The sequence below is a fragment of the Lolium rigidum genome, chromosome 1, assembly GCF_022539505.1.
Source record: "Lolium rigidum isolate FL_2022 chromosome 1, APGP_CSIRO_Lrig_0.1, whole genome shotgun sequence".
In the NCBI taxonomy this organism is placed as follows: Eukaryota; Viridiplantae; Streptophyta; class Magnoliopsida; order Poales; family Poaceae; genus Lolium; species Lolium rigidum.
The window spans coordinates 92,525,700-92,596,458 of NC_061508.1; the positions used below are offsets into that span (position 1 = coordinate 92,525,700).

Genomic DNA, 70,759 nt, shown 5'->3' on the forward strand with positions numbered 1-70,759 from the left:
TATTTTGATTTAGTGCAGCAAACAAAGTAGTAAATAAAACTAAGCAAGACAAAAACAAAGTAAAGAGATTGAGAAGTGGAGACTCCCTTGCAGCCGTGTCTTGATATCCCCGGCAACGGCGCCGAGAAAATATGCTTGATGGCGTGTATTTCACACGTTCGTTGGGCAACCCCAAGAGGAAGGTATGATGAGCACAGCAGCAAGTTTTCCCTCAGAAAGAACCCAAGGTTTATCGAACCAGGAGGAGCCAAGAAGCACGTTGAAGGTTGATGGCGGCGGGATGTAGTGCGGCGCAACACCAGGGATTCCGGCGCCAACGTGGAACCTGCACAACACAACCAAAGTACTTTGCCCCAACGAAACAGGTGAGGTTGTCAATCTCACCGGCTTGCTGTAACAAAGGATTAACCGTATTGTGTGGAAGATGATTGTTTGCAGAGAAAACAAGTAAAAAAAAGTATTGCAAGTAGATTGTATTTCAAGAAAGAGAATTGGACCGGGGTCCACAGCTCACTAGAGGTGTCTCTCCCATAAGACGAACAGCATGTTGGGTGAACAAATTACAGCTTGGGCAATTGACAAATAAAGAGAGCATGACAATGCACATACATATCATGATGAGTATAGTGAGATTTAATTGGGCATTACGACAAAGTACATAGACCGCCATCCAACCGCATCTATGCCTAAAAAGTCCACCTTCAGTGTTATCATCCGAACCCCTCCAGTATTAAGTTGCAAACAACGGACAATTGCATTAAGTATGGTGCGTAATGTAATCAACAACTACATCCTTAGACATAGCGCCAATGTTTTATCCCTAGTGGCAACAAGCACAACACAACCTTAGGGGTTTCCGTCACTCCCCCGGTGTCAATGCAGCATGAACCCACTATCGAGCATAAGTACTCCCTCTTGGAGTTAAAAGCATCTACTTGGCCGAGCATCTACTACTAACGGAGAGCATGCAAGATCATAAACAACACATAAGCATAACTTTGATAATCAACATAACAAGTATTCTCTATTCATCGGATCCCAACAAACGCAACATATAGAATTACATATAGATGATCTTGATCATGATAGGCAGCTCACAAGATCCGACAATGATAGCACAATGGGGAGAAGACAACCATCTAGCTACTGCTATGGACCCATAGTCCAGGGGTAGACTACTCACTCATCACTCCGGAGGCGACCATGGCGGTGTAGAGTCCTCCGGGAGATGATTCCCCTCTCCGGCAGGGTGCCGGAGGCGATCTCCGGGATCCCCCGAGATGGGATCGGCGGCGACGGCGTCTCGCAAGGTTTTCCGTATCGTGGCTCTCGGTACCGGGGGTTTCGTCACGGAGGCTTTAAGTAGGCGGAAGGGCAAGTCGAGAGGGGGCACAGGGGCCCCGGATGACAGGGCGGCGCGGCCAAGGGGGGCCGCGCCGCCCTAGGGTTTGGCTCCCCGTGGCCCCACTTCGTTTCGTCTTCGGACTTCCGGAAGCTTCGTGAGAAAATAGGCCCCCGGGCTTTTATTTCGTCCAATTCCGAGAATATTTCTTTACTAGGATTTCTGAAACCAAAAACAGCAGAAAACAAAGAATCGGCACTTCGGCATCTTGTTAATAGGTTAGTTCCAGAAAATGCACGAATATGACATAAAGTGTATATAAAACATGTAGATAACATCAATAATGTGGCATGGAACACAAGAAATTATCGATACGTTGGAGACGTATCACCGGGCTTGTCTTCGACAAAACTGGTCAAGCCGGCTCGTCCTCGCCCTCCTCCATGGATGAACCCGTCCTCACGATCCTCCTCAGCCGGTTCCGTAAGGTTTGCGATCTTATTTTCAGCATATTCACCTTATATTTATAACATGCTTCTACTATATGAATGGATCTATCTATAGATTCTAAGTCCTGGTTGTATCACGGATCTACTCTAAGCACAATTAGATGTTCATATCAGAGATCTACCACTCTAGGCACTTGCCTGTTTATAGCACATATCTACTCTAGAATGGATCTTAGCTTTTGTTCGATCTATATGTTCTATTATGTAAGCTAGGTAGATCTTGTTGGATAATTAGGCACAATTTCCATGATTAATTCCAGAATATAAAATATGATGACAACAACTACTAACATGTGAAACTCGAACATACTAGATGCATTAATCAACATGAGTAGCAGCAGCACAAACAGTAAAGCATCCATCGCTAAACAGATTGAGATATGTCGCACGTACCGATCTGGTGGTGGTGGCGGTGGAGGTGTAGCAGATGATGTCGCAGCAGTAACGTTGTTGATGACAACGTTGTTGACGACGGGTCGAAGTAGACGGCGTTGAAGACGACGGTAGGCAGCACCGCCCGACTTGGACGGAAGGCGACCCGTGATGAAGAATCTGGAGCGACCGCGCGAGCGCTTCCCAAAAACCTAATTCGCCCTCTCCCGTACAGGATCGCAAGGACGAGTGGTTCCGAAGACCTGCTCTCCCGTTCGCCGATGCACGTCGGCGCGCGGGATCGAGTACGGTACGATGGCGGCGCAAGCAGAGAGAGGTGGAAACCCTAACTCGTGTATTCAGTCTGTTTCTGCGGTAGCCGGGCAAGAGATTATATAGGCTCGGGAAACCCTAGGCAACGTGGGCCACGCCCACGTCGCACGTTTCGAGTTGGTTACAGATAGCCCACGATCCGGGAGCGACCCGAACCGACTAACTGCGACGCGTCCGTCTAGGACTCTGTTCGTTTTCCTGAGCTGCAAAAAGTAAGGAAAGTCTCGGCTCGAGGCTCAATCCACTCACCACGAGCGCGGCGCGCGCGTCGTGTCGAGACGAGCGAGCGAGGAGGAGGAGGAGCGCGCGCGTGTAGCACTCCTATTCTCACTCACTTACTAGTGGTGGAACAACCCACCTTATAAGGTGGTCTAACTTCCTCCCAACTTTCCATGTGGGACTAAACTTCCCACCTCTTGCCACTCCCTAGTGAGCTGCCACCAACTTGGGCTCAAACTCACAAGGCTGCCACTAAGTGGGCTTTGAGATTTATAGGAAAAATCTGAAATCTAGTATGGGCCACCAAATGTGGGCCCAATATTTCAACAATCCCCCACCAGATCTCAAATCCACATTTAGAGATTTACCAATACTCGCTGCTTGTTTATATACCAGTGTTTCAGCGGAGACTGTTAAGTTGAACTTCCGCCTAGAACCTTAAGCTACATCCATTCACACTTGAACAATGGACTAAGCCTTGAATTGCAAGTTTTGCGTGAACAGGGTTTCACTCAAAGTCATAACCAGTACATGGCTGCCAGTAGCCTACCCCGCGGGTGAAGCATATGCGTCATACTTCGTGGTCTCTTCATGAGTTTACTAGAGATCACCCAAATCTCATAGATTGCGACTTTTAACAATCAAACTCATATAGGTGTGTTATTTCAAGAATGCTCTGTAGGACATCATCTTTGCTAATATAGCCAACATAAACACATTAAGGCTTGTTGCCAACCTGCCTTACAGCAATTGAGAGTTGTGCATCTTCACATAGAGAGGGTTACATAATACTCTCCTCAATTAAACCACTAGTTTGTTCTTCCCGGGTCCTAATTCACGGGATCTCCGATCACAAAGGTTGGGTTACCACTATGGTGTAACATCAACGGGTCTCAAACCCATCTCCCTCGATGCACTTTCTATCACATTACGTGATAGTCCCTTTGTAAAGGGATCTGCCGAGTTTTTGTCTCGTTTGAATATATGTAACAGCTTATTACTCCGGAATTTCGCAATTTCCTGACAGACTTCAAACGTCTCTTCACGTGTCTTGATGACTTCGCGTTATCATTAGAATTGTTCACTTTGACAGTTACAGTTTGATTGTCACAATTCAAAAGGATTGCCGATACAGGTTTTTCAACCACGAGCAAGTCCATCAAGAGCTCACGCAACCATTCCGATTCAACAGTGGTTGTATCCAAAGCAAGTAAGTTCCGCTTCCATAGTTGACCTCGTCAATATGGTTTGCTTGCAAGATCTCCATGACACTCGCGCCACCTCCAAAGGTAATACATACCCGCTAGTGGCGTAGAGATCAGCTACATCGAGATCCAATTCGAATCACTATATCCTTCAAGCACAACTGGATGCCCTGAATAGTGAATCCCATAACTCATTGTACCACATAGGTAGCGCATGACCCTATCAAGTGCATGCCAATGATCAGTACCCGGGTTTGCCATGAACCTACTCAACTTGCTAACAGCAAAAGAGATGTCCGGTCTAGTCGCGCTCGCTAAGTACATGAGTGAGCCAACAATCTGAGAGTATCTCAGTTGATCTACGGCAATCCTCCGGTTCTTGCGTAATGTCACACTGGGATCATAAGGTGTTGGAGAAGACTTGCTATCAATATAGCCGAACCGGCTCAAGATCTTCTCAACATAATGGGATTGCGTTAGAGTAATCCCACGAACGCGGACGAATTACGCCCGGGCTGGTTTGCTCATGGAATCACAGTGTGGCATGGGCGGCTGTGGTTAGCTTTGGTGCAATTAATGCTCTTTTCAGTCAATTGTTAGAAAATCAGTATAGTGTGCAATACCGGCGTATGTTTGCCTATTGATTTCCTACGAATTTAATGAATCTTGTTGGCAGCTGGTATTGGCAATAAGTATATGGATGTGGTTGGGGCAGACAGAACCTGTACGAGGTAGTAAAAAAATCTCTTCGTTGGCACAAGAATGATAGGCGGCGGTTTTGGTGTGACTGCATGTGATTAGATTTTGCTAATCACTTCATCATGTTATGGAATTATTTCCAAGGAAGTAGTGCGACAAATTCAAGCAGGATTTTCATCTCCTATAATGGGTCAGGGTAGGAAAACACTTTGACCAGTGTTGTGAACTTGTGATGGATTATTTTGTTTTTGTTTTAAACGCAAACTTGCACCACACCCATCTAGAAGAAATAGAGGAGTATTCCGGGGCAGCCTTTGCTGAGTCTTTTGTGAACTTGGTTTTGGGTAGTGATTGTTCAATGTATGTAGGCAGTACGCACAAGTAAATTATTTAATAATTTTTTACCAAAAAATCACAATATAAATATAAATTAGCACATCTGTTTTCTATGACATGTGGGTCCCATGAGGTGCAAAATATGTATGAACGAATATATATTTTATATTGAACTATTTTAACAGATTTTGTCGTCCACATTACAATGGTGCAAACAAGTTACGAATTTGATCCCATGTTTAAGAACTGTGGTCTTCAGAGAGGGATTGGTGTATATACTATATGCAAATGAGCTCTATGCATGCAATCTTTAACATTCGATGGGAGCAGAGCAAATTTACTATCAAACTACCTCGTCTGGCGATGGTGGGCCTGCTTCGGGTGGTTGGCTGGGCAGCTGCCGTATTTGGATATGAGATTACACCGGACAATACTCGCGGAGATATGACGCGGCCGAAAGAAACGAATGGCTCGATGGGGTATCGATAAACGGAGCAACCAAGCTCGGGCAGACTTCACAGTTTTCGTAATCCCACTCTCATTCTTAATAAGCTTGATGTTCAGAATTACATCAGCTTCTCCCAGATCTTTCATATCAAAGCACTTTGACAAGAAAGACTTGACCTCGTGTATTACTTTCATGCTTGTACCAAATATCAGAATATCATCCACATACAAACACAGTATAACACCTTCGCCCCCACCATGGCGATAGTAAACACACTTGTCAGCCTCATTGACAACAAAGGCTACAGAAGTCAAAGTTCTGTCAAACTTCTCATGTCATTGCTTAGGTGCTTGTTTCAGGCCATATAAAGATTTCAGCAACTTGCACACCTTTCTTTCTTCACCTTTTACTACGAACCCATCAGGCTGATCCATATAGATTTCCTCTTCCAACTCTCCATTAAGAAAAGCTGTCTTTACATCCATTTGATGAACGATAAGACCATAGGAATCAGCCATGAACAGTAGTACTCGAATGGTGGTAAGTCTAGCGACAGGTGAATAGGTGTCGAAGTAATCTTCGCCTTCTCTCTGTGTGTAGCCTTTAGCTACAAGCCGCGCCTTGTACTTCTCAATAGTACCATCAGGTCTTAGCTTCTTCTAGAACACCCATTTGCAGCCCACATGTTTGCATCCATGGGGTCGTTCTGATAGCTCCCAAGTTCCATTAGAAAGAATCGAGTCCATCTCGTTATGGACAGCTTCTTTCCAGTCATCTGCATCTGGAGATGCATATGCCTCTGCAATGGACGTGGGAGTATCATCCACAAGGTACACAATGAAATCATCACCAAAGGATTTTTCAATCCTTCGTCTCTTGCTCCGTTTAGGAGCTTCATTGTCATCCTTCTCAGTAACATTCTCATGTGATTGTTCAAAATATTCATTAGATGTACTAGACTCAGGGATTATCTCAGTAGAAATTCTAGCAATGCTATGCATATCTTTCATAGGAAACATATTCTCAAAAAATGTTGCATCACGAGATTCCATAATAGTATCAACATGCATATCAGGTACCTCGGATTGAACTACTAAAAATCTATATCCTACACTCCGCGGAGCATAACCTAGAAAGATACAATCCACTGTCTTTGGTCCGAGTTTGCGCTTCTTAGTGATTGGAATATTGACTTTCGCCAAACATCCCCATGTGCGCAAATACGAAAGTGATGGTTTTCTTCCAGCCCACTCCTCGTAAGGGGTTTTATCTTTATTCTTGTTAGGAACTCTATTCGGGACATGACATGAAGTCAATAAAGCCTCCCCCCACCATGCCTTAGATAAACCAGCAGTGGCTAACATGGAATTCACCAAGTCAGTCAGCATGCGGTTTTTCCTCTCGGCAACCCCGTTTGATTGGGGTGAATAGGGAGGCGTCCTCTCATGAATAATGCCATGTTCCTCACAGAATTCATCAAAGATTTTAGGAAAATATTCGCCACCACGATCCGACCTAAGACGCTTGATCTTTCTCTCTAGTTGATTTTCAACTTCGGCCTTATAAATTTTAAAGTAGTCTAAAGCTTCATCTTTAGTTCGCAACAAATAAACATAGCAAAATCTAGTCGCATCATCAATCAATGTCATGAAATATCTCTTTCCACTTTTTGTCAACACACCATTCATCTCGCATAGATAAGAATGTATGAGTTCTAGAGGTGCCAAGTTTCTCTCCTCGGCCGCCTTGTGAGGCTTCCGAGGTTGCTTTGATTGCACACAACTATGGCACTTAGAACCTTTGGCAATGGTGAAATTCGGAATTAAACTTAAACTCGGATAGCCGAGACATTAAACCAAAATTAATGTGACATAAACGAGAATGCCAAACACCGGTATCATCACTAACATTGCCACAAATATGGTTCACGGACTTATTACTGAAATCGAGAAGCGAAAAGCGGAACAAGCCTCCGCACTCATAGCCTTTACCAATAAATTGTCCAAACTTGGAAACAACTACTTTATTCGACTCTAAAACAACCTTAAACCCATCTCTGCATAGAAGGGAGCCGCTAACGAGATTCTTATTCATAGTAGGGACATGCTGCACGTTCCTCATCTGCACGATCTTCCCCGAAGTGAACTTCAGATCTACCGTGCCAACACCACGAACAGAAGCATGTGACCCATTCCCCATCAAGACGGAAGAATCCCGGGCGACCTGGTAAGAAGTGAACATGGATATGTCAAGCACACACATGAACATTAGCACATGTATCAATCCACCAACATGGAGATTGAAATACCGAAAGAACAGTAAAGAGATTACCGTACCCATCAGTATTGCTAGCGGTCACCGTGTTGACTTGCCTCGCCTTTTTCTTGCGGTCTGCCCTCTCTGGACAGTCCTTAGAAAAATGGCCAGTCTCTCCACACGTAAAGCAGCTCAGATCTGCTTTGTTTATCATCTTCTTCTTCTTGAAGGTTGTAGTCTTCATAGGCTTATTAAAGGAGGGCTTGTTATTCCCTTTGTTCTTGCTGTAGGGTTTCTTCTGCACCATGTTGGTGCTAGACTGACCCTCTCCTTTCTCAGTATTATCCTTAGCCCGAGCTTTCTCCTCAACATCAAGAGATGCTATCAGATTTTCAACTGATATCTCCTGTCTCTTGTGTTTGAGAGTTGTGGCAAAGTTCCTCCATGAAGGGGGCAACTTAGCGATGATGCATCCAGCCACAAACTTGTCAGGTAAGGTACACTTAATTAGTTCAAGCTCTTTCGCAATGCACTGTATCTCATGAGCTTGTTCGACTACAGAACGGTTGTTAACCATCCTGATGTCATGGAAGCTCTCCATGATGTACGAGTTCATCGTTCTGCATCGGTTGCACCGAACTTAGCATTCGAGTGCATCCCGCAGCTCTTTACCATCCGTTAAGTGCATGTACACATCACACGGACGATCGGCAAGAATACTTAGAACGCATCCGATGAAGAGAGTATTGTTTTCCTTGAACTTGTTCCGATCTTGGTCAGATATAGTTCCTTCGGGTAAACCATCGGTAACTTCGAACACTTTCGGATGAGTAAGCCGGAGCATGGCCTTATACTGCCACCTCTTAAAGTGCACACCGGTAAACTTATCCGGCCTCGGTGCATCGGAAAAACCAGCCATTGTTAACTCAGGAAATTGCCTACAATTAGGTTTTTGGATTGTTGGATAATTATGCACAATTTCTATGATTAATTCCAGAATATAAAATATGATGACAACAACTACTAACATGTGAAACTCGAACATACTAGATGCATTAATCAACATGAGTAGCAGCAGCACAAACAGTAAAGCATCCATCGCTAAACGGATCGAGATATGTCGCACGTACCGATCCGGTGGTGGTGGCGGTGGAGGTGTAGCGAGATGATGTCGCAGCGAGTAACGTTGTTGATGACAACGTTGTTGACGACGGGTCGAAGTAGACGGCGTTGAAGACGACGGTAGGCAGCACCGCCCGACTTGGACGGAAGGCGACCCGTGATGAAGAATCTGGAGCGACCGCGCGGAGCGCTTCCCAAAAACCTAATTCGCCCTCTCCCGTACAGGATCGCAAGGACGAGTGCTTCCGGAGACCTGCTCTCCCGTTCGCCGATGCACGTCGGCGCGCGGGATGGAGTAGGGTACGATGGCGGCGCAAGCAGAGAGAGGTGGAAACCCTAACTCGTGTATTCAGTCTGTTTCTGCGGTAGCCGGGCAAGAGATTATATAGGCTCGGGAAACCCTAGGCAACGTGGGCCACGCCCACGTCGCACGTTTCGAGTCGATTACAGATAGCCCACGATCCGGGAGCGACCCGAACCGACTAACTGCTAAGGAAAGTCTCGGCTCGAGGCTCAATCCACTCACCACGAGCGCGGCGCGCGCGTCGTGACGTGACGTGTCGAGTCGAGACGAGCGAGCGAGGAGGAGGAGGAGCGCGCGCGTGTAGCACTCCTATTCTCACTCACTTACTAGTGGTGGAACAACCCACCTTATAAGGTGGTCTAACTTCCTCCCAACTTTCCATGTGAGACTAAACTTCCCACCTCTTGCCACTCCCTAGTGAGCTGCCACCAACTTGGGCTCAAACTCACAAGGCTGCCACTAAGTGGGCTTTGAGATTTATAGGGAAAATCTGAAATCTAGTATGGGCCACCAAATGTGAGCCCAATATTTCAACAGATCTGTAGATAACTACTTTTTTTTTTATCTGTTTCAAGTTATTAACTTGAGCTATGTTCTTATAATATGAATGATATTTTGGTGACACTTCATAATAATTGGATATCCTCGGCTTTGCAATCATCTATGAATAGGAAGACAAATCATTTAAAGTTGCATCTATTTAATTTTGACTTTTCTATTCTTATGTCTAACTCCAATGATTCTTTTGTGTTGTTTGCCGGTCTTGTGCCATGAATCTAGCAACAAGGAGTGTGAGAATGCATGCATATGAGGTGGCGATGTGGAGTGTGAATATTGCACTCAATCTCTTTCTCCAGCAGATGGCAGAGACACAACAAATATAAGGTGACAACAGAGACGGGGTGGAGGAGATGCATCGTTGCAAGAGGAACTATCTGTGCAAATATCTCATTCTTATAGCTAGGAACTGAATCTATGTGATACTGTATACAAATGTATAATTAAATAAAAATAAGTTTTGCATGCAATGTTGAGTTATGACCTACCGGATGAAGCTCGGTGATCACATGGGTACGTGAGCATGCATCCAATGTTCGACACGTGTCTAACGGTGTTGCTGGTCCGTGAATTGATAACGAGCAGGTGATCCTTAAAGAAAGTTGATTCGTACTGATAGGCTTGTGTTTTGACCGTGTCCCGCGGTGGTTACAGGAAAAGGTACAGCTAATCATGTGTCTCCTAATCGCTAGAGACAAAAACGACTCCGCTCGATCCTGCCTAAGCTCGCCGCCCGCTGCCCAAAATTGCAGTGCGCAGGGGACCTTCGCCGCCCAAAATTGAAGCTGCGAGCCGCCTGAGGTGCGCAGCAGCGGTGGCGGCGTTGGGGGCCACCCCTCCTGACCTCCTCCATGATTTCCCAACCCCGCCTACCACCACCAGCGGGCCGCTAAGAACCACCGCGCACCGTCCCAGCTCCTATGCCACCGAGCGCCGCCGCGCATCGTCTCTGCTCCTATACCGTCGTGTCCATCAACGCCGCCGCTCCATCTGACCATCCAAGGACCGGTCTAGAGCAGCGCTCGAGCGGGGCCAAAGAGAGGGCGGTTCCCATGGGAGTCTAGATCGAGAACGAGCGACTCCATATCCCTCACCAACAGCTGCGCTGAATCCCTCCGATTGGAAGCAAGATGCGCCATAATCGCCGCTCAAGAGCTCGTCAGATCCGCCGCTGTTCCCAGCGCGAGCTAGCTTTCCTAGAAGCGCCAGCAACCAAGCCGCACTTGCCGCCGGCTTCCGCACGTGCGTGCGCCGCACTGCCTCAGCGCCCTGGCTCAGATGCGACGCCTCTGTCCTCGGCTCACCACGTTCTTATTACAATCCCCTGATGCACGCGCGACCGCGAGCCAGGACCGTGATCCCGTCCATGGCATCCGGCGGCGGGCGCTCGCGCTGGAGGCAGACATGCGGAGCGACGGCCGTGGCGGTGCGCGCGGGCCTACGCGTGGCGGTTTGGCAGACGACGACGGGGAACAGACGGCGAGGCTCAACGGGATGCGCCGGCGGCCGAGGCTAACGACGACGGGGAACAGACGGCGAGGCTCAACGGGATGCGCCGGCGGCCGGTCGGCGTTCTTCCCGCGCCGCCGCACCTTCCTCTACCTCGAGCAACTCCTCATCAAGCACGGCCAGGCCGCACTCGCCTCCGCGCCCGGGGGCCTCGACTTCTTCGGCTCCCGCTCCCACGCCGCCCGCCTCGTCAACTTCCTCGGCACCGTCGCGCCCATCCAAACCAACACAGCGAAGCACCTCGTCTCCCATGACACAAAGCGAAGCAGCCCAGATGCTTCGTTTTTTTAATTCTCTCCATGAGGGCATCTCCAGCGGCGCGGCGCATTTTAGTGTCCGCGCGCGTCCGTTTGCGTCGCGCAGCGGACGCTGAAATGACCGTTTTCGTCCGCGTGTCCGTTTGCGTCCGGGGTTGGCTCCAGCGGCCCGACGCATTTTTTTTCTTCTCTTTTTCATTTCAACATACTTCCAAATATTACAAATTGGAAGATTATTTTACACAAACTAATACATAGTTTGGAACATGGTTTACACAAACTAATACATAGTTTGTACCATGGTGGACACAAATATAAATATTTTAAAAATAGAAACCAGTTGTGTTGATTTCCGTATGTTCGCTGCCAAGAAAGAACATTCGAGGGCACACCCAGTCACCCAAACTGGAAAATCCAGCGGGAGGATTGACGGTGCCCTTGTTGGTTCTATCGATGAGGCGAACAGACACAAACCTTCCACTACTGGCTTCGTATGGCCGTAGCCAGATTCGCTGCAAAGAAAGAACACTCTACGTTCTAACTATCGGAATCCGACACGGATTCGCCGGTGTGGTAGTGCCTGCGGCAGGCCGTGTCGTCGAAGACCTTGACGACCATCTCAGCGTCTCCCTCGTAGAGGAAGGTGAGCTGGCAGCCGGGCTCGAGCGCCAGGTCACGGGCGAACTTGCCCCACCCGGTGTGCAAGTACATCTTGCCCTCGCCCGTCGAACGGGACCTCCACGGCCCGGCGGCGGAAGTTGCAGCTGTCCTCCCGTAGCTGCAAATGCGCCGGCTCGACGCCGTCGACGAACTCGGCGAACTTGTCCGGGAGACGCTTGATGCCGAGCGGGTCGTCGTCGATGCTGAGGAGGAACTCGAAGCAGCGTCCCTCCACGTCGGAGGAAGACGAAGAGGACGCAGGCGACGGTGAGCGTGGGGCCGTAGCTGCTCCACCACGGTGGCCCCTGCCCCGTCCCCGGGCCCGTCCAGGGCCGCGGCCTCGACCGCCTCGCCGGCCACCAGGACCCGCCATGGTCTTCCTCGCGGGGCTGGCTGCGTCGCAGGAACACCTAGGCGGCGGAACGCTGGAGCTTTGTGGCGGCTAGGGTTTCTATGGAGGGAGTGGATGAGGAAGAAGAAGGCGCGGCCCCTTTATATAGGCCGGAGGCATGCGGTGGCCGCGGGACGCGTGCGACGCCATTAACGTGGTTGGCGGAGGTGGGCTGCGGCCGCTCGGCAGCCCGAGGCATTGCCATTAACGTGGCGCGGACCGCCGAAGCGACGCAGCGGCGCCGGTCGCGAGCGCGTTTGAGAAGACGCATCGACGCAGGGTCGCTGCCAGGCGGGCCCGACGAAACGTCCGCCGGATACGACCGGACACTTTTGGCGTCCGCGCAGTGTCCGCGGAGACGCATCCGAGGCGCATATTTGGGCCAGGTTTGCGTCTCCGCGGACGGTCCGGTGACTTTGCGTCGCCCCGCTGAAGAGGGTGCCAGACGCATTTCCGATCACGGCGAACTCAAAAACGACCATTTGCGTCGCGCCGCTGGAGATGCCCTGAGCAGATCCTACTCGCATGCAATCAGTATACCAGGATATAAAGTAGAATAGGGCGTGGTGGAGTGCGGCCGGCCAACAGTGGATTCACGTCGTTTGCCCGCCGTGAGCCAGAAACGAAATCTTGAAGTTGATCCCCGATTGCTAGACCGTGCGCACGTATCCATGTGAACACCGAATTCACTCTCTATGACCTACCGTGTACAAGTGTTATTGCAATGTATTTGTTCAATCTGATGTCCGGAAGGGGACGGCTACCAACCAGCTTCCCCTTCCTCATCTCCCCCGCAAATCAGGCGGCGACGGCAATGAGGATGCCTCCGGCGGCGTCGTTTCTTCTGCTTCTGACGCTGCTGGCGGCGGCGGCTGACGCGAGGAGGCAGAAGGACGGCGAGAATGCGTGCGACAAGGGGTGGGAGTGCAGCGGCAGCAGCTTCTGCTGCAACGAGACCATCACCGACTACTTCAAGGCCTACCAGTTCGAGGAGCTCTTCCCCAAGCGCAACGACTCCCTCGCCCACGCCGCCGGCTTCTGGAGCTACCGGGCCTTCATCACCGCCGCCGCCCTCTTCGAGCCTCGCGGGTTCGGCACCACCGGCGGCAAGGAGATGGGCATGAAGGAGGTCGCCGCCTTCCTCGGCCATGTCGGAGCCAAGACCTCGTGTACGCTTCTCCTCCCTGCTCCTCAATCTAATTCACCCTGATGTGCCGCGGGGTCTTAAAGAATTAAAGAAAGAATTGGAGATCTGTCGGTAACAGTTAGTCATACGCTTCATGAACACTAAGCTGGGCTGCCGGGTCTGAACCAGATGTGGGTTAGGTGTTTACTCTCCATTTCAGTTTTGTTTTGTCAGAACAGTTCTTCGTGTAGATTTCAAGCTTGGCATCTGCAATTTTGCACCTGAATATGGGGGAAAATTAAAGAAAGCAAGCATTTCGATCTGATTTTAAACCCATAAGGGATTCATAATAGAGCACCGTTACTACTCCCTCCAATTCAAATTACTTGTCTCGCAGATTTAAGTAAAATGTTGCCTAAAATCTGTCCAAGTTCGTTGAATCTGCAACAAGTAATTCGGATCGGAGGGAGTAGTACAGTTCTTGTCTATCAAGTTTTACTAGTGCAGTATAATTTTGTACAAGTGATTGAATATCGTCAGTAGATTCAGTCTAATCGTGCCACTTGGAATATAACACATACAATTATTTAACATAGTGTCAAATGTATGAGAAACCTAAAGACGATAGTCAAGAGTAGCATCTCACAAATACTGGAGTGGCTACTCCTGCAGGTGGACATAGTGGCGCCACCAATGGTTCATTGGCTTGGGGTCTTTGCTACAAACGTGAATTGAGCCCAAGCCAGAGCTATTGTGACGACAGCAACGAATTGTACCGTTGTGCTGAAGGAGTCGAGTACTATGGTCGTGGCGCCCTTCCTGTTTACTGGTCAGGCTGATATGTTATTTCTCCCAGTTGTTGTTTATTATGAACTAGCTGGGCCAAGCTATTGATTTTGTATCTGCTTGTAAACGATCTGCAGGAACTACAACTACGGTATCGTGGGTAAGGGCATAAAGCAGGATCTGTTGAACCACCCAGAGTTATTGGAACAAAATGCGACCCTAGCATTTGAAGCGGCAATCTGGAGGTGGATGACTCCAATGAAGAGAAGGCAGCCATCAGCGCATGATGTCTTTGTTGGCAACTGGAAACCAACCAAGAAAGACACCTTGTCCAAGAGGTATCCTGGCTTTGGTGCTACCATGAACATCTTGTATGGCGATCTCATATGTGGTAAAGGGACCATTGACCGTATGAATGTCATTGTATCCCACTACCAACATTATCTTAATTTGATGGGAATTGGGGATCAGCACTCCGGAGATAACTTGGATTGTGCCGACCAAGTGCCATTCAATCCCTCATCAAAAAATCCAGACTCATGAGCAAGTTGCATGTCAGATCTATGTATATTTCCTTGAAGGCACTTCCATCTTGCTTCCCAAACTATAGTAATCTTGTATGCGAATCTATAAGGTATATTATTTAGTAGCTCTGAGGACTACTATTGCGTCTCGGAAGTTTGTGATCTACCTATGTAATCTCGTAATCTTCTCCCACTATGTGATTTTCCCCTGCATATTACAGAGAAAAATTACGTTCTAACATGTGACGCCTTTGTTACTGTCGTGGATATGGTGTCAGCAACACATCTGTCACCGTTTTCTTGTTATGTGGACATGGTTGACATTTACAAATGATAACTTTCGAACTGTGTGGAGGGATCTTGTCTTACTTTGTTTTCTGAATTCCTTCAGCTACACAGTTTTTTCTTCGAATTTTCTCTATTTTGGAGTAATATTTTGATGTTAATTTTGTAAGGCACAAACAGTGAAACCAGACTTTTGTTGTAAAAGTGAAACATACATGGAGCATATGTGTGGAAAAAATCCAACATACAGACAATAACTCAAAATCTATTGTTAATTTACTGAGATAATATGTGTACGGAGTTCAGAGGCATAATCTTGCAAAACTACAGATGGATTGATATTTACCACTGAAACAGCTTATCCAAGTGCCGTCCTGGGGACCGTCCTCTGGACACCACACATGGGCCTGGATAGCCAGGTACAGATAGACTGACTAGAGAGTTGTGTCTTTTTGCTCTTCCATTTCAGGGCAGTAGAACTGGCATTCAAACAAGGCAAGCAGGAAGGGGATGGAGCTCGCCAACGTCCCCCATCTTGCCTCCTCCTCCAGCTTCTTCTTCTCCAGCTGCACCTGCAGGTAATGCTTGCTTCCCCTCTGATGCTCTCATGCCTACCATGCAATCATGTGTACATGGAAGACTAATAACATGTACAGAGTGTTATGCTACAGGGGTAGAAGAACTGGGCCGGGGGCGATAACTGTGTTTGCTGCTGGTAGTAGGTGCAGTGCTGATTCTGCGTGTTCGGAGCCCATTGAGCAGCAAAATGTAGATCCCCTTTCAGGTGCGTGGCAGTTGCTAATTTCTGAGTAAATGACGCTGTTTCATGTCAAGAGCAGTGACGCAATCTATCACAATTCCTTGTTTCTTTGGGGAATCTGCACCATGAACATCGTTGCTGATAGAGTAATATACTTTCCAGCAGGAGTTCTCAGGATTCAGGCTAGCTTTGATGGTTGTTTAGTTGCTACAGCTGGACATTGTTCCTCACTTCTATTTTCTCTCACAATGAACTTGTACTGCCATCCAACCATTTGACTAAACAATAGACAGCGAGAATTAAGAAAATTTATCTAGTTCATGTTAATACAATGCTGGCCAATTAATTTTTCCTTGTTTACAACAGTGGCCTCAAGTCCTGCAAATACCCACCGTTATAGAAGGAGAGACTTTGCTGCTGTTGCTCTGCTCCCTTTTCTACTTCCTAATGTTGATATGGCGAGTGCGTAAGTCTTCAGCCACTATTACACTCCTATGTTGCACTTAATTTCCATAGCTATGAATTCCTAACAAGCAAATGTTATTAACCGACGATTATGTGTGCTTTTATTCATGGTCAATATGTTCAAGCTTAGACTAGGATCAAAATATAAAATGGATTATAGACCACTCAAATGTACCAGTAATAGTGATTTGTAGAGAGAGTAACCTACTCAAAGTTGTTTATCACTCTTTGAACATAACTATGAACTTTGAGGTAGTTGTTTTTTGCTCTTTAAACATAACTACGAGCTTTGAGATAGTTTTTTCTTGCACTTTAAACATCACTATGACAACTTAGAGAAATTTCCTAATTACGGTTTTACTTTATTAGGGTTGAGCTATATGATGGATCAATTATTCAAAACGGCGTGAGGAATGTTTTAACCAAGGTCAAAGCTGCTGGTGTCCTTCGTTTGGTTTTCCATGATGCAGGGACTTTTGATGTTGGTGACAAATCAGGTTAAATCTTATTCGTCTGTTATCAAAGTTTAATAAAGTTTCTGAACAAGGAGTACATGTGCTTAAAGAGTATGGTTCAAGATATCTGAAATATGGATTTCTGCAAAGTAGAAGACAATAGATAAAAGTATTGGTGACAATATCTTGCAGGTGGCATGAATGGCTCCATAATCTATGAAGTTGACAGGCCTGAAAACACTGGACTAAGTAAACCTTTAAAGGTTTTTTTGTTCTTCAGAAAGTACCTTTACAGCACATCTGTCTTCTTTGCTTGTTGTCATAGATAGTGCCATTTCCTACTAGAACACCTACCTTGACATATCTGTTTCATTGCTTTAAATCTGAACAGATACTACGAAAAGCAAAAGAAGGAATCGACCAGGTTCAGCAAGGTATGTACTTCACACATTGTTTTCTGTATTTAACTTAACCTTTTCTCTATCCTGAAGTCAAACCTATTATTGTTCCGTATAGTGTCATGGGCGGACTTGATTGCAGTGGCTGGTGCCGAGGCAGTTGCACTTTGCGGAGGGCCTGAAATTCCAGTAAGGCTAGGCCGATTAGATTCCAGGTGCAATAGTGGCTTCCTCATTTTTATAATATTCTTCTTAAATAACACGTTCCTCATGTAGCACTGCTGATCCTGCTGGTAAACTCCCCGAGGAAACGTTGGATATAGTTGCCTTGAAAACATCATTCAGCAAAAAGGGCTTTTCGTGAGTCCCGCTTTTGTCTAACAACTTCTGCGAATTTCTGTTATTTTTTGCATAGTTCCTAATGAAACTTGGCTCTGGTGGCAAAAGTATAATTTTCCCCATGATTTTGCCAATTATTCCATAAAGCAGCTCGTGCACATCCGTGCCTAAGCAAATCGATACTTGGCAGGGTACAGGAGATGGTCGTTTTATCTGGAGCACACACAATTGGGGGTAAAGGATTCGGGAATCCAAATGGTTTTGATAACACCTATTTCAAAATACTCCTCGAGAAGCCACAGCCGACTTCATGTAAGTGATTGTGATATTACCACCATGCCTTTAACTCGCTTTGTAAACCATCCTGATGCATATGCAATGTACTTATGTGTGGTGTTCTTTTGTGAAGCCGGCATGCCTATAGGGCTACCCACGGATTGGGCACTCACTAAAGATGATGAATGCTTAAGGTATTCTCTTGAACCAGACAGCCGACTTCTTTCCGATAAAGAAAAAAAAAAAAGAGGCTGTTTTGCTTAACTTTACATATCATTTTTAAGGTTCATGACTATCTTAGAACCGAATTATTTGGTTTGTATGAAGAAATGTCAGAGAAGTTCGGGGTAGTCCTAGCTTGTAATATGGTGTAGATCATTCACAATCTTCGAAACACCATTCACTTGCCCTTCTGTTTATCTTGAATGACATTCGAAACTGCTTGCAGATGGATCAATATCTATGCGGAGGACCAGGATAAATTTTTCGCTGACTTCAGGGATGCATACACCAAGCTTGTAAATAGCGGAGCCTCGTGGAGAACGGCTTAGTTCGAATTAGCAAGTCCTCTTTTTGTCGAAATTTAGGTGTCATTCCGACCTCTGCATCGGTTGATGCACAAAACTGTGAAATTACCAAGTCTGTAAAACTTTGCTCGCAGCATCTGCTTGCGCATTCTTTACTCTGCGCTGTATATTGATGTGGCTCGTCTGGAGCTTTAGGAAATTTACAGCAAACTAAATTTTGTCTCTCTCACGCTGCGCGCACAATTGTGGTACTACATACAGTGCTGTTGTTAGTGTTTGTTTACACAGATAAATTTTATTTATTCTACTGTAGTACCAGACAATGTCCTTACTGAGTCGACGACAAGAGAAATGAAATGGTTAAGGTTATGTTTAGAATGTGTAAAATTGTACAGTACAAAAAATCTTGTAAAAAGTTCACAAGAGAACACTTCAAATTCACCTAGAAAATGTTCAGTGTCTGACCGAGTCTAGCCCACACAAATGACACGAGCCGATACAGAGATGACAGCGAAGCATGTCATGAACCACACACTGGCGTCCATGTGTACCGACGGCTTCGCATGATTAGCAGAGAGAGAAAAAAAAACCGAGATCGATGTAGGCAGAAACCAAACGATAAGCTCGATCAGTGGCTGGTCCTCTCCCTCTGTCCATGCACAGCTAGAGCTGCTGCAGCCAGGGCCAAGAAGAAGCAGACGATGGAATGAGGCCCACGGCGGCAACCAGACCTTCCGTCTTCCTCGCGGCGAGGCACCAACCACCAATCCCCACGTCGTCAAGGGCAGCAGCAGGAGCAGTAGCAGCAGTCGATCCATGCAAGCAATTCAAGAACAAGCAGAAGCGCACCTTCCGGTCATGGCGAGCCGCGTCGGCAGGCAGCAGCAACGGCGGCGGCGATGAGTACGGCACAGGGAAGTCCGTGTCGACGGTAGCAGCGACACCTGGAAGGAGGCGGGCGCGGCTGTCGGCGAGGCGGCGGGAGAGCATCAGGCTCCTGGACGTGCTGCCGGACCAGGGCGGCGCGGCGGACGGCATCGGCATCGGCGAGTTCCTGCGGCACCCCGCCGGCGTGGAGTCCCTGCTCAACACCAGGGCGCTGCAGAGCTTCGCTCCGGTGGAGCCGGAGTCTGGCCCGGCCGGCACGTTCAGGTGCACGCTGCAACCCATGGGGTTCTTGGGATTCCAGGTCGCCCCCGTCCTCGACCTCCGCGTCGCCCCGACCCGCGACGACTGCACCGTCGAGATGCTCTCCTGCAGGGTACGATGTATGGTGAATTATTTCCATGGATCGTTTCTCAATGCAAATGAACGGCCGCTAAACTGTTTTCAGTTTGTGTTTGGTGACAGTTTGAGGGTTCAGACTCGATTGAGCAGCAGAATGAACTCTTTTCAGGTTCTTCTTCCATACTTAATTCTCTCTTTTGTGTATTCTAGAAAACAGATTCTCTCTTTTGTGCTAGAGAGCTAATTGATATTCTCCAAAGCCAATTTATCTCTGTTAGTGGTACAATGGTTTCATCAGTTAGTTAGTACAGTATGAGCGTTCGCATTTTGGGCAATAGTTCATGCTAGATGTCTCTGCCCAATAGTGCCATCACCATGATCAGTTAGTTGTTCTGCCGAAAACAAAAATCTCTTAGCTTAGTCTATGAAGAACTGTATCGTAAGTACTCCAATTTATCTGAGTTGGAGCTTTGGATGTTGGCAGCGGTTATGAGAAACCACATAACATGGGGAGACAACGGTGAACAGGAGCCATGCTTGGACATCGATGTTAATTTGGAGGTCACTCTGGAGGTGTGCATTCAGATTCAGTTCAGTAATACAGTAAAGTACACAAATACGAATGAGATGACAATCTCACCAATTTTGTATGTGAAATTTCACCTTGATGCATGGCACCAACTACTAAGAGATTTTTCGATAATGAACTACTAAGAGATGCTTAGCTGCAAATTATGATCCGAGCAATGAGTTGAGGACACGAATTTCTACAAGCAGAACCTCAAGTTCTCCATATGTTGATTTTCAGGTGTACACGAAGCCATTCAGCTTGCTCCCGTTGTCAGCTGTGGAGAAGCCAGGCAACCTGTAAGGCCCTGTATTCCTTGCAACTTTCTGAAATTAAGAACACAAGGGCTCTCCTGAAGTCCTGATGCTTATAAAGTTGTAAGAACTCCTAGCTTTTGAAAACATCGGTACGCCCATCAGGATGCTTAAGCGCATAATGAACACCTCAGTTGAAGCCATTTGATTCCACATGTTATGAAACTGAATTTTATCATCGTCACTTCGATTTCACTAACATTGGTATGCACTGCACTTTTGGCAGGCTGATGCAAGGCCTGCTTGACAGGCTCGTCCCTTTGCTGGGTGAGCAGCTGCTCAAGGACTACCATTCCTGGGTTCAGCAGCAGCCTCGCTCTTCCTCATGAGTGATCACCGAAAGCCTGAAACTAACACTACTAGCAGATTCCTGGGTTCATAGCTGGATGGATTCAGAAATTCAGCCGGCGGCAGCATCAAGAATGATGAGGAAACATTCGTGCATTCATAGGCACCTTGTTAAATTTGTGGCCGTGGGTAATTAATTGATGTACCTGGATTGATGTTTACACGATACAATATAGTTGATCAGGTTTGGTTATGTTCATGCTGCAAATCTATGAGGGTTCCTATCTTCATGAAACCGAATAAGCAATGCTAACATTAATCACCACGTTTTCGTTAGCATCAATGTATCAGCTTCACGGACAACAATGAAAGCTCGATTTGCCTTCAAATCATCCTAGAGCACTAAACGGGAAAGCCAATTCATCAAAAAAAACTAAATGAAAAAATTCCGTCGCCGGGACTTGAACCCGGGTCTCTCGGGTGAGAGCCGAGTATCCTAACCACCTAGACTACGACGGATTTGTGGTTGTATCTATTCCGAAACTTATAAATACTGTAGATATTCATCACAAAGTTAATTAGCACGTACTATCTGAATGTCATGCGCATCCTTGCATACGAGAGATGTAACACTAATTACTGAATGCACTCACCCACAACGTTGCCACGTATTGACGTATGTGTACACACGTATGAGCATGACATGCGCATCCTTGCATAAGAGATATGTAGGTAGCCGAATGGTTTTTGCGTTGACACTTCGCATGCACCAAAATTGCTTGCAGCTTAATATATGTTAATGTACTTGTGCGATCGGCAAGGAGATGTCCGCACTCTCCATGGCCTCACCACATCTCCAATCGTACAGATCTTGGACGTATATCAACTACTTTCTCCGTTGGAAAGAAAAACGTATGTCATGTTGCACCGAAAATGGCTTCAAGATATTGCATTGACCTTCAAATTATTGCAAGCATGTTGCCTCACAAAATCTAGTACTCCTTTCTTTCTAAATAGTCAAGTTGAGAAAGTTTGTACGGATGCAAATTCGGGAAAGACTCAAATTTGGTTGTTAATTAGTGGTAACATGTTGGTTGTTGTTCGTGTCTACTTTTACCATCTGGCAACCCAAATACAAGGTTTCTTAATAAAATATATATGTAAACCCTGTTTGTATTCATCATACAAATGTCTTGTTATATTGATCTTACACAGTCTTTCATATAGAACAGCGCCAAGCATGAAAAATGATGATCAAGACATTCATATTCAGGGCCTCAACTGATCAGATCATGAATATGGAAAATGTAGTATCATGATGTCACTCTATGTTGCATATTGTGTGAATACAAAGAACGCTAGATTGCTTGTGAGAACATATGAATCTTTCCAAAATATCGGAGTCAATGAAGATTTTCCTTTAAAATGTAGTTCAACTTTTTTCCAAAATAAAAATATTATATGGAGATATATCATCCTGCAAATCGAACAACCTGCACAATAGTAAAAAAACCCGAAGGACTAAAAACATCCTGAAATCCCTTGAATCAAAGGGACACTTCCGCTCTGCCACAAACCCATGATTATCTTGCTAGCAATATCATGCGTGTAAGCCTCAAGATTTATGTTAAGGAAGTTGCCTATGATGTTTTAACATTTCTAGTCAAAAGACTGAAATATCAAAATTTTGAACAATTCGCGCCGTCCGGCGATTTCGCGCCTTTTATTGCTTCTCTCTTCCTTTGTTTCCTCTTATGCTTTCCGCAACGAAATCGGATTTGATCACCAAAGAATTTTGATGGAACTGAAAGTTCATCACAAGACTTCATCACATATATAGCACAGTTCCCTTTTCAAGAACTCCCTCCGATTCATATTAACTGACTGATTTATTGATGTACATATCATAATTTACAGTTACAGAACAAGAACACAGGCATGACCAGATCAGTCTGGTCTTTATTCGGACCCTAGACATCCATGGCTAATTAGTGCACTGCAATATAGGACGGCACGCCATGATCACACATATAGTAAACCGAACAGCTACACCTTTGGAGGTGTAGCCGCCATGGCCGCCAATGTCTTCATCCACTGTTCGTCGTCCTGCATGAGAATGGCCATCACCTCAGCGATCTGTTCGACGGTGAGCAGGTCGATTGGAGCAAGAAGGTCATACATGTCGCCGTAATCCTCGCTGCTGCCACCTTGTTGATGATAGTAATCAGCGGCGCCACCACCACCTGCGGCGCCGGCGTTCACCATAGCCTGATATGCGACAGGTCCAGCAGTTGCTGGCGCGGGCACGTGGTGCTGAGCGACGAGGGCGTAGAGCTGGAGGGCGTGCGTCTCGGCGATGGCCTTGATGTTGGCGCCGGTGAGCCTGGCGCGCCTCTCCTCGGAGATGTCGGGGCGCGGCGCGGCGGGGAAGTTGTAGTAGCGCGTCGGCGGCGGGGTGTGGCCGTAGAAGCAGAAGAGCGTGGCGTCGTAGGCGAGCGCCGCCTCCTCGGGGTGGTTGAACGTGCCCAGCCACAGCCTGGCGCGGGTGTACGGCACGCGGATCTCCGCCGCCCAACGGCCCCACGGCCGCTGCCGCACGCCCCGAAGCCCCAGGTTCTTGGGCGCCCCCACCGGCACCGGCACCGGCGCCGGCGGGTTCGAGCGCGCACCGCGGCTGCCGGCTTCCTCCCTCATCATCGCAGCCCAGTTCAACTCCATGCAGGAGCACCTGCAAGAAAGACACTCGTGCGCGGTGAGGAAGGAGAGAGCACAGTGTGGTGTGTGTCTGTGTGATGTGCAAGGGGAGGGGCAGTACGTACGGTTTTTAAAGCGGAGCGACGACGCCGACGAGCGGACACGTACGCCGCGCGCCGCTCGCATGCACTACTCACTCATGAGGGGAACGTGCCTTCTATCTGTGCGTCGACCTTGGTAGGTTTACATTGTAAGATTGCCCCTTACACCCACCTTTTTTTTATGAAGTCAATCCATATTTTTGTATATCAAAATTTAAAGAGAAAATTGAATATTTGAGCCCCCAACTATACGAGAAGTGAAAGTTTAGTCCTAGTTTTTTTTTACCCGAACAGAATGGAACCTGAACTTCAAAAACTATCAACGAAGTTAATCCATACTTGTATCTTTGAAAATTGATGGAGGAAGTACATATTTCTCTCTCCTATTGTACAAGAAGTGTGAATTTGATCCATGGATTTTAAAACTTGACAAATCAAACTAGAAACTTTTTAAACTAGATAAATTTGGTCATTTCACTCATCCCAAATCTGACCTATTAGGCAGGTTTGGGGTTTGGTTTGTCTGGTTTTGAAGTCAAGGGACCAAATATATGTATTTTTCTCATATTTATATGATGTCACTTCAATATATAAGTAAAGATCAATTTATATGATTTTTATGAAGCTAATAGATAGGCAGGCAATTCTGCACAAAAAATTATATACAGAGGATATTCACGTGCAAACAGAGTCATTGACCCTAAGTTTTGTAAAATTAACTTCAAGCCTTTATTTATGCCTATTTTGCCATACATGAGAAGACATAAATATATCTAGGAATGATTTTTTTTATCCCCAACACGACACTGGTGCTAAACATGAACATAATCATGTCCTTGTTACTTGTTGCTTGTGTTAGGGCCACATCATGGCATTTGCATGAGTCAAATGAGCAAGGGGCAGCCATTGAAGACTTGACAAATGTTTTCCAAGTACGCTATGATGAATTTGTCGTGGTTACAGAACTATGACGCAAATGTTTCTAAACGTGACATAGTTGTACGCCCTCTGATTAGTTGGTCGTGGTTCCTACTATAACGTAACAAAGATATTGGAACATGAAGTAGTTGTACACCCTCTTGATAAATTTGTCATGGTTGCAACTATGACCCAAAGATGCTTGGACATGATGTAGTTGTAGTGTTGTACACCCTCTCGATTTACCTATATCGTGCAACCCACCTCTTTCATGTATACTCGCGCCATTTGTCATGGATACCTATTCTTCCTTTTACACTAGGGCATGGTGCCGAGATCAAACTAGACCAATGGTGAGAGTAGCCACGATGGTATTTAATTACAAGAATGGTGAGGTCGAACTTGGGCTGCCTAGCACACCACTAGTAAGCCAAATGTGCAATTGCATGAGCCAAATGTGCAAGAGGTGGCCACTAAAGACTTGACAAATGTTTTCCAGATATGCTTTGATTAATTTGTCGTGGTTACAGAACTGTGACATAAATGGGCCTAAACGTGACGTAGTTGTACGTCCTCTGATTAGTTCGTCGTGGTTGCAATAATGACGCAAAGACGCATGAACATGACGTAGTTGTACACCTTCTCGATTAATTGGTCGTGGTTGCAACTATGATGCAAAGACGCGTGAACATGACGGGGTAGTTGTACACCCTCTCAATTCAAAACCTATATAGTGCAACCCACCTCTTTCATGTACACTCGCGCCATTTGTCATAGATATCTATTCTACCTTTTGCACTAAGGCATGATGCTAAAACAAAACTAGACCAACGGTGAGAGTAACCACGGTGGTATTTAATTACAAGAATGATGAGGTTCGAACTTGGGCTGCCTAGCACACCACTAGTAAGTCACCTAGTTTTTTTTAGAAAAGGGATCTAACTAAGGCATGATAACTTGGCTTATATATAATATCTCTATAAAAAGGGGCTCACTCCATTTTCATATATCACAACATGTCGTCGATTTCCCCTAGTTTATTTGCTAGAGCATTTTTTACGAAGTCTCCATTTCCTTGAATTTATTCTAAAGCAATTCGTCTCCAAATTATCAGTTGATTGTGAAAAATTCTCTATGATACCTTTGAATTTACATAACCGATATGAGGTACTAGCCTTCATATGTCTACATAACTCATAGAAGTGTATATCGGGGCTAACAACAATTGGTATACTGGCGTAGATATACCTACATACATTAGATATCAAGTTTATCGATGGTGTAATTGAGATGGTCTCTATTTCAAAAAAAAAAGAACAAAATGGAAGTATTTTGTATGGGTCTATTCTCAGCCATTACAGGGAAACACCAAACTTGGAAAGAGTATTGCAAAATCCTACTTTCTTCATCCATAAAAAAAGGTCTTGGATTTATTTAAATTTAGATGTATTCATACACGAAATTACAGGAGGCTATGTTCATCTGTAAACTAATTCTCACCATGTTCAATTCATTCGTAACCATGCGGTGCACGAGCATATATACCGGCCAGAGATGCTGAAGTATACGCCCATATACGGATCTACCTACCTATACACACGTATGCGTAGCTGCGTACGATGCACGCGCCGAGTACAAGGACAGTCAGACCTCGCATTTTCTTTTTCTTTTTTGATTGAGGGAAGCATATGGCGTCCACCTGGCGTGCCGACTTGGCCGCTTCCTCGCCGCTACGCCCGCGCGTCCCGCGCACCACGTCAGACCCGCGACGTTGCGAGCGAGCGCCGAGCCTACGCTGCACTGCACTGCACCGCGCGGCGCTATATCCCATCGATTTTTTTCTCCATTTATTTAGGCACAATATATCACATAAACTCTGGCCTCCTCCGTAGGCGGCCAACTACTCCCGATTCTCGAAGCATATGAAAAATGCTTCCTTTTTTTGGCGAAGATTAGCGGCGTATTATTATGCGTGTAGTTAAGATGGGGAAATTTGTTACGTGATACCGTTATTATCTAGCGTTTGTCAAAACACAATGTTCTCTTTACCAAATACCATTACAATTTGTGGCACATTTTTCAGAACACACTACCTGTTTAAAAATGGAAAGTTTTACACTTTTTCTTCAAAACCAATCTATCCCATCCAAAAATGCCAAATATTTCCATTTCCTAACAGGTGGTGTGTTCTGCCAAATGTGCCACAAAATTGTAGTGAGACATAGCAAAGACACAATCGAACAATATATTTTAGCAAACGGCGTAAAATAATAACGTCCTAGCCGAGGCCATCCTACTTGATCCACCTAGACTGGCAACCAGCCATTGGTGATGAGGACCTGGAGAGGGAGGGAGAGGGAGAGGGAGAGGGGAGAGAGAGAGTTAGTTTATAGCTCCATTATCTCCAATTTCAAAATAAAAATCTTCACTTCTTGACGCCATGGTGATTCCCTCGGGTGTTGAAAAGTTTGGTCGAAGGTTTTGCGACCATGCCGTGCGGGAGAAAGGAAAGTGACGCACGGCCAGTCTCGCGAGAAACTAACGCTAGTTTAACGATGAGATTGGGGATCGGGGGGAGTTAATGAGGAGGGATTTGTTGACATACCCAGCCATGTTTCCAATCGGGAGAGACACATGTCCCTAAATTTTCTTTCCATTCAAGTCGGTCATCTATGAGCAAATATGTCCAATACCAATGAAAATTGCCTCAATTGACCATGTGGTTAATCTTCGTGCTGAAGGGCGATCGACATGGTTGATACTAAATTAGTTAAGGAAGAAGATGCAGCGAAGATTATGTGTGGTTGCTGGTCGATATGGTCTGAGAGAAATGCTCAACGCCATGAAGAAGGCGGAAGATCAGTGACAAATTATGTTAGATGGGTGATGCAAACTACACTGGATCTTGCTCAAATTGGGAAAGAGAAGGGGAAGAAAGTACACAGGAAGAACAGTTGGAAGGCACCTGCTCAAGGTGTGATCAAGATCAATAGTGATGCTTCTTTCAATAAAGACGGGATGGCGGGTGGCACCAGCTTGGTTGTTCGAGACCATCAAGATAAACTTCTCATAGCGCAAGCAAGACAAACTTCTCATAGCGCAAGCAAGATGGCATGAAAATATTGCTGACGCACGAACCATAGAGGCACTTGCAATCAGAGATGGGGCTACTCTAGCGGCGGAGAGGGGTTTTACACGTGCCATTTCAGAGAGCGATGCAAAGGAAGTGATCAATATTTGGGATGACTAGTAGAATAGATCGGAGATCAGCTCATCTTTATGCTAAACAAGCTAGTTTTGGTAGGAGGAGATACATGTGGATTAATTATAACCTAGGTTTTCTCGCTAATACAATTCGGAGTGATTGTAATATTGTCGAGTAAAAACTTCTTGAACCAGCAAAAAAAAACTTCATGCCGAAAAGCTTATATAGAGGAATGGAGGGACCGAGAGAGTATAAAATTTAAGTTTCACGGAGGGCAGATGTAGTATGTAGTTTAAAAAAATTGACCATAAATTTAGTTTAGTTAATAAAATATGAATTGTATGCCATGAAACAATACTTTCATACAAATTTATTAGAGTATTACGTATTCCAAGATTTTTATTATTATTTTAATCAATAAAATATAAGATATATATCCACAAAAAATATTCTTTATTAGAAGATTACATGTAGGACCCAGCCACCTAGATTTAAATCCTCAAAGATGTAGATTTAGGTTTTTTTTACAAACACTGTTGGATAATTCATTCAAAAATAAATCTTTGAAATATGAATCTAATGTCATACTTTTTATGTCATATATCACATTTTTTAGATCTTTTTTTAGATCAAAGAAATGTTTAAAGTATTTTTTGAAGTGTGTAATACATTAATATACCGGTATAAAGGGTGTACTTTTTCTTGAAGTACATATAACCCAAAAGAAAAGGAATGTATTGGTACATTTCACCTGTCAACAGCTTTATACATTTCAACGTTGTTGTAGCCTTTGCGTTGCAAGATTTTAGTTTCTTCAGTAATGACAGAACTATTTACAATAGAAATTAGGTGTATTGCGAATACAAGCAAATCTATTCGTTCGATGTCTCCTAGTTGAATGCTGTATGTACGGCTTCATGCCGTGTTCCCTGTTATATAAGCTCTTAATTCCAACAAGTTGGCGAATGGACATTGCAGACCTGGTTAAGCAGAACACGGGCCAAACGAGGGAAAGAACCAATCAGCGTCGTAACATGTGCTGACGATAGTATAACCAAGATCGATTTTACATCAGATTTACACAAACGTGCCACTTAATTGATGAAGAAACAAAACAGCCCTACTACTAACAATGAATGAGAACAGAAGTAAATATACTCTGACAAATCACGCAGGGGCTAAACTACAATCTGATCTCTTCCAACTAGGACCCTACTCATTGCAAGCAATGCCCATCCGTTGCAAGCTATAGAGTATGTCCACATATTCCTCACTGTGCCCCTATATGTCCACATATTTCTCACTGTTTGAGCAAATTGAAATGGTTGCTCGTCAGTTCATGAAACTGCCGCGCAACTCACTCAGAGCTGCCATTCGCAGGGCATATGAACTTGTCGGTAGCGGTAGCCCATCGGCGCGGCGAGGAAGATCCTTCTTGGTTAGAGCACTGCTGCTGTCTTCAAAGTCATGTGAAAGTTGCAGCTTTGACAAAAGCATCGCAATATTACATGACAAAAACTAATTTCAATGGCACCCAGTCAGTCAAGCAGCAGCAACTAAACCAAGCATGCAAGATCATGAGTCTACCGCTCCACAATGCGATGATGCACATACTCACTGTTCCGTCATGGATCCTCTCTTTGAACCAAACACATCAGGACGGTAAAAAACTTGTATGAGCTACTCTTCAGAAAACATAGTAAAATATGCACATAACAGGATATTGGGGAACTCTAGGGAGTCTCTTAGAAAGCTACTTTACACTATATTCCAAAGGCCGGCTGCAATGGATAAAATTGAACTTTTATATCAGGCAATATGGCAGATCATGTGTATCAATCATTATGAACTGTCAACAAGTAGGCACGCAGTTCGGATAAAGTTTTAGCTAGAAATATGGCAGAATGTGTGTATCACTTAATGATGAACTGTCAACAAGTACTTGGACAAATCAGGTTATCAGTTGAGTCTACAGTGATAGCAGTTTTTCCTCATACGAAAGAATGTACCAACAGAATGATGGAAATCATGGTAACAGACCATGTTACCAATTAAACTGGTTCTGCCTACAAAATGTTTAGCTAAGTCTGCTTGTCAATACAACATAAGGGAAGGTTGACATTTCACACAGAAAACCGGAAGATGTAGAGGAAGTAGATATGTCCAGTCCGATAGGTCTTATTTGTGATTTGGAAAGATAAAAAAATTGATGCAAGACTGACAGACAAGGATCAATCTGTGGTCCTTTGCTATCCCCATAACTGAGCCTCTTCTCAAACCTAACTATTTATTAAAACTGTCTCCTGAGACTGCTAAGTATGCAGACTAACTTGGAAGAGAAGATCTCATGTTGAAAGAATCTACCAAGCAAACATCTCTTAGACTTCTCCTTGAAGAACAAGACTCATTATCAAGCCAACAGACACGAACAGCACCAATAAAATACCCAACTATCCATGACTTCAAATTGAAGACCGCAAACATGACTAGACAGAACCAACCAAGACAAAATCATACAGAGTCTAGGTAATACTTCATAGCAGATGAAAGACATCTAAGACACGTACATAACTGTAATCCATTATAACAAATAGCCATTTCCCCTGAGTACAGTATACACAACAAGCAACCAAATTTCAGGAGGATATTAACAGATGGATGATCTTGATCAAAATCTGTAGTGATACGAAAAGCCATGACTCCAGTTGCCAACTTCAAAACGTTTACCATTAGGTAGCTGACTCAACTATGGTCCCAAGGGGAAGAAACTTGAAACGACAGCAGTGACTACTGACACAGATGGACCCCAGACATTCAGACTGAAACTTGACGACGACGCTGAACCATCTTGACCCTCATAACTGTTCTAGGACTCACTGTAACAGTAAGGACACGATATATAAGCCATGCACAAGAAACATGGAAAAGCAAATAATAAAAGCAACTATTGAATAGAAAACTTAAGGCACACAGCTAACAGTTTTCTATAAGGCATGGCAAATATTAACGACCATAATATACGTTCTGAATCACATACCTGATTGTCCTGATCTGTAGCCAAATCATCAGGGCTGTTTGCCTGCAATGGCTTTTCTTCCCCACAAGTTGGGCGGTTGCATTTCGTCCGGAAAGGATAGTTTATGTTATTGCACTTATCGCACTTCCAACTACCCTCTGGCGTCTTCGGTTCTGTCAAGTCAAAAGTTAAATGTATAGCTCAATAGAGTTTCATTTCAAAAAAAAAATGTATCTAATAAACTTGGCGCAAAGCTTAGGTGCATAACATAGTAAGAGTTTTCCCAAATTTCATGCAAAAGAAACATAAATATATCTAATTTCAAGGTACACTCGTATGTATAATGTTGAACACTGAAAACTTACTTGAACCTCGTGAACTGTCAGGTTTGGGTCCCTGCATAAAAAGTTGATATGTAGGTCAATCAGTACAGTAATCATTGTGTGTAACTCTATATACAATGGTAAAGAAGCTAAACGAAGTTCAAACAAGTAAACCAAATATAATAATAACAGTCTACCCACTAATAGCTTCAAAATAATTTATCACATTTTCTACATAAGCATTATTGCACTTCTACATAAGCATTATTGCGAAATCTAAGGATGCAACTGCATGACACTCACTTGACACCTATGATCAAGTAGAAGAACAACTGTTCTCGATTTGGTTCAAGGCAGCAGGTTAAGCTATTTCGGCGATTACAAAAAAGAAGGAGGCGAGCTCCCTATCCCTCTTTGTTTTTCCACTTCCCTCGTTCAGGAACAAACACTTCGCCAAATTCTTTTGAGTCCCGGCCCGGTTTTTCCCCACTAACCAATTACGTTACGACCACTGAACAAACTTGGTTGACGAACATGGTTTATGCGCCGCTAATCTAGCGGCTTGTCGAGCATTTGACAAACTCACACCATCCATTTCAAATGGGATTTGTCCCGTGGACACACGAGCAATCCAACCCGTAGGATTTCCTTTTCCTCTTCCCATTCGAACTTCTGCAGGTTACTGTAGTGCATACGGATTTCAGATTTACAGAACCCACAAGAAATCAACAAATATTTGTTTTGGCAAAAAGAAAAATTCCCAGTGTTATCAAAGGAAGTGCTGCAGCCCTGATGCCCAAGAAATGTCCAAGTATATGCATAGACTAATCAACACACACATACCAAATATGCTATTTGGTCGAATCACATAGCACACTGTCTCACTTCATAATTTAAAACAGTTTTAGGACACCACACATACATTCAGAAAGATGACTAAGCTTACGGGCTGCAGTAGCAATGCCAACTTCCAGCATGTTCTTCCGAAATAACACAACTACTGATTATCAGTATTTGTGAATAGACTGAACTTTCAAAATTGAAAGAAACATATATATTCCATGGTGTCATGGCCCGCCTTATTAGTAATTTAATATATGAACTGAAAGCTAATTTGAAGGAACCGAACCTGGTTATCAGGTCTTGGAGTGTTGCATTTCCTCATGTTACAGACTGCCCGAAAGGCGAAGTTGACGTTGTTGCAATTAGGGCACTTCCAATCATTATCACGCCCAGCTCCTAAAAGAAGATTTGAAGGATCAATGAAATGCCAACAAAATCGATGCAACAGAGAAAAGGAAACACACTTTATACCTGCAGATTTCTTCTGTGAGCCTTCCTCAGAATAGGAACCAGCCCTTGTGACCTACAGTAAATAATAAATAAACAATGATATCAGAGAAATAAATCCTCCCCAAGATCTCACACAACATAAATATAGATAGCGTAGAGACATGGCCAATTGAGGTGTAACTCTTGTTAACACGTACAGGAGTGATTACCATTGCACCAGGACCACCAGGTGAGCCCAAGCCATATCTGTCAATGGGCATGCTGATGCTGTACATTCCACCTATTTAGGGGACATGGAAATTGGAAACAATCATGAGAAACATTGCCACGGCATTCAGGTTTAGATTTAAAAACACCTTCTATTTCACAAGCATCATAAGAAACAAGAACTGCTAATTTCCAACATCAATCAAAGCACACAGCGAGAAATCAAAAAGTAATTTATCCATTAAAGTTCCATTTGCATAGTGGAACAATAAATAGCTCGTGTAGAAATATATCGAGATGCTAGCATTCCTGGCAAGCAAGTTCTGATAAATAAAGGTTGTGCACGGCAAGAATTGCATTCAACTTGACATATTAGAATCCGCTTATCAAATTTTACAAGCTAATGTGTTCTATTTGCAGAGTGGAACAGTAAATAGCTTGTGCAGAAATATATTGAGATGCTAGCATTACTGGCAAGCAAATTCTGATAAATAAAGGTTGTACACAGCAAGAATTGCATATAACTTGACATATTAGAATCTGCTTATCAAATTTTACAAGCTAACGTGTTGTCACGTAGTATAGCTACCAAAAGATAGGTGGCACATCAGTCATCTTACCTCCACCAATCATAGGGCCAGCAGAATACTGAGGTGGCCCAGTCATATGCACCGGCGGCCCGTAGGGGCTCCCCATCGGGAGTCGAGCGCCGTAGCCGTATTGGTACCCAGACCCCGGGGAGAGCTGAGGAATGCCGTAGCGCGGCATGGCGTGCCCGTTATAGAGGGAGGGGGCGTACTGGGGCGGTGCAGCGCCGAGGTACATGGACGGCGGCGTCCCTGGGGCCATGTACCGCGCGGGCACCGAGTAGTGGGGCGGAGTCTGCATAGCCTTCAAGGGGAGAAGCGACAGCACCAGTAGGTCAATGCAAACGCCCGGCAAGTAATACACATGACAGGTGCAGAGACATGGTCAAGCGAGCAGCAAGAAAACAATAAGGAGGTGGGAGTACCGTGTACTCGGCGGGCCTGGGCTGGTCGCAGTTGCGCATGTTGCAGGTGGTGCGGAACGCGAAGTTGATGTTCCGGCAGCTCGGGCAGACCCAGTCGTCCTCGCGGCGGCTACCTGAGCGTCGTCCGTGCGAAAAACAAGCGAATCATGTGAGATGCAGCTTACGGAGTGCGGGTAGGAACATGTGAAGGGAAACAAGGGGAGGGAGCAACGAACCGTCGGTGCGCGCGCGCTTTCCGGCGGACTGGCTGCGGTTATCCATCTACAAACGCAGGGAAGGGGATGTGATGAGCACGGCGAACAATTTCATGCCATGCCCGCGACGGGTGGAGCGATTGGAGGGTCCCAATTCGATCTGGGAAGACGAGGTGGGCGTACCTGAGAAGACATTGCTGGCGGTGAAGCGGGGACAGGAACCGGCGAGCGGGTAGGAGCGGAGACGGCGGCGGAGACGGGCGGGCGGAAGAGGAGGAGGAGGAGGAGGAGGAGGGGAATCCGGCGGCGACAGAGGGGGGCGCCGGTCTAGGGTTTTGCGGTTGGTTCCCCTTTCCTTTCCTTCGTCTACGCTGGTTTGGACTTTGCCTCCGCGTCGTCGGCCGCTCTATAATGTACTGAGATCGCTGGCATGGGCCCTTCTGCCTCACGTGGCAAATATTCCGGCCCAATCGCTTCACGGTCAAGAAAGGAAAACTATGCTGGTACGGTGGTACCTCAATCAGTTCGTCTCGGTTTTCTCCTAGTAGTTAAAAAATACACTCCTATGAAACTTCCATTGAGATCTGGCAGGACTGCACCTACGGATCCGGCATTATTCACGGCATAATAGGAACCATAGACATTAAGGTTTACCTGCCAAGGATCTGGTATGTTCCATTTAGCCAGTGCAGAAATATGTTTGTTCATCGTCTTTGCTGAATTTGCTGTGATAGCAAGGGTTTTAGAGGTATTATTTCATCTAGGGAACGCCAAACGAATGTTTTAACCTTGATTGGAATTTTTAGGTGTCATAAACTCCTCCACACCGGATTATTAATAGAAGCCCCTGGGAGAGATAACTGATGCCGGTCTAAACTTGTGCATCTACCCTTATTCAACGTTTCATCAACAGCAGCGACCGAGTTGATTGCTTGCTATGGGAGAGCGGCTCTCCCTTGCTCTTCATGTGGGTTACAAAAATTTAGTGGCAGAATCTGATTCTATGGAAACTATTGTACACCACTGCGATAATATGTTTGTTCGTCGCCTTTGCTGAATTTATTGATTCGTGATAGAATTAGGGAAATAGAGGTAGGTTTGCAAAAGGTAAGCCGAGATGCCAATGGTCCAAGCCATGGCCTCGCCTTGTTAGGGAGAGTACATGAATGATCTGGTGTTTGGCTACAGAACTACCCGCCTGAAATCACTGACGCGATCAAGGCTGATTGTATTTCCCATGTTTAATTAATGAAACCTCTTTCCTTGCAAAAAAAGGATTTATTGTGATCGCAAGGATTAACATCATACACTGGTAGTACATTCTCATCATGAGTTCGACGTCACTGGATCCCCCACGGGTACCGGCATGCTACAAAAATAGTTTCCTTTAGACCGATATCCTGAAAGCCTCGCATCACATTGCTTTGTTGCCATGGAAGATGTTCTAGAACTGCACTGCTAGAACGGTCAACGGTCAACAGTAGATGCTTCCTATATCATTGTTGCAAGGCCCAAAGATCTCCAATTGTTGCAAAACCCAAAGATCTCCACAATTCTTGTGTTGTTGGACATTGAAACAATAAATGGCCGACATGTTCAGGTCCTTGAGTGCAGATGGGGCACTGACTACTCAAGACTATATGACGGTTCACCAAGATGGATTTTTGGGGTATTATTTCATGCAAGGAACGCCAAACGAATATTTTAATCTTGCTTGGAAATTTTAGGTGCCATAAAATCTTCCACACCGGATTATTAATAGAAGATCGTGGGAGAGATAACTAACCAGTTGTCGGTCTAAACTTGTGCATCTACCCTTGTTCTTCTGAAAGTTTCATCAATAGCAGCGGCCGAGGTGATTGCTATGCGAGAGGGGCTCCGCCTTGCGCTTCGTGTGGGTTGCAACAATATAGTAGCAGAATCTGATTCTATGGAAACTATTGAAGGATGCACGGGTGTGACTAGATGGTGGAATGAATCCTCGATAACTTATGCAGATTGTGTGGATTTGGCAACTTTGGTTGGCATGGTCTCTTTTGAACACTGGAAGCTAATGAAGTAGCCCATGAATTAGCTAGAGTTTTTTCTGATAATAATTCTTGTAATTGGGTAGATGAACCTCTTAGTTTTATTCTAGCTAAACTCTTGAAGGATGTAATTATTATCGCCAATTAATAAAATCCCGCAGTAGAGTCCCGCTGCTTCCCTAAAAAAAGCACTCCCATAGCTCAATTTCTGAAGCACTGATGTAAAAAAGGTTGTGAGACCTGGACTTTCCAACAATTGCAGGATATATATCTCCCACAACTACACCATATTTTTATGTACTTGTGCAATATCCTTACAACCTCTTCCCTTCGAATTTTAAATACACCCAAGTCAACATCAAATTATGGATAGACACGCAGATAGCCTATTTCCATTGTTAGCCACAAATCACTGAGAAAATATATCATACATATGCAACATGGACGGCTACGCTTGCAACAACACAAAAACGTTTGTGGCATGAACATAATATTTGCATTAGATGCCCAAATTATTGAAGCATGACATATGTTTGTTTGCAGCAAAATACACATAAGCATGGAGCTTGTGAAATAAACATATTGCTACAATTAAAAAAAAACTCAACTCAATAACTTTCATTTTGAGCCATTGAAGGCATGGCCCTACAAAATCAAGTCTTATGTTTAGGAACTCATTGAGCAAGATTCCTTGACATTGGCAACAAGATATTTTGGTACCCAGATTGAATAGCAATGATAAGCATAATCGTTGCGAGGACCAACGTATTTAGCATACACATTCCCTTGTGTGCCCTTACATAACACATAGGATGGGTTATGTTCTGCTATATTATTGTACAATGGCGTGAGCTAACTACGAGTAAACGGAGCTCGAACATAGGCGGTACACATGTAGTAAGAGGGGGGCATAGCTCGTTGGAGGAGACGTTCCCACCACGGAGGCCCTTCAGTTCGAGTTGTCCGTCGTAGCCGCTGCTCCTCTGAAAGGATCGTATGGGCACCTAGAGGGGGTGAATAGGTGCTAACCAAATTTTAATTCTTTTTCAATGTAGACTTGACACAAAAGGTAAGTTCTCTAGATATGCAATTAGGTGAATTTATCTATATGACAAGGTGCAAGCAAACTACACATGATACAAGATACAAGTAGTAAATTGCGATAAATGATAGAAGTAACCAAGGTGAAGCATGTAGAGACACAAGGGTATGATTCCCATAGTTCCTTCCTTTTGAGCGTGTAATTAGGGTTTGGTGCCACGAAGGCCAACCAACGCCACAAAGGCCTCACCCTATTCTCCGGTGATCAAACCACAAATGTTACCTCACGCTCCACTAAGCGGTAGCCTTCAAGGTGGCAACCGACACCTTTACACAAAGGTTGGGGCACACATCCACAATTCAGTTGGAGGCTCCCAACAACCTATCACAAAGCTTTTACAACAAAAAGCAAGCACCAAAGGGCTACTTCACAAAGCTAGGGTTTCACAACTTGATTCTTCTTGAAACGGGTGGGATAGTCAAATCCCCTTGGTGGAAGTATAGATCTAGGGTTCCTCACTTGATTACCAAGAGAGCAACAATATTGAGTGGTTAGTGAGGGAGATCTATGGGTTTTAAGATTTCGAACAATGGAGGAGAGAGAGAGTAGAAGCTGCAACCTTCATTTGGAGAGGAAGGGTGTTATTTATACCTCCTCAAGATTTAGAGTTGTTGGACCGTAGTGTGTGTGTGTGTGTGTGTGTGTGTGAACACCGGAGTCTCCAATGTGTGAAATTTTCGAGCCACTTAGGCTAGAGTCTCCGACCTAGAAGGACCGGAGTCTCTGGCCCTAGAAAGCCAGGAAATATCCCACACAGGAGTCTCCGGACTGCCCAAAAAGTCTTGAGGCCCCTATAATGAGAGCAAGGCACACAACATGCTCGTTCAAAAACAAGGGACCAGAATCTTTCAGCGGAGGCTCCAGCCTTGAGGGCCAGAGTTTTCGGTTTGGGCACACCGGAGTCTCGAGGCAGGAGCTCCACAACAACAACAATTCTCGAGACACTCTCCAAAATTATTTCGAGCACCCCTAGAAGAACACTAAGCACCAGGAGACACACAACCAAAAATCTACAGGCGCCATCTCTGTCTTTTCACTTTTGAGGGGCCGGTCACCGTGATATTCTTAACATATAAAAACTCCAAATACGTGAGCACACGGTTATAATATCATTGTGCTGTTAACAAACACAAAAAACACCATTATGCGAGAAATGCTCTTTCAATCTCCCCCTTTTTGGTGTTTGATGACAACACAAAAATTTAGAAAGATATTATGATAAGCATAGCAACTATGTAAATAAAATAGAGACGTGCTCCCCCTAGATGTGTGCACACTTAAATTTGCATTTGAATACAAGTACACAAAAACTAGGATCAACACTCAGCCTCAGTTTTATTCACCAACACTATGTGCAAGATACACTAGATAAGCAATAGCATATATAGATTGCACAAAAACGAGACATAGAAAAAAGAGTAAAGACTAGCATGAGATAGGGATCATACCACGCATATGAATAACTTAGTCTTTACCACATAGATAGCTATTATGTCTCACACCACACCATATCAAACGAAGTTCAACATAAAGAAAATAAATCCAAAAAAAGTTCGATGCTAAAATTAGATAAAGGGAACAAGCATAAGAAGCAAACGAAGTCAATGAAGCTTGTGTCCGACCTAAGCGAATCCTGCGACAATCCTAAATAGAATTACTTCTCCTCTTTTGGCATCAAGACACCAAAAAGGGAAAAGAGCGATGTTACGCGACCCGTAGGAGCTCAGTCGGAGTCGGACTGCACATCCTCATTATCACCACTAGCCTCATAATCATCCTCATCATCTTCCATGGGAAGCTTGTCGGTGTTCCTTGACAAGGATGGTTCGGAAGTGATGACAAGGCCACCTTGGTTCCTTGTATTGAAAGACAAAGTGCCCTTTAACTCAGTGGTAGGCTCTTGGGTAGGAGGTGGGCGCTCTGCTAGAGGGAGAAGCTGGACACCTTGACGCATATGGACATGTTTATTCTCATCAATGTGGTGATGTGTCTTGTCGGAACCATATTGGGTCATGCAAATATCGATTTCCGCCGATTAATTTGGAGGGGTGTGGTGACACGAAGGACAAGCAACGCCACGAAGGCCTCACCCTATTCTCCGGTGAGCAAACCACAAAGGTTCGCTCATGCTCCACTAAGTGGTAGCCTTTAAGGTGGAAACCGACACCTTTACACAAAGGCTGGACACACATCCACAACTTAATCGGAGGCTCCCAAAAACCGACCACATAGATTTTGCAACACAAAGCAAAGCTCCGAGGGTGACTTCTCACAAAGCTAGGGATTCACAACTTGATTCTAGCTTGTTGAAATCAGTGGGATAGTCAAATCCCTTTGGTGGAAGTATATATGTAGGGTTTCTCCCTTGATTCCCAAGAGGTCAACAAGATTGAGCGGCTAGGGAGGAAGATCTATGAGATTTGAGCTTTGGAACAATGCTTCATTTGGAGAACAAGGCTGACATTTATACGTCCTCAAGATCTAGAGCCGTTGGTGGTTCACTTAGACCAGAGTCTCCGGTGCGTGAATACTAGAGTCTCTTGTGTGTGAAATTTTTGAGCTACTTAGGCCGGAGTCTCCGGCCCTAGAAAGCCAGGAAATATCCCACACCGGAGTCTCTAGACAAAGAATATGGCCTGCCCAAAAAAGTCTACGGACCACTATACGGAGAGCAAAGCACATGACGCGCTCGCTCAAAAATGGGCAAAAATGGGGTGGCCGGAATCTTTCACCGGAGTATCTGGGAAGGAGCTACACAACAACAACAATTCATGAGAACTCTCCGAAATTATTCTGAGCACCCGTACAAGAAAAATAAGCAACAACAGATACACAACCAAAAATCTACAGGCACCATCTTCGTCTTTTTCACTTTTCAAGGGTTGATCACCATGACATGCTTAACATATAAAAACTGTAAACACATGATCACATGGTTAGAAATATCATTGTGTTAGTTAACAAACACACAAACCACCGTTATGGGAGAAATTCTCTTCATCCTCGACCCGGCCTACGTGCGTCGATCTGCTTAGTGAAGGAGGCGGTCCTTATGTACTTCTTGTGCCAAGATGGTGTTCTGCTTGATGCCAACCCTCACATCTGGCCGGTGACCAGTTTCAGAAGTCTCCACCGGTGATCTCCATTGAGCGTGTGATGCTTGTAGGTTGTTGGATAAGATGAGATTCGGTCGTGTACACCCATATTTCTCGTCATGCGATTTCAAAAGGGAGTGAGACGAAGCTTCGCTGGCTGTTGCCATCATGGGACATGTCAGTTTTCGATCACTACAAGAAGAAACCTCTACAAACAACACATACTGGCAACCCTCTAAACATTTTTCGCAATTTTTTTTATCATAGATACGCATCTATGTGTTGTACTCCAGATCGTTGTACGTCATACAGACTGGAACTCATGGAAGAAAATACTAAGGGCCTTGACCACTAAGTAACTCCCATAAGTTCTCTAACCCCACCTGCCACCAACGACCTCAGCCTGAGTACTAAATATTGATTTATTTGGCATGCAATGCATTTTTATTCTATGATTTATTTGTGATGTGCTATGTCTTAGATGAACTATGTTCTCTCTCGACGAAAAAAAATCTATCACCTTTAAGAGCGATCAAATAATCTAGTAACAACGAAATTTTCAATCCAAATATAATTTTTAGATAATTAGAATTTTCAATCCACATAGGATGCCTCTACCAACACATACATCAATTGGTTGGATTCTGTAGCTATCTTGCAACGCTAATCCCATCAGTTACCAACGCACGTATATGCATTGCGTTGTATCCTTGCAACACAAAAAACGTAACACATTTTTATCCGTTGGTAAAGTCGCTAGCAAGGCCTATATGGGGATTTATATACGCATAAATGCGTTCCTGTAGAGGGTGTCTTCTTGTAGTGGGTTTCCATGGAGAAGACAGTGGTGAAAAATGTCATGGCGGTTGAAGTCCGAGGTCTAGTTATGGTGTACTAAGTATTCGGGTCGACAAGGACTTCGCTTTGTGTTTCTTGATTTGCAGCAGCGACATCGACAAGCGGGTGCTGAAACACTGGAGGAGTATAGAGTTATATTTGAGGATGAAAATGCTAGGTCTGGATTTAATTGGTAGTGTCTGTCTTCCTGGCAATGTTTTTGTTGAAAACATTACTTTGAGAGGGTAGACTTGCTCTAGGGTGAAAATTTAAGGTTTAAGTTTAATTGGTTGTGTCTGATAATTGCCTTGTTGAAGGCATTATTTTGTGAGCATGAAGTGTTGTGCCTGATAATGATCTTGTTGTCTTCTTTTTTCCCTTTTTATAGTGATAAGGCTATATGTATCCATAATATTTTTCAGAACATTTTGTAGGTAAGTAATTGATATCTTCGCGATATAAGTATAAAAATTTGTCAAAAAAGGTAAATTTCCTTTGTCGAAAAAAGTCACATGAGCTCCGAGGACCGAGGCCACGGATGCTAGCTAGCAGATGCCAGTCCAATCGCTGTTCAGCTTCCAGAAGTTGACACAACGTTTGACCAAATAATGTGTTTGAGTTCGCAACCTGAGGCCACATATATTAGCCTTTTGGAGCTTCGTCCTCGTTGCTTCTAATCATTACATCTTGCCGCGCTCTCATATGCGTCACGCTACTCGCCGGCCTTGTGAGCCGTCACGAGCGCCACTGCCGGCACCTCTCCTTTCCTCTGTCTCTCTTCCGAGTTCACGAGATGCTCTGCTATATTACCGTACGTACAATGGCGCGAGCTAACTACGAGTCAACGGAGCTCCAACGTACGGCGGTGCACATGGAGTCGGAGGGGGAGCAGAGCTCGCTGGAGGAGCCATCCCCGCCACAGACGCCTTCCAGTTCGAGCTGGCCGCTGCTCCTCGACCCGGCGTACGCGCGGAGCAAGTCGGTGATCCACGACGAGCTGCGCAGCTTCCGCGTGTTCCTCCAGTGGTGCGCGCTGGACCACTCCTCCCCCGCCGCGCGCGCCGCCTCATACGCTGCCTTCCTCGCGCTGGCGCTGGCCGTGCCCGCCGCCGTCTCGGCCTCCCTCCGCGCGGACGCCTCGCTGTCCCCGGCCTCCGCGTCCGCGGTCACCTTCAACCGCGTGGCCACGCTGACGGCGTCGGGGCTGGCCGCCATCTCGTTCGCCACGCTCGCCGTCTTCTTCCGCCGCTGTGGGGGCCTCCGGCAGCTGCTGTTCCTGGACGGCGGGCTGTGCGACGACACCGCCTTCGTGCGGCGCCGGTACGAGCGCGAACTGGACCGCGCGTTCCGGCTCCTGGCGGCGCTGCTCGTCCCGGCGCTGTGCGTGGAGGCCGGGCACAAGGCCGTCTTCTTCTTCTCCACGGTGCGCGTGGAGCCGCCGATCGGGGTGATGATCCCGCTCGCGGGCGTGCCGTGGCGCGCGGTGGCGCTTGTGGCGACGGTGGCGTCGTGGGTGTACCGCACGGGGGTGTTCCTGCTGGTGTGCGTGCTGTTCCGGCTCACCTGCGAGCTCCAGATCCTGCGCTTCGAGGGCATCTACCACATGTTCGACGTGGAGGCGTGCGCCGCCGCAGACGACATCTTCGTGGAGCACCGGCGCATCCGGACGCAGCTGCTCGCCACCAGCCACCGGTACAGGGTGTTCATCATCTGCTGCCTCGTGACCATCACCGTCAGCCAGCTGGGCGCCCTGCTCGTCGCCCTCTCCTCCAAGGACGGCAAGAGCTTCGCCAACTCCGGCGACCTCCTGGTACGTATGACCACCCTTGTTGCACCGTCACAGAGCGACCACTCACTCAGCGAGTACGTGCTGCTAAAGCGTACAAGCTTTGTTGCATTGTAAATTGCAGGTTGGCTCGTGTGTGCAGCTGAGCGGGTTCTTCATGTGCCTGTTCGGCGCGGCCAGGATCACGCACCGAGCCCAGAGGATCGTGTCCATCGCCAGCCAGTGGCACATGCGCATAGTGTCCGCCGCCCAGCACCACAAACCGGCGGCGACGCCGGCTTTCAGCACGTCGGCGAGCGACATCGACGCGGCCGCTCTGACGGTGCCGGCCGGATCAGCGTGCTGCGAGTACAAAAGCAGACAAGCTCTTGGTAAGAAAATGAATTCAAAAATGAAGCTATTATGGAGAAACTATCACCGATCGCAACCTCAATTCTCGATCTAACAATCTTGTTGTTCGTGTGTGTTTGTTGTGTGGTGGCATGCACAGTGACATACCTCTCGCACAACAGCGGGGGGATCACCTTGTTCGGCTTCACCCTTGACAGAGGCCTGCTCCATACCATCTTCGCCTTCGAGATGACCCTCGTGCTCTGGATCCTCAGCAAAGCTGTAGTTCTCTCCTAGTTACATCTACCAAGGAGATTAGTGATTGTTACTTCCTATGTAACCATCTAAGCTATAGCTAGCACTCTCAACTGTTGATGAAAGCGTGAGTAAATTCAGATAATTACGCATCAATTTCACGTTCTAAAAAAGACATGGCGGAGCATCCGAAAACCTGTGGTTACTTGTCCATTCCTTCTTGTGGTTGGAGGCAATTTTAACCTGATCAAGGGATCGGAGGACAAGAATAACACCAACATTTGTTGGCCTCGGGTTCAGGTCTTCAATGACCGCATCATAAACCTTGCTCTGCTGGAAATCCCTAGAGGAGGATCCATGTATACGTGGACTAATAAACAACTGAATCTGGTGCGATGCATATTGAACCTGGTGCAGCGGAAATGGCTGGAGTTGGAGACGCTTGGGGCACCTTCCATCATCCCATTGACGCCTGGTAGTTTCTAACGGCCGGTCTTCGTCAATTCCTCAAAGACCAGGGGGCAACCTAGGAAGAGAGGACCGAGACCTCACGAAGAATATTCTGGCACACATCAAGGCGCTGGATCTCCAGGCTGACTCCCAAGGGCTTGATGAAGAGGGATGGGCCCTGCGTTATCACCTGGAGAACCAGCTCGCCAACCTCGCAAAGGTGGAGGAGGAGTACTAGAAACAATGCAGTAGACAAAATTGGCTGGTCTAGGGGGATACGAACACGGCATTCTTCCATGCCATGGTGAATGGTCGGCGCCGTAAGTGTGCTATCTCCAGACTTGTGTCCATGGATGGCATAATCTCGGACCCCCTTCAGATGCACCATCATATCTACGACTTCTACCAGAAGCTGATGGGCTTTATGGACCTTGGGATGTCCTTCCGCCTTGCTGACGGGGTTTGGCGCACGCTGGGGCGTGTGTTGTACGAGGATAACACTAGCCTCATGTTGACCTTCACCCTGAAGTAGCTCGATAATGTGCTTGCCAGTATGAAGGTTGACACGGCTCCGGGCCCGAATGGGTTACCCGTGATATTCTTCAAGAGCTTATGGGCTCTTGTAAAACCTTACGTCTTGGCCATTCTTAATGGGTACGCTCTTGCGAGAGTAGATGTAGCGAGGCTTAATTTTGGGATTCTAACTCTTATTCCTAAGCTGCAAGGGGCGGATGACATAAAACAATTTAGACCCATTCCTATTATTAATGTTATCTTTAACGTTTGTTGCGAAAGCCCATGCGATCCGCCTTTCGCCTACTGCACATCGCACAATTAGTAGATATCAACCCGCCTTTATTAAAGGTAGGATCATACATGAGGGGGTTGATATCGTTGCAAGATATTATCCATGAAACGAAAGCGAATAGACTTCTGGGAGTCTTCCTTAAGCTCAGTTTGGAAAAGGTGTACGATAGAGTTAACTTGGGCTTCCTTGGAGACGTCCTTATCCGTAAGAGCTTTGACCGAGGGTGGGTTCATCGGGCCCTTGGTTTGGTCTCGGGGGGGGGGGGCTATTAGTAGTGAAGTTGGGAATTTCTTAAAGAATGGTTGAGGGGTGCGTCGTCAGGGAGGCCCCCCTCTCACCATTATTGTTCGACTATGCGGTTGAGGCCTTGGATGCGATCCTGGAGGCGGCTGTACACATTAGGGGGGTGATACGTCCCAAACGTATCTATAATTTCTTATGTTCCATGCTACTTTTATGATGATACTCACATGTTTTATATACATTATATGTTATTATTATGCATTTTCCGGCACTAACCTATTGACGAGATGCCGAAGAGCCGATTCTTTGTTTTCTGCTGTTTTTGGTTTCAGAAATCCTAGTAAGGAAATATTCTCGGAATTGGACGAAATCAACGCCCAGGGGACTATTTTTACACGAAGCTTCCAGAAGACCGGAGGACTTACGAAGTGGGGCCACGAGGCGCCGCCACAACAGGGCGGCGCAGCCCAGGCGTGTGGGGCCCTCGTGTGGCCCCCTGACCTGCCCTTCCGCCTACTTAAAGCCTCTGTCGCGAAACCCCCAGTACCGAGAGCCACGATACGGAAAACCTTCCAGAGACGCCGCCGCCAATCCCATCTCGGGGGATTCAGGAGATCGCCTCCGGCACCCTGCCGGAGAGGGGAATCATCTCCCGGAGGTCTCTTCATCGCCATGATCGCCTCCGGATCGATGTGTGAGTAGTTCACCCCTGGACTATGGATCCATAGCAGTAGCTAGATGGTCGTCTTCTCCTAATTGTGCTATCATGTTCGATCTTGTGAGCTGCCTATCATGATCAAGATCGTCTATTTGTAATCCTTCATGTTGTGTTTGTTGGGATCCGATGGATATTGAATACTATGTCAAGTTGATTATCAATCTATCATATATGTTATTTATGTTCTTGCATGCTCTCCGTTGCTAGTAGAGGCTCTGGCCAAGTTGATACTTGTGACTCCAAGAGGGAGTATTTATGCTCGATAGTGGGTTCATGCCTCCATTAAATGCGGGACGATGACGAGAAAGTTCTAAGGTTGTGGATGTGCTTGTTGCCACTAGGGATAAAACATCGATGCTTTGTCTAAGGATATTTGTGTTGATTACATTACGCACCATACTTAATGCAATTGTCCGTTGTTTACAACTTAATACTGGAGGGGTTCGGATGATAACTCTGAAGGTGGACTTTTTAGGCATAGATGCATGCTTGGATGGCGGTCTATGTACTTTGTCGTAATGCCTCGATTAAATCTCATAGTACTCATCATGATATATGTATGTGCATTGTTATGCCTTCTTTATTTGTCAATTGCCCAATCGTAATTTGTTCACCCAACATCTGCTATCTTATGGGAGAGACACCACTAGTGAACTGTGGACCCCGGTCCTATTCTTTACATCCGAAATACAATCTACTGCAATTGTTCTTTACTGTTCTTCGCAAACAAACATCATCATCCACACTATACATCTAATCCTTTGTTTACAGCAAGCCGGTGAGATTGACAACCTCGCTGTTACGTTGGGGCTGATGCGTCTGGTTGGCACGTCCGTTGGGAACCCCAAGAGGAAGGTGTGATGCGCACAGCGGCAAGTTTCCCTCAGTAAGAAACCAAGGTTTAATCGGACCAGTAGGAGTCAAGAAGCACGTTGAAGGTTGATGGCGGCGAGATGTAGTGCGGCGCAACACCGGGATTCCGGCGCCAACGTGGAACCTGCACAACACAACCAAAGTACTTTGCCCCAACGAAACAAGTGAGGTTGTCAATCTCACCGGCTTGCTCGTAACAAAGGATTAACCGTATTGTGTGGAAGATGATTGTTTGCGTAAAACGATAGAACAAGTATTGCGATGAGGTTGTATTTCGATAAAGAGAATTGGACCGGGGTCCACAGTTCACTAGAGGTGTCTCTCCCATAAGACGAACGAGCATGTTGGGTGAACAAATTACGGTTGGGCAATTGACAAATAAAGAGAGCATGACAATGCACATACATATCATGATGAGTACAGTGAGATTTAATTGGGCATTACGACAAAGTACATAGACCGCCATCCAACCGCATCTATGCCTAAAAGTCCACCTTCAGAGTTATCATCCGAACCCCTCCGATATTAAGTTGCAAAGCAACGGACAATTGCATTAAGTATGGTGCGTAATGTAATCAACAACTACATCCTTAGACATAGCATCAATGTTTTATCCCTAGTGGCAACAGACAACACAACCTTAGAACTTTCGTCACTCGTCCCAGTGTCAATGCGGCATGAACCCACTATCGAGCATAAGTACTCCCTCTTGGAGTTACAAGCATCTACTTGGCCGGAGCATCTACTAGTAACGGAGAGCATGCAAGATCATAAATAACACATAAGCATAACTTTGATAATCAACATAACAAGTATTCTCTATTCATCGGATCCCAACAAACGCAACATATAGAATTACATATAGATGATCTTGATCATGTTAGGCAGCTCACAAGATCCGACAATGATAGCACAATGGGGAGAAGACAACCATCTAGCTACTGCTATGGACCCATAGTCCAGGGGTAGACTACTCACACATCACACCGGAGGCGACCATGGCGGCGTAGAGTCCTCCGGGAGATGATTCCCCTCTCCGGCAGGGTGCCGGAGGCGATCTCTCGGATCCCCGAGATGGGATCGGCGGCGGCGGCGTCTCCGGAAGGTTTTCCGTATCGTGGCTCTCTGCATCGGGGGTTTCGTCACGGAGGCTATTTGTAGGCGGAAGGGCAGGTCAAGAGGCGGCACGGGGCCCCACACCACAGGGCCGCGCGGCCAAGGGGGCGCGCCGCCCTAGGGTGTGGCCCCCTCGTCGCCCCTCTTCGTCTCTCCTTCGGACTTCCGGAAGCTTCGTGGAAAAATAGGCCCCCGGGCTTTGATTTCGTCCAATTCCGAGAATATTTCCTTACTAGGATTTCTGAAACCAAAAACAGCAGAAAACAAGAATCGGCACTTCGGCATCTTGTTAATAGGTTAGTTCCGGAAAATGCACAAATATGACATAAAGTGTGCATAAAACATGTAGATAACATCAATAATGTGGCATGGAACATAAGAAATTATCGATACGTCGGAGACGTATCAGCATCCCCAAGCTTAGTTCCGCTCGTCCCGAGCGAGGTAAAATGATAACACGGATAATTTCCGGAGTGACATGCCATCATAATCTTGATCATACTATTTGTAAAGCATATGTAGTGAATGCAGCGATCAAAATAATGTATATGACATGAGTAAACAAGTGAATCATAAAGCAAAGACTTTTCATGAATAGCACTTCAAGACAAGCATCAATAAGTCTTGCATAAGAGTTAACTCATAAAGCAATAATTCAAAGTAAAGGTATTGAAGCAACACAAAAGAAGATTAAGTTTCAGCGGTTGCTTTCAACTTGTAACATGTATATCTCATGGATATTGTCAACATAGAGTAATATAATAAGTGCAATAAGCAAATATGTAGGAATCAATGCACAGTTCACACAAGTGTTTGCTTCTTGAGGTGGAGAGAAATAGGTGAACTGACTCAACATTGAAAGTAAAAGAATGGTCCTCATAGAGGAAAAGCATCGATTGCTATATTTGTGCTAGAGCTTTGATTTTGAAAACATGAAACAATTTTGTCAACGGTAGTAATAAAGCATATGCATCATGTAAATTATATCTTATAAGTTGCAAGCCTCATGCATAGTGTACCAATAGTGCCCGCACCTTGTCCTAATTAGCTTGGACTACCCGGATTATCACCGCAATACATATGCTTTAACCAAGTTTCACAAAGGGGTACCTCTATGCCGCCTGTACAAAGGTCTAAGGAGAAAGCTCGCATTGGATTTCTCGCTTTTGATTATTCTCAACTTAGACATCCATACCGGGACAACATAGACAACAGATAATGGACTCCTCTTTTAATGCTTTAGCATTCAACAACAATTAATTCTTTTCTCATTAGAGACTTGAGGATATTTGTCCAAAACTGAAACTTCCACCATGGATCATGGCTTTAGTTAGCGGCCCAATGTTCTTCTCTCACAATATGCATGCTCAAACCATTCAACTCGGTGTAGATCGCCCTTACTTCGGACAAGACGAACATGCATAGCAACTCACATGAAATTCAACAATGAAAAGTTGATGGCGTCCCCAGTAAACATGGTTATCGCACAACAAGCAACTTAATAAGAGATAAAGTGCATAATTACATATTCAATACCACAATAGTTTTTAAGCTATTTGTCCCATGAGCTATATATTGCAAAGGTGAATGATGGAATTTTAAAGGTAGCACTCAAGCAATTTACTTTGGAATGGCGGAAAATACCATGTAGTAGGTAGGTATGGTGGACACAAATGGCATAGTGGTTGGCTCAAGTATTTTGGATGCATGAGAAGTATTCCCTCTCGATACAAGGTTTAGGCTAGCAAGGCTTATTTGAAACAAACACAAGGATGAACCGGTGCAGCAAAACTCACATAAAATACATATTGAAAACATTATAAGACTCTACACCGTCTTCCTTGTTGTTCAAACTCAATACTAGAAATTATCTAGACCTTAGAGAAACCAAATATGCAAACCAAATTTTAGCATGCTCTATGTATTTCTTCATTAATGGGTGCAAAGCATATGATGCAAGAGCTTAAACATGAGCACAACAATTGCCAAGTATCACATTACCCAAGACATTTATAGCAATTACTACATGTATCATTTTCCAATTCCAACCATATAACAATTTAACGAAGGAGAAACTTCGCCATGAATACTATGAGTAGAAACCAAGGACATACTTGTCCATATGCTACAGCGGAGCGTGTCTCTCTCCCATAAAGTGAATGCTAGGATCCATTTTATTCAAACAAAACAAAAACAAAAACAAACCGACGCTCCAAGAAAAAGCACATAAGATGTGATGGAATAAAAATATAGTTTCAGGGGAGGAACCCGATAATGTTGTCGATGAAGAAGGGGATGCCTTGGGCATCCCCAAGCTTAGACGCTTGAGTCTTCTTGATATATGCAGGGGTGAACCACCGGGGCATCCCCAAGCTTAGAGCTTTCACTCTCCTTGATCATGTTGCATCATACTCCTCTCTTGATCCTTGAAAACTTCCTCTACACCAAACTCGAAACAACTCATTAGAGGGTTAGTGCACAATATAAATTGACATATTCAGAGGTGACACAATCATTCTTAACACTTCTGGACATTGCATAATGCTACTGGACATTAGTGGATCAAAGAAATTCATCCAACATAGCAAAAGAGGCAATGCGAAATAAAAGGCAGAATCTGTCAAAACATAACAGTTCGTATTGACGAATTTTAAAATGGCACCAGACTTGCTCAAATGAAAATGCTCAAATTGAATGAAAGTTGCGTACATATCTGAGGATCATGCACGTAAATTGGAATAATTTTCTGAGCTACCTACAGGGAGGTGGACCCAGATTCGTGACAGCAAAGAAATCTGGAACTGCGCAGTAATCCAAATCTAGTACTTACTTTTCTATCAACGGCTTAACTTGGCACAACAAAACACAAAACTAAGATAAGGAGAGGTTGCTACAGTAGTAAACAACTTCCAAGACACAAAATAAAAAAAAAGTACTGTAGGTAAAAACATGGGTTGTCTCCCATAAGCGCTTTTCTTTAACGCCTTTCAGCTAGGCGCAGAAAGTGTGCATCAAGTATTATCAAGAGACGAAGTGTCAACATCATAATTTGTTCTCATAATAGAATCAAAAGGTACCTTCATTCTCTTTCTAGGGAAGTGTTCCATACCTTTCTTGAGAGGAAATTGATATTTTATATTACCTTCCTTCATATCAATAATAGCACCAACAGTTCGAAGAAAAGGTCTTCCCAATATAATGGGACAAGATGCATTGCATTCAATATCCAAGACAACAAAATCAACGGGAACAAGATTATTGTTAACGGTAATGCGAACATTATCAACTTTACCCAAAGGTTTCTTTGTAGAATGATCAGCAAGATTAACATCCAAATAACAATTTTTCAGCGGTGGCAAGTCAAGCATATTATAAATTTTCTTAGGCATAACAGAAATACTTGCACCAAGATCACATAAAGCATTACAATCAAAATCTTTAACCTTCATCTTAATGATGGGCTCCCAACCATTCTCTAGCTTTTTAGGAATAGAGGCTTCGCACTCTAATTTCTCTTCTCTAGCTTTTATGAGAGCATTTGTAATATGATGCGTGAAAGCCAAATTTATAGCACTAGCATTAGGACTTTTAGCAAGTTTTTGCAAGAACTTTATAACTTCAGAGATGTGGCAATCATCAAAATTCAAACCATTATAATCTAAAGCAATAGGATCATCATCCCCAATGTTGGAAAAAATTTCAGCAGACTTTATCACGGGCAATTTCAGCAGTTTTAGCAGTTTCGAGCAGTTTTCGCGCTTTGCATTAGAAGTGGAAACATTGCTAACACCAATTCTTTTATTAGTATTAGTGGGAGGTGCAGCAACATGTGTAGCATTAGCATTACTAGTGGTGGTAATAGTCCAAACTTTAGCTATATTCTTCTCTTTAGCTAGTTTTTCATTTTCTTCTCTATCCCACCTAGCACGCAGTTCAGCCATTAATCTTATATTCTCATTAATTCTAACTTGAATGGCATTTGCTGTAGTAACAATTTTATTATGATGATTCTCATTAGGCAAAACTTTTGATTTCAAAAGATCAACATCAGCGAAGCAAGACTATCGACTTTAGAAGCAAGTATATCAATTTTCCCAAGCTTTTCTTCAACAGATTTGTTAAAAGCAGTTTGCGTACTAATAAATTCTTTAAGCATGGCTTCAAGTCCAGGGGGTGAATTCCTATTATTGTTGTAAGAATTCCCATAAGAATTACCATAGCCGTTGCCATTATTATAAGGATATGGCCTATAGTTGTTACTAGAATTGTTCCGGTAAGCATTGTTGTTGAAATTATTATTTTTAATGAAGTTTACATCAACATGTTCTTCTTGTGCAACCAATGAAGCTAATGGAACATTATTAGGATCAATATTAGTCCTATCATTCACAAGCATAGACATAATAGCATCAATCTTATCACTCAAGGAAGAGGTTTCTTCGACAGAATTTACCTTCTTACCTTGTGGAGGTCTTTCCGTGTGCCATTCAGAGTAATTGATCATCATATTATCAAGAAGCTTTGTTGCTTCACCAAGAGTGATGGACATAAAGGTACCTCCAGCAGCTGAATCCAATAAATTCCGTGAAGAAAAATTTAGTCCTGCATAGAAGGTTTGGATGATCATCCAAGTAGTCAGTCCATGGGTTGGGCAATTTTTAACCAGAGATTTCATTCTTTCCCAAGCTTGAGCAACATGTTCAGTATCTAATTGTTTAAAATTCATTATGCTACTCCTCAAAGATATAATTTTAGCAGGGGGATAATATCTACCAATAAAAGCATCCTTGCATTTAGTCCATGAATCAATACTATTCTTAGGCAGAGATAGCAACCAATCTTTAGCTCTTCCTCTTAATGAGAAAGGGAACAATTTTAGTTTAATAATATCACCATCTACATCTTTATATTTTTGCATTTCACATAATTCAACAAAATTATTAAGATGGGCAGCAAGCATCATCGAACTAACACCGGAAAATTGATCTCGCATAACAAGATTCAAGTAAAGCGGGTTTAATTTCAAAGAATTCTGCTGTAGTAGCAGGTGGAGCAATAGGTGTGCATAAGAAATCATTATTATTTGTGGTTGTGAAGTCACACAACTTAGTATTTTCAGCGTTGGCCATTTTAGCAACAAGTAAATAAAGCAAACTAGATAAAGTAAATGCAAGTAAACTAATTTTTTTGTGTTTTTGATATAGCGAACAAGATAGCAAATAAAGTAAAACTAGCAACTAATTTTTTTGTATTTTGATTTAGTGCAGCAAACAAAGTAGTAAATAAAACTAAGCAAGACAAAAACAAAGTAAAGAGATTGAGAAGTGGAGACTCCCCTTGCAGCGTGTCTTGATCTCCCGGCAACGGCGCCGTAAATTTGCTTGATGCGTGTGGTTGGCACGTCCGTTGGGAACCCCAAGAGGAAGGTGTGATGCGCACAGCGGCAAGTTTCCCTCGCAAGAAACCAAGGTTTAATCGGACCAGTAGGAGTCAAGAAGCACGTTGAAGGTTGATGGCGGCGAGATGTAGTGCGGCGCAACACCAGGGATTCCGGCGCCAACGTGGAACCCGCACAACACAACCAAAGTACTTTGCCCCAACGAAACAGATGAGGTTGTCAATCTCACCGGCTTGCTGTAACAAAGGATTAACCGTATTGTGTGGAAGATGATTGTTTGCAGAAAACAAGTAGAACAAGTATTGCAGTAGGTTGTATTTCAGTAAAGAGAATTGGACCGGGGTCCACAGTTCACTAGAGGTGTCTCTCCCATAAGACGAACAACATGTTGGGTGAACAAATTACAGTTGGGCAATTGACAAATAAAGAGAGCATGACAATGCACATACATATCATGATGAGTATAGTGAGATTTAATTGGGCATTACGACAAAGTACATAGACCGCCATCCAACCGCATCTATGCCTAAAAAGTCCACCTTCGAGTTATCATCCGAACCCCTCCAGTATTAAGTTGCAAAGCAACAGACAATTGCATTAAGTATGGTGCGTAATGTAATCAACAACTACATCCTTAGACATAGCATCAATGTTTTATCCCTAGTGGCAACAAGCACAACACAACCTTAGAACTTTCGTCACTCGTCCCGTGTGTCAATGCAGGCATGAACCCACTATCGAGCATAAGTACTCCCTCTTGGAGTTACAAGCATCTACTTGGCCGGAGCATCTACTAGTAACGGAGAGCATGCAAGATCATAAATAACACATAAGCATAACTTTGATAATCAACATAACAAGTATTCTCTATTCATCGGATCCCAACAAACGCAACATATAGAATTACATATAGATGATCTTGATCATGTTAGGCAGCTCACAAGATCCGACAATGATAGCACAATGGGGAGAAGACAACCATCTAGCTACTGCTATGGACCCATAGTCCAGGGGTAGACTACTCACACATCACACCGGAGGCGACCATGGCGGCGTAGAGTCCTCCGGGAGATGATTCCCCTCTCCGGCAGGGTGCCGGAGGCGATCTCCTGGATCCCCCGAGATGGGATCGGCGGCGGCGGCGTCTCTGGAAGGTTTTCCGTATCGTGGCTCTCGGCACCGGGGGTTTCGTCACGGAGGCTATTTGTAGGCGGACGGGCAGGTCAAGAGGCGGCACGGGGGCCCCACACCACAGGGCCGCGCGGCCAAGGGGGGGGCCGCGCCGCCCTAGGGTGTGGCCCCTCGTCGCCCCTCTTCGTCTCTCCTTCGGACTTCTGGAAGCTTCGTGAAAAAATAGGCCCCCGGGCTTTGATTTCGTCCAATTCCGAGAATATTTCCTTACTAGGATTTCGAAACCAAAAACAGCGAGAAAACAGAATCGGCACTTCGGCATCTTGTTAATAGGTTAGTTCCAGAAAATGCACAAATATGACATAAAGTGTGCATAAAACATGTAGATAACATCAATAATGTGGCATGGAACATAAGAAATTATCGATACGTCGGAGACGTATCAGGGGCAAAGTTCTGTGATTGTGTTGTGCAGGTTCCACGTTGACGCCGGAATCCCTGGTGTTGCGCCGCACTACACTCCTCCGCCATCAACCTTCAACGTGCTTCTTGACTCCTACTGGTTCGATTAAACCTTGGTTTCTTACTGAGGGAAACTTGCTACTGTGCGCATCACACCTTCCTCTTGGGGTTCCCAACGGACGTGTCAACTACACGCATCAAGCAAATTTCTGGCGCCTTTGCCGGGGAGATCAAGACACGCTGCAAGGGGAGTCTCCCACTTCCAATCTCTTTACTTTGTTTTTGTCTTGCTTTACTTTATTTACTACTTTGTTTGCTGCACTAAAACAAAAACACAAAAAATTAGTTGCTAGTTTTACTTTATTTACTGTCTTGTTCTCAATATTAAAAACACAAAAAAATTAGTTACTTGCATTTACTTTATTTAGTTTGCTTTATTTATTACTGTTAAAATGAATACTCCTGAGAACACTAAGTTGTGTTAATTCACTAGTTAGGCATAATGGAAAATAACAATGAGCTTTTTATTCTATTTCCTGAGTTAAGACATGGACTATTTGATGCGAAAATTAAAAAACCTATGGAATCTTATTTGCATGCTAGTAGCAATGATATTAGTTTGAACGCTTTGAACACCATTGTTGCTAATGATATGGAAAATTCTAAGCTTGGGGAAGCTGGTTTTGATGAGCATGACATTTTTAGTCCCCCAAGCATTGAGGAGAAAATTTTCTTTGATGATACTTTGCCTCCTACTTATGATGATAGTGGTCTTTTGGTGCCACCTACTATGGAGAGTAAATTTTATTATGATTATACTATGCCTCCGACACTTGATGAGAATAATAATGATAGCTACTTTGTTGAATTTGCTCCCACTACAACTAATAAAATTGATTATGCTTATGTGGAGAGTAATAATTTTATGCATATAGCTCATGATAAGAATGTTTCATTTGATAGTTATATTGTTGAGTTTGTTCATGATGCTACTGAAAATTTTTATGAGAGAGGAAAATATGGTTGTAGAAATTTTCGTGTTACTAAAACACCTCTCTTTTTGCTGAAAATCTTGAAGTTGCACTTATTTTATCTTTCTATGCTTGTTGCATTATGCTTCATGAATTTGTTTATATACAAGATTCCTTTTCATAGGAAGTGGGTTAGACTTAAATGTGTTTTGAATTTGCTTCTTGATGCTCTCTTTTGCTTCAACTCTTATTTCTTGCGCGAGCATCATTAAAATTGCTGAGCCCATCTTAATGACTATAAAGAAACAACTTCTTGGGAGATAACCCATGTGTTTATTTTGCTACTGTTTTGTTGGGTCTTGGAAGTTGTTACTACTGTAGCAACCTCTCCTTATCTTTATTTTATTGCATTGGTGTGCCAAGTAAAGTCTTTGATAGTAAAGTCAATACTAGATTTGGATTACTGCGCAGAAACAGATTTCTTGCTGTCACGAATCTGGGCAGAATTCTCTGTAGGTAACTCAGAAAAATCTGAAAATTTACGTGCATGATCCTCAGATATGTACACAACTTTCATTAAATTTGGGCATTTTCATCTGAGCAAGTCTGGTGCCACTTTAAAATTCGTCTTTACGGACTGTTCTGTTTTGACAGATTCTGCCTTTTATTTCGCATTGCCTGTTTTGCTATGTTTGATGGATTTCTTTGTTCCATTAACTTTCAGTAGCTTTGTGCAATATCCAGAAGTATTAAGAATGATTATGTCACCTCTGAATATATGAATTATGCACTGACCCTCTAATGAGTTTGTTTCGAGTTTGGTGTCGAGGAAGTTTTCAAGGGTCAAGAGAGGAGGATGATACAATATGATCAAGAAGAGTGAAAAGTCAAAGCTTGGGGATGCCCCCGTGGTTCATCCCTGCATATTTTAATAAGACCCAAACATCTAAGCTTGGGGATGCCCAAGGCATCCCCTTCTTCATCGACAACTTATCAGGTCACCTCTAGTGAAACTATATTTTTATTCAATCACATCTTATGTGCTTTACTTGGAGCGTCTGTTTGTTTTTGTTTTTGTTTTTGTTTGAATAAATCGGATCCTAGCATTCTTTGTGTGAGAGAGAGACACGCTCTGCTGTTTCGTATGAACACATATGTTCTTAGCTTTATCTTTAATGTTCATTGCGAAGGTTGAACTACCTCGTTCATTGCTATATGGTTGGAAACGGAAAATGCCGCATGTGGTAAATGGTATAATGTCTTGAATAATGTGATACTTGGCAATTGCTGTGCTCATATAGATCATGTTTAAGCTCTTGCATCATGTACCTTGTACCCATTAATGAATAACTACATAGAGCTTGTTAAAATTTGGTTTGCATGATTGTTCTCTCTAAGTCTAGATATTTTCTGGTTAAGGTGTTTGAACAACAAGGAGACAATATAAAGTCTTATAATACCCACAATATATTCATATGTGAGCTTTGCTGCACCTTTTATACTTGAGTTTGCTTCAAACAACCTTGCTAGCCTAGCCTTGTATTGAGAGGAATTCTTCTCGTGCATCCAATCCTTGAGCCAAATACTATGCCATTTGTGTCCACCATACCTACCTACCACATGGTATTTCTCCGCCATTCCAAAGTACATTACTTGAGTGCTACCTTTAAAATTTCTATTCTTTACCTTTACAATATATAGCTCATGGGACAAAATAGCTTAAAAACTATCGTGGTGAAGAATATGTACTTATGTGTCTTATTTCTTAGTAAGTTGCTTGTTGAGCGGTAACCATGTTTTACGGGGACGCCATCAACTCTTTTACCTTTGTTGAATATCATGTGAGTTGCTATGCATGTTCGTCTTGTCTAAAGTAAGGGCGGTTTTCACAATCAAATGGTTTGAGTATGCATACTTGTTAGAGAAGACCATTGGGCCGCTAACTAAAGCCATGATTCATGGTGGAAGTTTCGGTGTGGACAGCTAATCCTCAATCTCTTATGAGAATATTAATCGTTGTTAAATGCTTAAGCATTAAAAGAGGAGTCCATTATCTGTTGTCTATGTTGTCCCGGTATGGGTGTCTAAGTTGAGAATGATCAAAAGCGAGAAATCCAATGCGAACCTTCTCCTTAGACCCTTGTACAGGCGGCATAGAGGTACCCGAGCACTATTAGTATACTATGCATGAGACTTGCAACTTATAAGATGTCTTATACATAACACATATGCTTTATTACTACCATTGACAAAATTGTTTCTTGTTTTCAAAATGAAAAGCTCTAGCACAAATATAGTAATCAATGCTTCCCTCTGCGAAGGGCCATTCTTTTACTTTATTGTTGAGTCAGTTTGCCTATTCTTTCTATCCCAGAAGCAAACACTTGTGTAAACTGTGTGCATTGATTCTTACATGTTTACTTATTGCACTTGTTATATTACTTTGTGTTGACAACTATCCATGAGATATACATGTTAAAGTTGAAAGCAACCGCTGAAACTTATATCTTCCTTTGTGTTGCTTCAACTCCTTTACTAAGAACTTATTGCTTATGAGTTAACTGTTATGCAAGTCTTATTGATGCTTGTCTTGAAAGAATTATTCATGAAAAGTCTTTGTTATATGATTCATTTGTTTACTCATTATCTTCATCATTGCTTCGAATCGCTGCATTCATCTCATGTGCTTTACAATAGTATTGATCAAGATTATGATAGCATGTCACTTCAGAAATTATCTTTGTTATCGTCGAGTAGGAACTAAGCTTGGGGATGCTTGATACGTCCCAAACGTATCTATAATTTCTTATGTTCCATGCTACTTTTATGATGATACTCACATGTTTTATATACATTATATGTCATTATTATGCATTTTCCGGCACTAACCTATTGACGAGATGCCGAAGAGCCGATTCTTTGTTTTCTGCTGTTTTTGGTTTCAGAAATCCTAGTAAGGAAATATTCTCGGAATTGGACGAAATCAACGCCCGGGGGCCTATTTTTACACGAAGCTTCCGGAAGACCGGAGGACTTACGAAGTGGGGCCACGAGGCGCCGCCACAACAGGGCGGCGCGGCCCGAGTGCCGGCCGCGCGGCCACGGCATGTGGGGCCCTCGTGTGGCCCCCCGACCTGCCCTTCCGCCTACTTAAAGCCTCCGTCGCGAAACCCCCGGTACCGAGAGCCACGATACGGAAAACCTTCCGGAGACGCCGCCGCCGCCAATCCCATCTCGGGGGATTCGGGAGATCGCCTCCGGCACCCTGTCGGAGAGGGAATCATCTCCCGGAGGTCTCTTCATCGCCATGATCGCCTCCGGATCGATGTGTGAGTAGTTCACCCCTGGACTATGGGTCCATAGCGGTAGCTAGATGGTCGTCTTCTCCTAATTGTGCTATCATGTTCGATCTTGTGAGCTGCCTATCATGATCAAGATCGTCTATTTGTAATCCTTCATGTTGTGTTTGTTGGGATCCGATGGATATTGAATACTATGTCAAGTTGATTATCAATCTATCATATATGTTATTTATGTTCTTGCATGCTCTCCGTTGCTAGTAGAGGCTCTGGCCAAGTTGATACTTGTGACTCCAAGAGGGAGTATTTATGCTCGATAGTGGGTTCATGCCTCCACTAAATGCAGGACGATGTGACGAAAGTTCTAAGGTTGTGGATGTGCTATTGCCACTAGGGATAAAACATCGATGCTTTGTCTAAGGATATTTGTGTTGATTACATTATGCACCATACTTAATGCAATTGTCTGTTGTTTACAACTTAATACTGGAGGGGTTCGGATGATAACTCGAAGGTGGACTTTTTAGGCATAGATGCATGCTTTGGATGGCGGTCTATGTACTTTGTCGTAATGCCCCGATTAAATCTCATAGTACTCATCATGATATATGTATGTGCATTGTTATGCCTTCTTTATTTGTCAATTGCCCAAGCTGTAATTTGTTCACCCAACATACTGCTATCTTATGGGAGAGACACCACTAGTGAACTATGGACCCCGGTCCTATTCTTTACATCTGAAATACAATCTACTGCAATTGTTCTTTACTTGTTCTTCGCAAACAAACATCATCATCCACACTATACATCTAATCCTTTGTTTAAAGCAAGCCGGTGAGATTGACAACCTCGCTGTTACGTTGGGGCAAAGTTACGTGATTGTGTTGTGCGGGTTCCACGTTGGCGCCGGAATCCCTGGTGTTGCGCCGCACTACACTCCTCCGCCATCAACCTTCAACGTGCTTCTTGACTCCTACTGGTTCGATTAAACCTTGGTTTCTTACTGAGGGAAACTTGCTACTGTGCGCATCACACCTTCCTCTTGGGGTTCCCAACGGACGTGTCAACTACACGCATCAGGGGGTTTATTCCCCACCTCATCCCGGGAGGCGTGACGTATTTCCAATATGCGAATGATACAATCATTATGTTTCAACCCGAGGATTTGGCTCTCGCCAATCTTAAGTTCTTACTCTTGTGTTTTGAGAACATGTTGGGTTTGCACATTAATTTCCTCAAGAGAGAGGTGATGATCTTGGGGGCTTCACGTGAGGAACAACAGCGGATTGCCAATCTGCTTAACTGCATGCTAGGGTCCTTCCCCTTCACCTACCTAGGGCTCCTATTGGGGACGGTGCCCTAGTGGCAAGTGATTGGGATCCGCTCAGTACGGAAGTGGGTAAGAGAGCTGATCTATGGATGGGAAAATTAATGCCCTCTGCAGCGAGATTGATGGTTATCAATGCTTGTCTATCAAATGTCCCTATGCACGCTATGGTGGTGTACTTGTTGGGTGTTGGGGTGCATAAAACCTTCAACAAACACCGCTCCCGATTCATCTAGGAAGCAAATGGTCCCAAGAGAAAATACCACTGGTGCGCTGGGAGGCGATGAGAAAACCCAAGTCCATGGGGGAACTGGGCATTGTCGACACGAAACTCATGAACATTTGCCTTATGCCTAAGTGAATTTGGAAGCTCTACGCCGGCGAGCAGGGGCTTTGGGCGGAGATCCTAAGAAACATATACCTGCATTATAAGGATCTTATTTGGACTCTCACCACCGCAGCCCATAATTTTGGAATGACATCCAAAAGGTAAAAGCGATCTTTTGCTTGGGGGAAAAACACCAAGTACGTAATATGCGGTGACCCAGCATACCACTACATGTTGTAGTATACAAGTCGTTGATATGATCTTCATGAAGGGACTTCTTCACAAATATCACATCCCTCAGAGTGGTACAATAGAAATATTGCAGGTCATAACACTCGAGATTATATTACAATCACAGACTTAACAAGTTGGTATTCTCACAGGTCCGATGAGAACACCCTAAGATACTCCTAAAGATATTACAAACCAGCATAAATAGTAAACTGAGCTCAACAACTTATTTAGGTAAGTTCTACGCTGCTCGGCTCTATGACACTAGGGTATGACACTACTCCTACGCCTCATTGTTGTCGGGGCCGTAGACTATTCCATAGTCCATGCCTTCCACTCCTCCGGACAGATCAGGTTCTTCATAGACCAGCTCGTAGTTGCCTTCCGGTGCTCCGTCGGTAGCCTCCACTTTATTTTCACAGTCTAGCAAGGGTGTCGAAAGAAAGTGAGTACAGAGGTACTCGGCAAGCTCAAAAGGAAAAATGTGTTTGATGCACTAGCTACGACCATTGATCAGAAAATCTCAGGTCAATGCATGTTTCGAAAACATTTCTTCAAAAGGTTGATTTTATATTGAAAACTATGCCCGACAGTCTTCATAGGTTGACCAGAACTTCACGGAGTTACTTTCCTACCGCGTTCGTAGTTCCCTTCCCGGAACAGGGAGTGAATGCCACAAATTTGATATACTCTGCAGAGGTGCTAGAATCACTAGACGACATTGGTGATTAGTCCTAGATTAATAGAATCCTTGCAATGGAACCTCCACCATATCAACACATACCATGGTTCCATTGCCCACCACACAGTCATATTTATAATTGGAAAAGTAACATTTTCTTTTCAATGCAGGAATGATAAGTATAGTACTTTTGCGGTTAAATTGTTATGAAATAATCAAGGTGACATGAGCAAGGGTGAACTTGCCTGCTGACTGCGAGATAGTGCAGTTCAATGTAGTGGATGGAACCTGGACCTCGGGTTCTGTAAAGAAGCATCATTGTCCGGTAAGGACAATGTCATAAAATCCAAATGATGCATGCATGGGTGTATTTTATGTCGAATCCCTTACCCCAATATGAGTTTTAAGATTTAGGGTTAAGTTAAGGATTTGTGCCTTTGGAGAGTTTTCCTTTATTTGAGGAATTAAAGAAATAGGAATAATAGAATATTTTCCTTTTGAAAAATATTTTTCTTAAAATAAATGACTTGGAATAATAGAATCTCTTTTGAAAATATTTGAAAACAAATATTTGAACTCATTTTAATTTTTTTCCTTGATTTTTAAATCCAAGGAAAATTTAGAATTTAAAATTCCAAGTTTAAATTAGAATCCAAAATTCCAAAATTTGAATTTGTTTTCTTAATTCTATTTCTTATTTTATTCTTGTCAAGAATAATTTTTCATTTACTAATCCAATTTTTATTGGATTTTGAGAGGTATATTTTATTATTTAAAATTTGGTTAAACTTAAGGGTTATTTCAAAATTTTGAAAAGACAAAATACCCCTCTTGCCCATTGGGCTGACCCACCAGCGTGGCCCATTTGGACAGCCCACCGGGGCTAGTCCAAAATGGTGTGGTGGAACCGAGTCACTCGGCCCACCACCACTCTATCTCACTCACCGCTTCGCTCGATAAACCTAACCCTAGGCGATTCGAGTGGCGACTGCATCACCACCATGGTCGCCGCCGTGTTCCGGCCAACTCCGGCTGAACCAAGGCGTGACGTGGTGCTCGCCGATGTAACTCGCGACGACGCATCTGCTCGTCTGAGTGGTTTCGTTGATCTCGTCTTCGACTGTGCGTGCGCGTGTGCGATGCTCGCAGACACCGATGGATCCGTGGCGATCTCCGCCGATATGTGCTTCCTCGTTGTTCCTGGTGGTTCGCCGCCTTCCTTGGTGGTGTGCGTGGCCTGGCACGGGCATGGCCACGGTTTGGCGCCGCCGTGGCTGGCCTGTGCCACCGTGCCGCCATTGATGCCGCCTCCTTCTTCACCAGGTACCCTTTCTGCTACCTCTACCTCCTCTGGCTACCTCTTCTGCTCCTTCTACCTCTACTCGATCTATGTCTACTGCTATCCAGCGTATGCTGCTGCTAAGCTTGATGTGCTGCCATGCTTGCCATGCTACTGCTTGTGCTATTGCTCTTGTTGTTCATGCCATGCTCTATTCCTAAGATTGTTGATGCTATGCCTATGCCTATTGGCTCACTGTGCTATGCTCAATCTCTGTGTGCATGACTCTGTGTTGTGCAATTGCTTACTGTCTCCTGTTCATCTGCCTACTGGCTTGTTCCTATGCTCATTGGCTTGCTCATAGACTTACTGGTTAATTCATAGGATTATTGGACTTGTGATTGACCTAGGTTTGCACTACTGACACTTGTGGTGTTAGTGATGCTCACACATGGTTTGTGTAGGCTTCAGTTGATCCATTTCTTGGATCACTACTTGTCTCTGATGCTCTGCTATGCTTGGCTTGATCCAATCGATCCATTTGATCAATTAAATCGTAGTGGCTGGTTCTGGGTTACTTCTTGACTAAATGAATGGATTATCTACTTCTACTGTGGCTCATTCTTGCTCTGGCTAATACACAAGTGTGTGTATGTGCTGTGCTGCTGTCCATAGCTCACTGGACTTGATCCAGTAGCTAGGATGCAATGGTTCATGCTGATGTTGCCTCACAGTGATGCTACCATATATTTAATACATGGATTTGTTGTGTATTCATTCCTGGATGGATTGATTACTGATGAACTGCTTATGCAGTGTTGATTAATTTACTTGCTAAGCATGATTTGATATTTCCATGATTCATTTGGAAATAAATAAAGTCTGAATCCATTACTGGATAGTGATGACTTATTGCTTTGGTTTAATTGGATGGATTTGTGTTTGTTGTGACCTCAGTACCTTGCTACTGACTGGTTGCTCACACAGTTGGCTTAATCTTGTTGACTACTCATCTTTGCTTGCATAATAGGGAATCATAATTCATATGAAAGCCATTATGCTAGCCTGTGAAGAAATTCTAGGGTTTACTGATGGTTTAATGCCTAGGTTATCGCTGGGTGGTTTTTTGGTAGCTGCTATTACTGGTAATCCATCTACTGGTGCTATCTGTGCATGTGTGCTTGCTTGTGTGCACATCTGTGCATGTGTTCTAGTTTTATGTACACATAAATTGTATCCAGATGGTTCTAGGTTCTAATAGCTCCCTCTTACTGCTAGTGACCCTTGGTAAATACCAAGTGATGATCACCCCTGAGCATCTGCTCAACCCATGACTTGTGTCATGCATAAATAATGGATTAGATCCACTGGATCCTCTCCAGGAACTTGGTATACCTTGTTCCAGCTCCTAGAAAGAAATATTTTGTTGATGCAGTGCTTCTGGATGGTTTTATGATTACAACCCTTCACCTCCTATCTTCTGGTTGATCTCCTCCTTAGGTCACCATGATTTCTGGTGATTGGTTGGTGGTTTTGGATGGATGGTTGGTTTCTGTGATGGTTATTGCTGTTCTTGAGCAAGAACAGGATGAACTCTACTCTTTTCCTCACTAATTACTAGGTGAATTCTTATCTGGTCGACTGTGCAATATTTCTAGGGTTTCTACCCTACTCCCTCCGGTCCTAAATATAAGCCATATAATTTTTGGCACGGAAATTAAGGAATGCATATTTAGGAGAAATTACACCATGTTTGGCTAGGATTAACCCTAGGTAATTGCAGTGAGCTAATAGAGGACTTTGCATAAGATAAGTAAACCTAATCAAATCTCTAAAAATATTGTCCATACAAATATAGCAATGCAATAAACCTTATATTCTGGAATTTTTCTCAAAAAACTATATGGCTTATATATGGAACGGAGGTAGTATTTATACTCCTGGTACTTCTTCTCTGGCCAAGCCACACAAGCCTGGCATGCTTGGTGACTAGGTTGTGCCTTGCCTTGCTATTGCTTGCACAACAACCCAAGAGCTGTGAGATCTTTTGGTGAAACTTAAGCCCTCTGTGTATACCCAGGGTTGGTCTGCTTCATCTTATCCTTGTGCTGTCCAAGGTTTTGGACAAGCACAAGTGTCTGTGACACTTGGTTCACCCCAGACTGATTACTGACTTACCATTTAACCCCTATATAGCTTTTCTCTTTGTCCTTGCAGGGTTTGAAGGTGAATATGACTTAAGAAGCAATTCTTCCAAGTCATAAGTTTAGAATTTTAGTTTAGGATCAAATGATGTAATCTTCTTTTTATTTCTGTTTATTTTTCATTTAATTCTTGTATTAAGAATATTGTAAAGACCTTGTATGTGTGTATCTAAATCAATAAAGCTCAAATTTACTTATGAGCTCATTTGTATTTGTATAATTCTATTATAAATGATTATGTATTTATATTTCAATTTGAGATTCAAAGTCATTTGAGTTATGAGTTGTATTTGAATTGTGTATGCATATTTCATTTTCAATATTGCTTAACATTTATTCTTTGAGTTATAAATTCAATATAACTTGTTAAATGAAATCAACTCCAAAAATCAATAAGATACAAAAGAGTTAATGTCAAAATTCATAACTCACATGGCCTAACCCTAATTGCAATTGAGAGAGAACATCGATCCCTCTTAGGTTTAGTTGCAATAAGGCGCGAAAATTTCCCTCGTTTTGCGATGAAATGCACATCCCATTTCTAAATCTACCCTTCGTTGTTCCTATGTTCTGGGTTATTACAGCCTCTCCCCCTTAACAGAAACTTCGCCCCGAAGTTATAAGTAAAGTACCTGAATAGCTCGGGGTAGGTTTTCCTGAGCTCATCTTCCTTCTCCCAAGTTGCTTCTCGTTCAGGATGGTGTTGCCATTGTATCTTGCAGTATTTGATTGCTCTATTCCTTAACTTCTTCCAATGCACTTCCAATATCTTCTCTGCTTTTTCAACATAAGTTAGGTCCGATTGTAGTTCTAATTCTTCATGTGAAACTGGATCATCTGGTGCCTTTAAACACTTCCTGAGTTGAGATACAGGAAATACATTGTGAATCAAACTCAACTGCTTGGGTAATTCCAACTCAAAAGTTGTTCTTCGATTCTGACTGAGTATCTTGAATGGTCCTATATATCGAGGACTTAACTTTCCTTTCACTCAGAACCTCTTGAGTCCTTTCATTGGGCTAACTTTCAAGTATACCATGTCTCCCACCTTGGGTTCCCATGATCTTCTCTTCTGGTCGGCATAACTCTTTTGTCGACTCTGAGCTATCTTAAGTCTATCCCTGATAACCTCAATTACTCCTTGTCTCTCCTTGATGTAATCCGGTGTAAACTCCTTGTTCTCTCCGGTTTCAAACCAACAGATTGGAGATCTACACTTCCTCCCGTACAATGCTTCATACGGTGCCATTTGTATACTAATCTGATAACTATTGTTGTATGAGAATTCTGCCAATGGTAGATGGTCCTCCCATGAGCCTCCAAAGTCTAAAGCACAAGCTCTAAGCAAGTATTTGATTGGTTCTTTCAGTTTGTCCTCCGGTTTGTGGGTGATATGCCGTACTGAAATCCAACTTGCATCCCAGAGCTTCTTGGAGTTGTTTCCAAAATGCTTATGTGAAGATCGAACCTCTATCTGAGACTATCTTCTTTGGTACTCCATGTTTACTAAATATTTCCTTGACATATATGTCCACAAGCTTTTCAGAAGTATCCTTCTGATTTACTGCTAGAAAATGAGCACTCTTGGTAAGTCTATCAACAATTACCCATATCATATCCTTTCTTTTACTAGTCATTGGTAGACCAGTAACAAAATCCATTCTGATTTCATCCCATTTCCATTTCGGTATCTCCAAAGGTTTAAGTAATCCAGCAGGACTCTGATGTTTTGCTTTCACTCGCTGACATGTATGATTTCGAAACATACTTGGCTATCTCTCTCTTCATGTTGTTCCACCAGAAAATTTCTTTTAAATCTATATACATCTTGGTACTTCCCGGATGTATTGAGTAAGGGGTTTCATGTGCTTCCTTCAATATAATTGCCTTCACTTCCGGGTCATCTGGTACACACATCTTCTTCTGAAAGTTCAGTGAATCAAACTCTCCAAGATTGAATTCAGATGGTTTTCCTTCCCCAATCCTCTTGATTTCTTCTTGGATGAATTGATCATCAACTTGCTTACGAATGATATCATACTTCAAATCTGAGTACATCTCGTCCATGATTCTCAAGGTTGCTATGCTCCCCGCTGCATCACCTTGAATAAGCAAGATCTGAGCTTCTTCTAACTCCTTCCGAAGTTCCTTCAGAATCTCCCACTCCATAGGTTGATTCTCGGTACTCTTTCTGCTTAAAGCATATGCTACTACATTAGCTTTGTCTGGTGTATAGTTGATCGTCAGTTTATAATCTTTAATCAACTCTAACCATCTCTTTTGTCTCATGTTTAATTCCTTTTGGGTAAAGAAATACTTCAAACTCTTATGATCTGTGTATAGCTCACATTTGGATCCATACAGAAATTGTCTCCAACTCTTCAAAGCATACACGACTGCCACCAATTCTAAGTCATGTAATGGGTAGTTATGTTCATGTGGTTTTAGTTGCCTTGATCCATAAGCTATTACCTTACGGTCTTGCATTAGAACACATCCAAGTCCATTCTTGGAAGCGTCACAATACACCGTGTAATCCTTTCCAGGTTCTGGAACTGCTAACACAGGTGTTGTGGTTAACTTCTCCTTGAGTTTCTGAAAACTTTCTTCACACTCATCAGTCCACACAAATGGAGTGTTTTTCTTGAGTAACTTGGTCATTGGTCCTGCTATCCTTGAAAATCCCTCAATGAATCTTCGACAATAGCCTGCCATTCCAAGAAATCCTCTTATTTCCTTAGCATTCTTGGGTGACTTCCACTCCAACACAGACTGAACTTTGCTTGGATTCACAGCTATGCCTTCTTTGGTTATGACATGTCCAAGGAATTCGACACTATCCAACCAAAATTTGCATTTGCTAAACTTAGCATAAAGCTGATGTTCCCTTAGAATTTGCAAAACTATCTTCAAATGCTTTGCATGCTCTTCTTTATCTTTGGAGTATATCAAAATATCGTCGATAAAGACTATCACAAACTTGTCCAAGTACTTCATGAATATCTTGTTCATCAAATTCATGAAAATCGTTGGTGCATTTGTTAGTCCAAATGGTACAACCAAGTATTCATGGTGTCCATACCTTGATACAAAAGCTGTTTTTGGAACATCTTCCTTCTTGATCTTGATTTGATGGTATCCTGACCTCAAATCTATCTTCGAGAAGATTCCTGCTCCTTGAACTTGATCAAAAAGATCTTGAATTCTGGGTAAAGGATACTTGTTTTTGATTGTTACATTGTTGAGATTCCGATAATCTCCACACATTCTTCTTCCTCCATCTCTTTTATCCACAAAGATGATTAGTATACCCCATGGTGACACGCTTTCCTGGATAAATCCCTTATGTTCCAGTTCATCAATCTGAGCTTTCAGTTCCACTAACTCATTTGGTCCCATCTTGTAAGGTGGTTGAGATATTGGTGCGGTGCCTAGAATCAGATCGATGGTAAATTCTATCTCCCTATCGGGTGGCATACCCGGTAACTCCTTGGGAAATACATCTTGAAATTCATTAACCACCGGTATTTCTTCCATCTTAACTTCCTTCAAGTTGTTAAGATCCAATCCTATCTCTAACTGGGTGTACTTATCCCCTTGAAACACTACCTGGCCTCCAATGGAATTGCGAAGTGATACTGTTTTTTCTCCACAGTTAATCACAGTTCCATTCTCCGTCAACCAATCCATCCCTAGGATGATTGATATATCCTTCATGGGAATGATGAAAAGGTCCGCGAAATAAACACAGTCACATATGGTAATGACATGTGCCTCTTTCACGTGGTTTACTAAGATCGTTCCCCCCCGCAGATAAGACAGTTATGGGAGTTTCTAACTTAGAACATCTAAGCCCGAACTTTTCCACAAACTCCCGTGCAAGAAATGATGTAGTAGCTCCCGTATCAAATAATACTTTTCCAGGATGAGTAAGAATACTGAGCGTACCTAGTACTGCTTGATCCGGTTCTCCAGCTTGTTCCAGGGTTGTGCAATTCAGTGTTGTTGTAGTTTCCACCTCCAGCTCATCCTCCTCCTGAGTTCTATCCACTCCACGATGCCTTGTTCGGACACTCCTGCTTGATGTGTCCATCTTTTCCGCAACCGTAGCATATGATCCCGGGCTTCTGACAATCCTTCTGCACGTGTCCCTTCTACCCACAGCTGTGGCATCTGATCTGGTTTCTTGGGTTCTGATTCTGACCTCCCGGTTGTATTGATTACCTGTTGGTCGGAACCTTGGTTTGAAACTTCGGTCTGGTGTTGGTTTCGTAACTGGATATTTCCTTGGCTCAATGAGAGCCCTTTTCCTCCTATCCTCATGGACCTGCTTGTAGTCATCCTCGAAAGTGATTGCCGAGTCAATCAGTTCCTGGAATTTCGCAGTCCGTGCCAACCTCAGTTGCATCTTCATATATGGATTCATTCCTTTCATGAACCTCTTCTTCCTCTTTTCTTCTGAATCCACCTCCTCCGGTGCATACCTTGATAATCTGTTGAAGTCACAGACATACTGCATGATTGGTGCAGTGTTCTAATGTAATTCGTCAAACTCCGTCTTCTTTAACTCCACTATACTCTCCGGAACATGAGCATCTCGGAACTTCTTCTTAAATTAATCCCATGTGAACACCTTTTCTGGAGGATGTACTGCGATGACATTCTCCCACCATGATGCCGCTGGTCCTGACAACAGATAGGTAGCATACCTGATCTTCTCCTCATCATTGCATCCAACGGTCCTTAGCTTCCTTTCTGTGTCCATCAGCCAATCTTATGCATTCATTGGCTCTGGAGCCGATGCAAAAGTTAAGGGTCTTATATTTTGAAAATCTGATAGAGTTACACCTTTGCCTTCATTGCCCCTGACGTTGATAACTTGAGCAAAGAAATCTTGCATGTTCTTGTTTTGGCTCTCCTGGTACCTTCTCCTATCTTCTTCCATGGATCTCATGTATTGCTGAAAATCTGGGTGCATCATAGGATGTGGTGGTGGTGCATACTCCGCTCTGGCTGCTGCATCTGCCTCTTCCTTTTCCTTTGCCTCCCGCTCTCTTCTAGCCTCTTCGGTTTTGACTAACGCCGTGTTCCCCTAGTCCTGTTACAAAGAGCGATTACTCATAATTACACCATGCAAATGTTTTCTGAGCTCGACTCATTGCCCAGTACTAGTCACACAATGAAATCAAGAAGCAAATCCAAAGGAAACATTTATTTTGTATATACACCGTATATAACATAACATTACACACATATATTACATGTGGTGCATATAACCACTTATTTGGCTCAAAGCCCAAGCCAATAGAATTTTAGAAGTACGTCGTATTACAATACCATCTATACTACACTATTCCTTTCTCGAGCATTACTCCTCATCGTCTTCGTTCGCCTCCGTGTACATGCTTGGAGTCCATCTGGTACAACGATTGGTCTTTCGAACACCGTCCGGAACATAGGTCCTTCCGGTTGGAATGTAAACCGAGTCAGATGAAGTGCCGAGACAAAGATCTGTCATGCCAAAATAACTGGACAATGACTCGTATGTATCCCCAGTAGGATACACACCTCCCTCATTCGCCATCCATGAAGGGTTTCTATCAACTTGCCCCCTCATCTTCTTCTTTTTCTTCTTCTTCACTCCAGAACTTTCACCTACCTCATACTGAGATGTTTTGGAGATTCCCATCTCCAGATCAAGAGAAATGGAGTTGGTATCTTTCTCTTCATGTCCTTAATTTTGGTTAATATTCTGGTTAACCTCGCCTTCTTCATCATTTGTATCACATGTGATGGGTTCTTCTTCATCTCCAAATGGTTCCCTGAAATGCCAGCCAGTCGAGTTCTCGATTGGTGACTCCGAACAGTTTAGGTTTCTAGAATCGTCTCCCTATATCCTGAGCCATATGATGCTGACACATGTGGATAATGTGGAACGAAGTTGGGTGTCAGTGGTTCTCTTTTTGGCTCCTGGTCACTCAAATCT

General features: G+C 44.0%; 5 protein-coding genes and 1 non-coding gene across 10 annotated transcripts; 4 read left to right on the forward strand and 2 right to left on the reverse strand.

Annotated features, from left to right (window-relative positions):
* Window positions 1–13,168: 13,168 nt before the first annotated feature.
* LOC124696395 (chitinase-like protein 1) lies at window positions 13,169–15,195 on the forward strand. The gene is made up of 3 exons (XM_047229164.1): window positions 13,169–13,689; window positions 14,319–14,475; window positions 14,570–15,195. Exons 1-3 carry the CDS (start codon window positions 13,245–13,247, stop codon window positions 14,973–14,975), a joined length of 1,008 nt encoding a protein of 335 aa, XP_047085120.1. The 5' UTR covers window positions 13,169–13,244; the 3' UTR covers window positions 14,976–15,195.
* A 454-nt stretch (window positions 15,196–15,649) lies between these two features.
* On the forward strand, window positions 15,650–18,686 carry LOC124696499 (putative L-ascorbate peroxidase 6). 2 transcript variants are annotated; one of them, XM_047229309.1, is made up of 11 exons: window positions 15,650–15,819; window positions 15,913–16,025; window positions 16,368–16,467; window positions 16,836–16,963; window positions 17,114–17,184; window positions 17,313–17,355; window positions 17,438–17,534; window positions 17,596–17,679; window positions 17,849–17,970; window positions 18,068–18,128; window positions 18,383–18,686. In XM_047229309.1, exons 1-11 carry the CDS (start codon window positions 15,752–15,754, stop codon window positions 18,483–18,485), a joined length of 990 nt encoding a protein of 329 aa, XP_047085265.1. In that variant the 5' UTR covers window positions 15,650–15,751; the 3' UTR covers window positions 18,486–18,686. The 2 variants fall into 2 exon arrangements, with proteins under 2 accessions (XP_047085265.1, XP_047085204.1); XM_047229248.1 differs by having other exon boundaries at window positions 15,651–15,819; window positions 15,898–16,025.
* Window positions 18,687–19,011: 325 nt separating this feature from the next.
* On the forward strand, window positions 19,012–21,111 carry LOC124677783. The gene is made up of 5 exons (XM_047213746.1): window positions 19,012–19,722; window positions 19,812–19,857; window positions 20,173–20,261; window positions 20,497–20,555; window positions 20,797–21,111. The coding sequence occupies exons 1-5, from the start codon at window positions 19,168–19,170 to the stop codon at window positions 20,897–20,899; spliced, it is 852 nt and encodes a 283-aa protein (XP_047069702.1). The 5' UTR covers window positions 19,012–19,167; the 3' UTR covers window positions 20,900–21,111.
* Window positions 21,112–21,304: 193 nt separating this feature from the next.
* TRNAE-CUC lies at window positions 21,305–21,377 on the reverse strand. The gene has a single exon. It is a non-coding gene; the product is annotated as a tRNA-Glu (tRNA).
* Window positions 21,378–28,786: 7,409 nt separating this feature from the next.
* Window positions 28,787–34,063, reverse strand: LOC124696673 (ranBP2-type zinc finger protein At1g67325-like). 4 transcript variants are annotated; one of them, XM_047229454.1, is made up of 10 exons: window positions 34,005–34,063; window positions 33,843–33,888; window positions 33,628–33,740; window positions 33,236–33,506; window positions 32,618–32,688; window positions 32,430–32,481; window positions 32,245–32,354; window positions 31,158–31,188; window positions 30,814–30,965; window positions 28,787–29,294 (listed from the first exon to the last, which is right to left on the reverse strand). In XM_047229454.1, the coding sequence occupies exons 1-10, from the start codon at window positions 34,014–34,016 to the stop codon at window positions 29,109–29,111; spliced, it is 1,044 nt and encodes a 347-aa protein (XP_047085410.1). In that variant the 5' UTR covers window positions 34,017–34,063; the 3' UTR covers window positions 28,787–29,108. The 4 variants fall into 4 exon arrangements, with proteins under 4 accessions (XP_047085410.1, XP_047085348.1, XP_047085463.1 ...); XM_047229392.1 differs by having other exon boundaries at window positions 32,606–32,688; XM_047229507.1 differs by having other exon boundaries at window positions 29,180–29,414; window positions 32,606–32,688.
* Window positions 34,064–41,733: 7,670 nt separating this feature from the next.
* Window positions 41,734–43,435, forward strand: LOC124677795. Its single transcript, XM_047213754.1, has 3 exons — window positions 41,734–42,692; window positions 42,793–43,039; window positions 43,159–43,435. The coding sequence occupies exons 1-3, from the start codon at window positions 41,754–41,756 to the stop codon at window positions 43,293–43,295; spliced, it is 1,323 nt and encodes a 440-aa protein (XP_047069710.1). The 5' UTR covers window positions 41,734–41,753; the 3' UTR covers window positions 43,296–43,435.
* Window positions 43,436–70,759: the final 27,324 nt, after the last annotated feature.

What these genes read in the sequence shown, in the direction of transcription:
- LOC124696395 (XM_047229164.1), top strand. Translation starts at nt 13,245, where the DNA reads ATGTATTTGTTCAATCTGATGTCCGGAAGGGGACGGCTACCAACCAGC. An exon ending in TGTCGGAGCCAAGACCTCGT is followed by an intron (nt 13,690 to 14,318) that starts GTACGCTTCTCC and finishes CTACTCCTGCAG; the next exon opens with GTGGACATAGTGGCGCCACC. An exon ending in GGCGCCCTTCCTGTTTACTG is followed by an intron (nt 14,476 to 14,569) that starts GTCAGGCTGATA and finishes AACGATCTGCAG; the next exon opens with GAACTACAACTACGGTATCG.
- LOC124696499 (XM_047229248.1), top strand. Translation starts at nt 15,752, where the DNA reads ATGGAGCTCGCCAACGTCCCCCATCTTGCCTCCTCCTCCAGCTTCTTC. An exon ending in GACTAAGTAAACCTTTAAAG is followed by an intron (nt 17,185 to 17,312) that starts GTTTTTTTGTTC and finishes AAATCTGAACAG; the next exon opens with ATACTACGAAAAGCAAAAGA. An exon ending in CTAGGCCGATTAGATTCCAG is followed by an intron (nt 17,535 to 17,595) that starts GTGCAATAGTGG and finishes TTCCTCATGTAG; the next exon opens with CACTGCTGATCCTGCTGGTA.
- LOC124677783 (XM_047213746.1), top strand. Translation starts at nt 19,168, where the DNA reads ATGAGGCCCACGGCGGCAACCAGACCTTCCGTCTTCCTCGCGGCGAGG. An exon ending in TCGAGATGCTCTCCTGCAGG is followed by an intron (nt 19,723 to 19,811) that starts GTACGATGTATG and finishes GTTTGGTGACAG; the next exon opens with TTTGAGGGTTCAGACTCGAT. An exon ending in GCAGAATGAACTCTTTTCAG is followed by an intron (nt 19,858 to 20,172) that starts GTTCTTCTTCCA and finishes GGATGTTGGCAG; the next exon opens with CGGTTATGAGAAACCACATA.
- LOC124696673 (XM_047229392.1), bottom strand. An exon ending in CTCACAGAAGAAATCTGCAG is followed by an intron (nt 32,355 to 32,429) that starts GTATAAAGTGTG and finishes ATCTTCTTTTAG; the next exon opens with GAGCTGGGCGTGATAATGAT. An exon ending in CTACAGATCAGGACAATCAG is followed by an intron (nt 29,295 to 30,813) that starts GTATGTGATTCA and finishes CATTGAAATTAG; the next exon opens with TTTTTGTCATGTAATATTGC.
- LOC124677795 (XM_047213754.1), top strand. Translation starts at nt 41,754, where the DNA reads ATGGAGTCGGAGGGGGAGCAGAGCTCGCTGGAGGAGCCATCCCCGCCA. An exon ending in CCAACTCCGGCGACCTCCTG is followed by an intron (nt 42,693 to 42,792) that starts GTACGTATGACC and finishes TGTAAATTGCAG; the next exon opens with GTTGGCTCGTGTGTGCAGCT. An exon ending in CAAAAGCAGACAAGCTCTTG is followed by an intron (nt 43,040 to 43,158) that starts GTAAGAAAATGA and finishes TGGCATGCACAG; the next exon opens with TGACATACCTCTCGCACAAC.